The 72,089-nt window shown below is 36.1% G+C and overlaps 3 protein-coding genes across 4 annotated transcripts; 1 reads left to right on the top strand and 2 right to left on the bottom strand.

Annotated features, from left to right (window-relative positions):
• The first annotated feature begins 32,576 nt into the window (after positions 1-32,576).
• Positions 32,577-51,015, top strand: LOC127648881 (protein canopy-1-like). 2 transcript variants are annotated; one of them, XM_052133696.1, is made up of 7 exons: positions 32,577-32,639; positions 32,743-32,772; positions 33,878-33,986; positions 44,290-44,405; positions 47,806-48,015; positions 48,805-48,901; positions 50,200-51,015. In XM_052133696.1, the coding sequence occupies exons 3-7, from the start codon at positions 33,887-33,889 to the stop codon at positions 50,238-50,240; spliced, it is 564 nt and encodes a 187-aa protein (XP_051989656.1). In that variant the 5' UTR covers positions 32,577-32,639; positions 32,743-32,772; positions 33,878-33,886; the 3' UTR covers positions 50,241-51,015. The 2 variants fall into 2 exon arrangements, with proteins under 2 accessions (XP_051989656.1, XP_051989655.1); XM_052133695.1 differs by lacking the exons at positions 32,577-32,639; positions 32,743-32,772; positions 33,878-33,986; positions 44,290-44,405 and adding an exon at positions 46,951-47,682.
• A 5,653-nt stretch (positions 51,016-56,668) lies between these two features.
• Positions 56,669-60,209, bottom strand: LOC127648877 (homeobox protein engrailed-2b). The gene is made up of 2 exons (XM_052133689.1): positions 59,420-60,209; positions 56,669-57,670 (listed from the first exon to the last, which is right to left on the bottom strand). The coding sequence occupies exons 1-2, from the start codon at positions 59,889-59,891 to the stop codon at positions 57,354-57,356; spliced, it is 789 nt and encodes a 262-aa protein (XP_051989649.1). The 5' UTR covers positions 59,892-60,209; the 3' UTR covers positions 56,669-57,353.
• Positions 57,354-59,891, bottom strand: LOC127649707 (homeobox protein engrailed-2b). The gene is made up of 2 exons (XM_052134941.1): positions 59,420-59,891; positions 57,354-57,670 (listed from the first exon to the last, which is right to left on the bottom strand). Exons 1-2 carry the CDS (start codon positions 59,889-59,891, stop codon positions 57,354-57,356), a joined length of 789 nt encoding a protein of 262 aa, XP_051990901.1.
• Positions 60,210-72,089: the final 11,880 nt, after the last annotated feature.

The raw sequence follows: 72,089 nt of genomic DNA, 5'->3' as shown, positions 1-72,089 counted from the left end.
GTTACAAATGACAATCTACCAAGTGCAACGCTTGTTAGTGTTTTCCATGAAGACACCCACCAGAGTTTTGTAAACAGCCAGAGGCAGCACGAAATTTGATGGAGGGGGCCGCCTAATAAAAAAAAAAAAACCCTGCTTCAGTGTGAACAGCCAGGCAAATGATGAATGTTAGATTGATTTTTACATCATGATTTCCAGCATATAATATATATATATATATATATAAAATAGACATCGAACTTTCAATTTAACATATCACTACATTTACTGTATGATCTATTTTTCTACTGTGTGTATATATATATATACACACACACACACCTAAAGGATTATTAGGAACACCTGTTCAATTTCTCATTAATGCAATTATCTAATCAACCAATCATATGGCAGTTGCTTCAATGCATTTAGGGGTGTGGTCCTGGTCAAGACAATCTCCTGAACTCCAAACTGAATGTCAGAATGGGAAAGAAAGGTGATTTAAGCAATTTTGAGCGTGGCATGGTTGTTGGTGCCAGACGGGTCGGACTGAGTATTTCACAATCTGCTCAGTTACTGGGATTTTCACGCACAACCATTTCTAGGGTTTACAAAGAATGGTGTGAAAAGGGAAAAACATCCAGTATGCAGCAGTCCTGTGGGCGAAAATGCCTTGTTGATGCTAGAGGTCAGAGGAGAATGGGCCGACTGATTCAAGCTGATAGAAGAGCAACTTTGCCTGAAATAACCACTCGTTACAACCGAGGTATGCAGCAAAACATTTGTGAATCCACAACACGCACAACCTTGAGGCGGATGGGCTACAACAGCAGAAGACCCCACCGGGTACCACTCATCTCCACTACAAATAAGAAAAAGAGGCTAAAATTTGCAAGAGCTCACCAAAATTGGACAGTTGAAGACTGGAAAAATGTTGCCTGGTCTGATGAGTCTCGATTTCTGTTGAGACATTCAGATGGTAGAGTCAGAATTTGGCGTAAACAGAATGAGAACATGGATCCATCATGCCTTGTTACCACTGTGCAGGCTGGTGGTGGTGGTGTAATGGTGTGGGGGATGTTTTCTTGGCACATTTTAGGCCCCTTAGTGCCAATTGGGCATCGTTTAAATGCCACGGCCTACCTGAGCATTGTTTCTGACCATGTCCATCCCTTTATGGCCACCATGTACCCATCCTCTGATGGCTACTTCCAGCAGGATAATGCACCATGTCACAAAGCTCGAATCATTTCAATTTGGTTTCTTGAACATGACAATGAGTTCACTGTACTAAAATGGCCCCCCCAGTCACCAGATCTCAACCCAATAGAGCATCTTTGGGATGTGGTGGAACGGGAGCTTCGTGCCCTGGATGTGCATCCCACAAATCTCCATCAACTGCAAGATGCTATCCTATCAATATGGGCCAACATCTCTAAAGAATGCTTTCGGCACCTTGTTGAATCAATGCCACGTAGAATTAAGGCAGTTCTGAAGATGAAAGGGGGTCAATCACAGTATTAGTATGGTGTTCCTAATAATCCTTTAGGTGAGTGTATGTGTATATGTGTGTGTGTGTGTATATATATATATATATATATATATATACATACACACACACATACACACACGTCTCTACTCTACTCATGTCACCTGTGCATAAAACACAGTTTCTATATTTCTCAAACTGTATCGAATGAGAATTCAAGCAAGTCAATGGAAATCTGAGCCAATTATAGATAACAACTCTTACCGAACACTTAATTAGGAACACCTGTTCACCTACATATTCATGTGATTATCTAATCAGCCAGTTATGTGGCAGCAGTGCAATACACAAAATCATGCAGATATGGGTCAGGAGTTTCAGTTAATGTTCACATCAATAATCAGAATGGGGAAAGATTTAGATCTGTGTGATATTGACGATCGCATTATTTTTGGTGCTAGACGGGCTGGAATCTCCTGGGATTTTTACACACAACAGTCTCTAGAGTTCACTCAGATTGGTGCCAAAAATAAAAGATCCAGTGAGCAGTAGTTCTGTGGATGGAAAAGGACATTCTCCATTGACCAGACTGGTTTGAGCTGACATAAAGGCTACGTTAACTCAGATAACTACTCTGTACAATTGCAGTGAGCAGAATAGCATCTCAGAATTCACAACACATCGCACCTTGAGGCATGGCATGGGCCACCATGGGCTACAACATCAGAAGACCACGTCAGGCACTTTATTAGGGCCTATGTGTTCCTAATAAAGTGCTCAGTGAGTTTATACAATGCTGTTTTTTTCCACAATTTTCACAAATCCCAATTTTATGGTGTTTTGCAGGCCTGGTCCAGCTCTAAGATGTAAGATGGGCCATAGTACCCTCCGGGTGGGCCAAACAGCTGGAGGGGTGGGTGTAGGTGTAGTTCTCAAGGTGGGCCAAGTTCATGATTTGGTGGGCCTGGCCCACCCAGGCCCCCCTGTGGAGCCGGGCCTTTCGCTCATAAGATTACACTCCTGAGCTTCATTGATATTAAAATTTTCCATAATTTATCCATAAAGTATTTCTCATTTGCTGACACATTATTAGAAATATTGGCATTAAGTGTCCTATCTGCTTAAAAAACAGCTAAATAAAATGTTACTATGCAGACAAGTATCTGATTTTAACTCAAAATAAAATGTCATGTGAACAACCTTATAAAAAAAAAAAAAAAAAATCAGCTTTGAGCAGAAAATCTGATTTGGGTCACATTCAGCAGCAGTGTGAATGTAGCCAAAGACCATATTCTTTTTCAGAATTTTAGCTCTGGTATTAACAATGTATGCCAGCATATCTCTGTACATATCCTAACATAGTTGTTGCATTAAAAATCTCAAGGTTGTAGTTATTTAATGCTATATATCAAAATCTAAACAAAATAAGTACAGCTTTAACCAATTAAATTCCCCAGCCCTCCTGATGAGGGCTGATAGAGACTGTTGTTTGCTCTGTGATTGGCCATGCTGGTTATGTGGGTAGTCAGGAGGAGGCCTGTAAAGACCTGGCAGGCACTTTGATTGACAGTGGAGCAGAGGCAGAGCGATATAATTCTGATGGTGGGAGATATTTCTGGTAATCAATAATTACTGTATGTATGATGTTGAAGTTGTTTGCTAAAAAAATTCTCTTAATTCTTAATTATATTGAGAATCAACACATGGAAATAAAAACAGCATAAAAATAGACAGTTAAAAAATCAAATTGTGGGTTAATGTAAAAAAAAAACACACAATTTTTCTGATTCTAAATTCTTATTAAACGAGCCACGGGCAAACGGACTACACTGTATTACTTGGAAGAGTTGTTTAGTATTAAATAATAGGGGTAAAATGGGTATGGTTAAAAACATAGATTTCACGATGCATTGGGATCTTCATTTGAACGATCTCGATATCGATTCTTAAATACCAAGAACGACCTTTTACTCTATTCGCAGTCCTCTACTACAATGAGAGGAAATCACTCACATTTGCAACAAACTTTCGCTCTATGTGACAAAATATTTACCAGCCTGTTGCAAATATATAAATTTCAGATTTCACTCACCAGTGAATTGTGTAGTATAGTGTTGGAGAAAGAGTTATTCCGTGTCCACAAGACAAAATTATCTCTTTGTATACACTTCTTTACAGTCAGTTGCTGATAAAAATCATTTAAAAAAAATAATAAAAATAAACAAACATTTAATTCTGATCACGAATAACACGGATGCAAACAGAGTCTTCTATCGTTAACCGTCTTTTACAAAAAAAAAAAAAAAACCGGTTTCCTTAAAGAGACATTACCGGGTTTTTTTCCCACGTGTTCAACAAATCAATGTAAATACTTGTAAGAACAAATTATGGAATCAAACAATAAACATAACAAAATATAATACATGCAATATAATAGCATACTTACTGAATGAATACACAAATCAGTGTATTCATATGTTCAAAGCTAAATTTAGACCAAAATGATAAAATGCAACTCAAATATAATTAGTAAAATTAACATTTGTGTAATGTGCCTAATTAGAATGCCCTGTATAATTAACAGCAATAGCTGGAAGAACATTTCTTACATATGCAAGACATTGAATCGAAAGCTTGTGAATCAGAATCGAATTAGAAAATCTGTATTTTGCAGCCCTATTAAATAATTATATACATTTTAAGATATAAATATATCCATATATAAATCATAATTTTGCTGTTGCTACAATTTTATAACAGCAATAAACCAAAGGAGACAATGAGTTATAGTAATACCCCCTTACCAATAATAAAATCACTGTAATGCAGAATCAACAGAAAGGAAATTAACGTAATCACCTTAAAATTTCATGAAACTAACTGATCCAGTGCAGCCTCAACTTAAAGAACCCAAATAGGGAACAGTTATTGTCTAAAACTACCTTTAAACACTAGAGGGCAGCGTAGCCTATGTGTCCACCTTCCCATGAGAACAGGCACAATTACACCTAATTACTGCTTAGAAGACATTAAAGTTAATTTACATATTTTAAATGCATGACATTAACAGCAACCTAAGTAAAACTGAACTGATAAGGCAATTAGGGCCTTTACAGTACTCAATTAGTACAAATAGTGCAATATTCAGAGAGATAGGTGAGGAATGTGAAGAGTATTTATGGGGCAGACAATGTGGCTGAGATTAACAGCATTCAGAAAATACACATAAATCAAGCAATCACAATTGCCAAGTTTCATCTCACAGACTGGAGAGGCCATTATGCTACCTCATTTAACATTACCTTTGCCTTGGTTTCAGAGGAAGCAATGAAAGGAGAGCCAGACTGAGCTGATGGATGTTTCTCATGAAGGTAGTGCCTACAGTGGGGATGGTCAGAGTTGGACAGATCCATGGGCCCCTGCAAAGGTGGACTGGGCCTCCAGGGGTCACTCTCATTTCCTGGAGGCTGATGGAAGCCCATAGGAGCAGTTCCAGAGAGGAGTGGATTAGTGTCCAAGACTGAAGCAGAGTGTTGTTGATCAAACATATGCTGTCCTGGGTACACTGGTCCTTTCAAGGAGGGGTGAAACAAAGACAAAAAAGAGGGGAAGTGAACATGCAGGCACCATATTGCCACATTTCCACTGATCTAATGTGACATCTCTACTTCTGTTTGCACCTTGGGTGTCTGGCTACATACAGCAGGTGCTGAGGATGTAGCAAAGGTCAAAGTGAGGCAAACGGACATTTCTCTGTAATTCGGAACATTGTAAATAAACATCTAATGTTTACAAGGCCCCCAGCCCATTTCTGTATTTGCCTTATATTTATTACATAACAACACACATGCATATTGCAGCATATATCTGAATGACATACAGTATACAAAGGTTACATGGTTTTAAAGTCACTTAACTGCACAGTAATATGGTAACAGATGGCCTGGTTAAAAAAAAGAAGAATGAGTGTGTGTGTGTGTGTGTGTGTGTGTGTGTGTGTAGAGAGAGAGTGTGTGTGCATCAAAACATACAACTTCTCAAGCCGGATGTGTTTGCAGCTCTGTTTGCTCAACAGTCTGGAGTACTATATGCAACTGAGATATGAGGTCTCACCAGGACTGCAGCAAGGTCCGGTGTTGGTCTCCTTTGGGGCAAGTAGTCCCTTGCAGGGGTGCATGAGATGAGGCCCAGATGGTTGAGGAATGAGACCCTCTTGTAACTCTGCTCCACCCTAATCCAGACATACACCAACAAATGAGCACCAGGTAAATGTTCATATGTAGACACTCTTTCAATAAATATGAAAGTTCCTACATAATTCAGTAGTTTTGTCATTTTGTCACCTTTGCATGAAAGGAATATTCAAGGTTCAATACAAGTTAAGCTCAACTGACAGCATTTGTGGCATGATGTTCATTGCCACAAAAAATTATTGAGTCGTCCACTCTTTTCTTAAAAAACAAATACAAATCTGGGTTCCAGCAATGCACTTGCAATGAAAGTAAATGGGGCCAATCAATAAACATTAAAATACTGTTTCAAAAGTATAGCCACAGGATGTACACAATTTGCATGCTAACATGAAACATAGTTTTTAGTTTGTGATTTTAGGTTGAAGGGGGACAGGAGTTTTCACTGGCAATGAATGGTAAAAAGACCATGTATATTGTAATTAGTGCCAGGAGAAAGGATAACATCACCTCTCCTCTGTGTACTACAATTTCTGGACAAAAAAAAAAATCAGCAGAGTCTCCACATTTAAACAGCTTGAAGTTCAGATATCATCTGATTTGTCATGGGATGCCCACATTAATTATATTCTCTTAAAGGCAAGGCCAAGGATCTATTACCTCAGTGTTGCCAAAAGAATTGGTCTCCCATTCGATGTTCAAAAACAAATATATCTGACCTTCATACGGCCAATCCTTGAGTATGCCAGCCCAGCTTGGTGTGGGCTGAGAAAAGGGCTCTCCGAGGAGCCGAAGAGGGTTCAAAAATGATTCTGCAGAATCATCAGCATTCCGTATTCTTCTCTTCCATCACTGAGTAAAAGGCGTGATGAGGTCACCCTGCGCACCCTCACTAACATACTCAAGACATTTCATCCCCTCTGCATGTTTTTTTGCCAGCAGCCTCAACATCTACTTATTCACTTCGGCAGCCCAGGGAAAATGTAGTGCACATGAGAATGAATGTTACGTTACATTTATATAGCGCTTATCTGACACTACACTCAAAGCGCTTTACACAGTGAACTCTCCTCCACCAGTATGCAGCATCCACATGGATGATGCGACGGCAGCCAAAGTGAGCCAGTATGCTCACCACACACCAGCTATTGGTGGAGAGGAGAGAGTCAATTAATGAGTGTAGAACCAAAAGACATGAACTTTTCTTTATTTCTCATGCTCTTAAATTGTTTTATAAATGACATTTTTAAGGGGTTTATGCTCTTAATTTTAGGTTTTGTTTATAATATTGATTGCTGTTATGTTTTGACACATTTCAGGATTTGCTGTTTAAGGATATTTTTTTTTTGTGCTGCTATATCTTGCCTTGTCAAACTTTATATAAATAAATGAAAGAAAACTAGATAACATAAAAACAGTTGATTTTATTTTCAAATGACTGCGGTGACACAACTTGACATTGTCGGTCCCAGTTTTCATAAACCAAATTAGATTTATGTCTGAAAATTTTAAACACACCAAGCCAAAAGTGGGCCAAGCGCTACAGACAGTGAGTGACACTGGCAAAATGGTTCCTTATTGACACCTAACAGTAATGGTAAGATATAATTCTTCTTTGATTTATGATTGTTAAACACCTAAATTACTAACATTAGGCCTAAATAAATCTTATCTAGGTTAATTAACGGTTAATATGCGCATTGTTTTGATGGTATTTATCTAAAACTACATGTTAGCTCACTATTAAACAGTTGTAAAGTTATTACATAGATGTTATACAGAGAAATAACTGTCCATTTATTATGTGAGGAACGGCCCTCCCTCAATATCTTTAAGTAGCCTATGTAAGCCATTCAGTTAAATTATAGCAATAACAGAGAAAACATTTTATAATGACATATGATACTCTGCATAATTTATCTTTGTGTTATTTATTCATACACTATGAATCTAAGCCATGGTGACTACTTTTTAAATTCTAAAAACCAAATGTATAGTCTATTATTGAGCCTAACATCTTAATCTTGTTTTACAACTCATTAAAATATCAAAATGACAAATTTTTATAAATGCACAAAATTATTTTGTAATGTTTCTTTAGAGATTCCCATAGGGATTCTTGAGAAATTGTGTGTGAAACTGATGTAATTATTCTGTTCAAATGGAGTAGAATGTCCCATGCTTTCGTAGCTACCAGCATTTTATTTTCTGCAGCCCCGAACTCTTTTCTCTCTGCTAGCGTCAATGAGTTAGTGTAATGGGATCCCTGAAGAGCTCTGAAGCCGTAGAGTGCAATAGTGTCACCCACTTTCTCAGCCGGGTTCCGGATTGCATAGGCTTTTCTTAACCTCCAAAAGAGTTGTAAGCCATGAACCAAAGCAACCAGCTGCAAAACTTTGTTTTGAGGCAAAAAAGTATTTTTTAAATTTGGGAAAAAAGACAAAAAGGCACAAGACTGTGTACTTACTATTGATTTTATTAGTTTTACTTGTATTACTAACTATTGATTTTAGTTTGTTTATTAGAAGTAGAGAAACAATATACTTTGTTTATTGCTAAATATTCTGATATGTACAAATATATAAGTAATTTAAGGGTAAAGGGAGACCGAATTGGTTGTGTCATTCTCAGAGCATCAGTGGGTGGTTTTCCTGAGCTCCTTTCCCAGGCTCTGTTGGCCGTGGTCCTCTGATTGGTGAAGTTTTCTCTACTGGACCATGTATTACATCATAGTTTACCAAATTATATTTAAACAATTAATTTAAAAGAATGTAGACTGATGGCTTCTACGGAAGCATATACCATGAACAATCATGGTAAGCATTTAGTTAAAGGTTTAAAATTATAGTTTAAAATAATTTTGTCTATGGGAAAAATGTATGATATTTTTTCTTCCAGAACCAGACTGTTGCGGTCTATTCGGACTATGCTGTAGGCTGTTTCCAGTTGGCAAACAATATAGCAACTTGGCATTCTAATATAGAATGTGTTGTTAGGTGTCTTGTTTTTGATAAACAATTTTTTATTGATTCACATATTGAACAGAAAAACAAAACATTCACACACAGAATCAACAATTAACCCCCACTATAACCCCTCCCCAAACCCAACCTGGCCCCCAACAACATTCCAGTGGTCATACATGATTATAGACGCACACAAAAAAAGAACACATTTTCAATGTCCATTGTCTTCTTAAAGACCCTTCTTCAAAGGCCGCCACCCTCCCCATCTCCGAGCACCACTCCTGAAATGAAGGTGCTCCAGCTGACCTCCATCCCCTTAAAAGTATCTGTCTGGCAATCATGACACTGGTTATGACCCAACTCTTTATGGGTCTATTCTCAACATCGATGACCACCCCATTGCCTAAAATACAGAGTCTGGCGCAAAATGAAACCGAGTGCCCAATACTTCACACACAAAACTCTGAACCTTCAACTAGAACCCCTTGATCTTAGCACACCCCCAAAAGACATGGGTTATGTCTCCATCCTCTAATTGGCATCGCCAGCAGGTGGGTGTGTCTTTAAGACAAAGCCTATACAATCTAGAGGGGGTCCAATATAATCAATGTAAAATCTTGAATTGCATAAGGTGCACCCTTAAGTCTCTTGATACAGACTTGACATTTTTTAGAATCCTAACCCACTCTCCTCCAATACCAAGTTTAAATTTTTCTCCCATAATCTCTTGAGAGAAAGTGATGCTCTGAATTAGCAGGAAGTAATACACTGATGCCTTATGACCTTTTATAAAAGCAATAAATATCTAAAGAACTGAGATCTGGGAATACCAAACTGTTGAACCAAATTTTCCAAAGGATCTCAACACTCCACTCTCATATAGGTCACAGAGTGCAGTGACCCCCCTCACAATCCACTCTGAGCAGCAGAAAGGGGACTTATTAACACATAATTTGGGGTTCAGCCATAAGCTCAAGGCGACATTTAAATAAATTAAACACTCTAGACACATTTGTCCATACTGAGTGCAAATGCGATATAACGGTGTAATTTAACTTCTCCGATTAGTTTGATAGAAAGGTTTTGCAATGGCAAAATAGGGGCAAGAACTTCCTGTTCAATACAAAACCAGGGAGGGGCTCTCTCAGGTGGAAGCGACCAATGAGCCAAATGTCTGAGACTGAATGCATAATAATAAAACTAAATCTTGGGTAGGCTTAGCCCTCCTTTGTCAATCGGCCTATGCAGCTTACTGAAATGTAATCTGGGATATTTACCATTCCAAATGAAGGACTTCACTATGCTATCAAAATGCTTGAAATAAGAGAGGTGGACAATAAATAGGGAGAGACTGTAGCAGGTAACTTAATTTTGGAATACAATTCATTTTAATAACATTAACCTTCCCAATTATAGATAAGTGTAATGAAGACCAGCTGCCCACATCACTCGAAAATCTTTTTATTAAAGGGTCAAAATTAACTAACTAAATCACACAAATTTGCTGGGAATAATATACCCAAATACTTAATGCCCAGTTTGGGCCACTGAAAGGCACCTGGCTGAAATGCCATTACCGGGCAGTACATTGTCAGAGACAAAGCTTCGGATATAGACCAATTAACTCTGTGTCCCGGGAACTTAGAAAAGGAATTAATAATTATGTGGAGGCAAGGCATAGATCTAGTGGGGTCAGAGATGAATAATAGAATATCATCTGCATAAAGCAAAAGCTTACGCGCAACACCTCCCGCCATCACCTCTGGAAAATCATCCTCCTTCCTTATTGCGGCTGCTAATGGTCCCAGGGCAAACAGAACAATAATGGGTAAAGAGGGCAACCCTGCTGGGTGCCCCTATCCAGAGTAAAATAATCTGAAATTAATTCATTTGTTTGATTTGTAGTTTGTACTGCCGCTACCGGATGTCTATAAAGTAAATTAATCCAACCAATAAATGTACTCCCAAACCCGTACATTTCCTTAATCTTAAAAAGATAATCCTATTCTACCATATCAAATGCCCTTTCAGTGTCAAGTTAGATGGCAGCAACCGGAGTCTGATCATTCACCACTGACCATATGATATTGATGAAATGCCTAATGTTATGAGAAGAGCTGCAGCCCCGAATAAACCCAACCTAATTTTAAGGCATCTTTGAACATTGCTCATCCAATCAAAATTGGACTCTTGATATTTGTTTTAGAAGTCAAAAACAATAATACATAAAATACATGACTATCTTTTGTACTCCCATACATTAAGGAGAGATGTAAATTTTACCAGGAAACTATGCTGGCACTTTGCCTATTATAATCACACACATAAGACATAATTGCACTCATCTTTTCACAGAGAGCACGATAACAATCCTCTAATCCTTCCAAAGAAAAGATAACCATCCTAATTTCACATTTATCCTCTTAAATATCCAGCTCAGCTCCCAAATAAGCCCTTTTCACTGTACTTTACTTCCAAAAATGCCACCTTTACCTCTGTTAATTACCTGATGCTATCACTCCTAATCTACATTCTAAACTAGAATTGATTACCGTCTTTTTTTCCTCGCCTTGGCCTGTGTGTGAATGAGATTCAAGCCAAGTCATCCTAAACAGAAAGTTAATCAGTGGCTCTATGCAACAGACTGTGGTTCAGAAATAACTGGCCATTGTGCTCTTAATCAGTTCTCCACTCAAAAGGTCAGTTCCACACCCCCAGAAGGATTTAATTAAAGGCACTTCACAAAAGCAAAAGCCGCTTGTATGAATTTGATAACCAAGCACACTCCTTCAATGGCTAATCCTGCAATTACAGAGAGAGCGAGAGAGAGAGGGAGGGAGAGATAGAGGCCGCCAAAGCTCTCCAGGGTTGAAGCCAGGTATGGATTTCACTGCATTCAATAACGGAGATGATTTAGAGGACAATGGGAGGATGTTTCATTAGAATCATGCTCTGTCTGTTGTCTTCCACTCTCAGTATTAGGACTGCCACTGAAACAGCACTGATTGAGGGGGAAGACGGTTGTGCCACTGGGCCTCTTTTACTGGCGGAGAGATGCTGTTGTGAAATCAGAAACCTATAAGAGGGATGTTTATATTCAATGCACTCTGAATGAAAGAATGTTGGAGGGCTAGCGATGAAGAAGGTCAAATGGGGCAAGATTATTTAATACTTGATTAAATAAAATTCCAAGTTTTGTGGCTTTTAGGTCTTATAAGTTAGCTTTGAAACTATCTTCATGGTACCATACTCCTAAATGTTGACAAAATTCCCTTTTCACAGATATACACTTTTCAAATTCTGTGTATATATGCGTATTTCTCTTCCAGGTTTAAAGACACATTTTTTTTATTAATTTAATATATATTCATGCACTCTTCTGCTCTCTAGAACATGAATGTTCCTCCAATAAAATCACCTACCTCTGTCAAGCGATAGCAAGTAGCAAATCATGTGACAAACTAAAGGCTTTTGGAAAAAATGAGACGAGCCCTTTAATATGCTCCACTTCAACTTCCGGTTGCAATTGGAAATACTCAATAGAAAAATCTTACATATTCAATCCAAATAGTTCAACCAAAAATGAAAATTATTTCATCATTTAATCTACTCACCCTCATGCAATCCCAGATGTGTATGACTTTCTTCTGCAGAAAGACAAACAATGATTTTTAGAAGAACTCCTAACAGTCCCGTACAATGCAAGTGAACGTAACCAACATTTTGAAGCACCAATAAGCACATAAAAGCAGCATAAAAGTAATCCACAAGACTGTAGTGGTTTGATACATGCCTTCTTAAGCGAACTAATCAGTTTTGGGTGAGAACTCCTTCCTCACTGTACATCTTGCCATTGCAGTCTTTAGGTACATTCATGAATTCAAGCTAGATTACACTTCCTAGCACTTGACCCATGCGCGGAGTGCTAGATGGCGTTAGTAAGTGTAATCAAGCATGAAATCATGATAGCCAAGAAGACTGCAAAGGACAAGATTTACAGTAAAAAATGTTTTGGTCTGTTCTCACCCAAAAGTGATTGGATCTCTTCAAAAAACATGGATTAAACCATTGGAGTCTTAAGGATTACTTTTTTGCTGCCTTTATGTGCTCTTTGACTCTTCAAAGTTTTGGTCTCCATTCACATGCATTGTATGGACCTACAGTTTGTGTTCAGCAGAAGAAACAAAGACATACACATCTGGGATGGCATGAGAGTGAGTAAATGAGAGAATTTTCATTTTTGTGTAAACAAACCCTTTAAGGCAAGTTAGGTCAATCGGCAAACATGTTTGTAAAGCTTCTGACCTGCAAGCTGTTTTCTCTCTTGTCTTTATCTCTATATTGGAGAGAAACGGAATACTATTACAGCTTCTATCTACTTGAATGGGGAAAGACTGGAATCTCCAAAATGTTTGGTCATGATTACAATGAAATAAAATGTTTCAACTATGCAATAAAATCTGACAACAATGGTGTCATAAATTGTGCTGCTATAGATCAGATCACGCAAAAAAAAAAAAAAAACACGCCAACCCTGCGATTAGTGGACAACCCGCTTTACCACCTGAGCCAAAGCCGCCCCACTGACAGGTGATGTCACTAAACTGGAGCTCTCCATATCTGGGGAACCCATACAACAGGTGGATAAAGCTAAATTGCTGGGCGTAGTCTTGGACAGTCAACTATTATGGACTAAGCACATCAATTCAGTTGTTAGAAAAATGGGCAGAGGTATTGCAATAACAAGAAAGTGTTCTCCTTATGTACAGACACACATGCGGAGTATAGTTTCTAAGTCATTAACTTTGTGCCACCTGGACCATTGTTCAATAGTATGGTCATCTGCATCCAAATCAAATCTTGCAAAATTACAAATTGCACAAAACAGGGCTGCCAGAATTGTTCTGGGCTGTTCTATTAGAATTAGCAATTAAAAATTGCACTCCACCCTTTCAAGGCTCACTATTGAGCAAAAGATTTCCTTTAGTATGGCCACATTTTTCAGCTGCATCATTGATTCACAGATGCCAACATTTTTATTCGAAGAAATAGTTTACTGCAAATATATATTATATATACACTCACCTAAAGGATTATTAGGAACACCATACTAGTACTGTGTTTGACCCCCTTTCGCCTTCAGAACTGCCTTAATTCTACGTGGCATTGATTCAACAAGGTGCTGAAAGCATTCTTTAGAAATGTTGGCCCATATTGATAGGATACCATCTTGCAGTTGATGGAGATTTGTGGGATGCAGGCACGAAGCTCCTGTTCCACCACATCCCAAAGATGCTCTATTGGGTTGAGATCTGGTGACTGGGGGGGCCATTTTAGTACAGTGAACTCATTGTCATGTTCAAGAAACCAATTTGAAATGATTTGAGCTTTGTGACATGGTGCATTAGCCTGCTGGAAGTAGCCATCAGAGGATGGGTACATGGTGGCCATAAAGGGATGGACATGGTCAGAAACAATGCTCAGGTAGGCTGTGGCATTTAAACGATGCCCAGTTGGCACAAAGGGGCCTAAAGTGTGCCAAGAAAACATCCCCCACACCATTACACCACCACCAGCCTGCACAGTGGTAACAAGGCATGATGGATCCATGTTCTCATTCTGTTTACGCCAAATTCTGACTTTACCATCTGAATGTCTCAACAGAAATCGAGACTCATCAGACCAGGCAACATTTTTCCAGTCTTCAACTGTCCAATTTTGGTGAGCTCTTGCAAATTTTAGCCTCTTTTTCCTATTTGTAGTGGAGATGAGTGGTACCCGGTGGGGTCTTCTGCTGTTGTAGCCCATCCGCCTCAAGGTTGTGCATGTTGTGGCTTCACAAATGCTTTGCTGCATACCTTGGTTGTAACGAGTGGTTATTTCAGGCAAAGTTGCTCTTCTATCAGCTTGAATCAGTCGGCCCATTCTCCTCTGACCTCTAGCATCAACAAGGCATTTTCGCCCACAGGACTGCCGCATACTGGATGTTTTTCCCTTTTCACACCATTCTTTGTAAACCCTAGAAATGGTTGTGCGTGAAAATCCCAGTAACTGAGCAGATTGTGAAATACTCAGACCGGCCCGTCTGGCACCAACCACCATGCCATGCTCAAAATTGCTTAAATCACCTTTCTTTTCCATTCTGACATTCAGTTTGGAGTTCAGGAGATTGTCTTGACCGGGACCACACCCCTAAATGCATTGAAGCAACTGCCATGTGATTGGTTGATTAGATAATTGCATTAATGAGAAATTGAACAGGTGTTCCTAATAATCCTTTAGGTGAGTATATATATATATATATATATATATATATAAGAGAGAGAGAGAGAGAGAGAGAGAGAGAGAGAGAGAGATGTACAGTATGGTAATGCAATTTAATATCATGTTTGGACCCCAGAAAGATTAGCTGACTGCCACGGCATCCGCTAATGGGTATCCTTAAACAATAAAAACAAATCAAAAAGCTGATTGGCTCATTCAACTGTAAAGAGGGACTACCATTCCAAAAGCCACCATATTCAGCATTACAATTTCACCTATTACGAAGTATAACAGTGACCCATTTCATCCTATACTGTGTCTCCTTTAGCTTAAGATTCAGATTTGAGTTTGCTACATAGTATATGGCAGGAAAGGTTTTCTAACAATTTTATATAATGGTGCTCTGTTACAAATAATGCTATTATCTGCAAAATCTTCGAATATATATTTGAAACCAAAATAAAAAAAAGAGCAAAATAGAAACTGTAAGTGAATCAATCAAGTGAATAACTGTCATTCAAGTGACCTTGGATCAATCAATCACATATTATTTGTGATGCGGTTTTTAAGAAGAAAACTGTCTGCTAGTTTTCATCTCACACACACCCATCCAAGCGAGTCTCCTTGAGACACAGAATTAAAAATTGCGGGCAATCCACTGATCCATAGCAAAGAGCGTTTATCTGCCTCACTCGCTATCTGAGATGTTATTCAGTCAGTGCAAACAAACAGCAGCCAACCCATTCTATGCTGCAATTAATGGAATTAATGAGATCTTTCACTGGAGGCAATTCATCCATTTCAGTGGCATACTCAATGCAGTTGTAAAATGAAGCTTAAAATGATAGACAGGATTAATATTTAAACACCTTTCTTCATGAAAAAATATTCTGTACACACACACACACACACACACACACACACACCACAGATGGGACCCTGCATGTACGATTAGTGTGTGATTGTATGATAATAGTATGATAATCGTGATTAATCAGATGTCCACTGGCAAATGGAAGTTTCCAGGGGGCATTTTGTCACCTGCATTCTAAACGGCATCACACCCAGCACTGGCCTGATGCAGTTGCTGATTGGCTGAGATTTTGTTGCACAATGAAGAGCTGGACCCCATTGAAATTCACATTTGAGAGCATAAAAATACACATCACATTATGGTCATCCAGAGCACATGAACTGAAATTCTGAAGAACAGATCAAGAACCAGAGGTATGTTCCGAGCCAAATGCCGACATAGTGCAAGACCTTGCGGCCAGAAGAGAAATGTCCCTGCCGATCACGTAAATTGGAGCATTCACAGAGTTGTAAAGACATTTTTAAAAGAGGCAACAACTTAAAGACTAAATTTTAGGGGACCCAAGTAGCTCAGCGAGTATGGACGCGGACTACCACCCCTGGAGTCATGAGTTTGAATCTAGGGCATGCTGAGTGACTCCAGCCAGGTCTCCTAAGCAACCGAATTGGTCCGGTTGCTAGGGAGGGTAGAGTACACATGGGGTAACCTCCTCATGGTCGCTATAATGTGTGGTTCACTCTCTCGGTGGGGCACGTGGCGAGTTGTGCATGGATGCTGCAGAGAATAGCTTGGGCCTCCACATGGCCTACGTCTCTGCGGTAACGTGCTCAACAAGCCATATAAGATGCGTGGATTGACGGTCTCAGACGCGGAGGCAACTGAACTTTGTCCTCCGCCACCCGGATTTAGGCAACCACCTTGAGCACATTGGGAATTGGGTATTCCAATTAGGTATTCCATTTTTTAGCTTCTGACAATGAAAGTACTGTAGTAGTCATTGGAGTGATTGATTACATAATAGATACAATTTCACACATGTTATCATCTTAAGACATTTTGAGACATCTAATGTGTACAGCAGAACTCATTTTGATGTCTTAAAAATATGAATTGGACTGAAGTGAGAAATGTTGGTGTTTGGCTGGCACATCCCATCTGGCATCAAGTCCCCCTCATTCATAGAAATTAAATAAACATGTGCCTAAAGCCCATATCAAACCTTTCCAGTTGCATAAGTACACCAATCAATGTTTACAGATTCAGCCCAAACAGTGTTTAGCCAGTGCACTCATGATTAATAGCAGTAGAAAACAAGCAAACAGCCACATTTGCGAGTACACACACACACACACACACACACACACAGTGAGCAGCTGCTACCCTCATGCATGCTCAAGGGATCCACAGCAGGCCGGCTTTGTTTAGACATCAAGGGCAATAGAAAGGATATATCCTATTTGACAATTATTTGTGTACAGATACCTTAAATTCCAAAGACAGGAAAAGGAATTATTCCTACTCCTGACCATCAGACATAAACTATTAAGCTTTTTATTTGCACATGAATTTAGAGCACTGTGGTTTAACAAATAAGAAATCAGCAATCTACGGTAATGACTGAACTGAATATATTTTAGTAATTAATGATGATTAATAATTCCCAGTCTTCCCTTTCCTTTTAACTAATAAATCTCCACAACCTTTCGAGTAATTCACGATTACTGGAGAAGGACTTTTAAAACCATTTTATAGAGATTGCACACACACAAGGGCAATTTCTATCCAATTAAATATATTAGAGCTGAGCATAATGGGAGGGAAAAACTACGTTTTCATAACAGAAATTTCCATGACTAAGATTTTATGAATCTTCATGACTTTTTCATGCCTGGAAATCACATTTAAAGCTTTAAAACTCCTAATTTAAGTACAGATAAGTTCAATGAATTAACTTGCAAACAACATCCAATAAAAACCTGAAACCACTGCAATATTTATCAGCGTATTATTACCATTCACAGCAATAACAGCTTGATGAAATGAAGTAAAATTGCGAAGGCCTCAGGCAGAGAGTGGCTGCAGGCCTGAGACTGACCTTGCCGGGAGAGGGCTCCTCTGGTCCTGAGGAAGGTGCCGATTGGTTCTAAGTGGTTCAGACTGAGCTGGGATGTGACTCGGGACTCTGGAGGGTTTGGTCGGTGGGTGGATCACAATTGCCTGAGGGGTGCAACGGTAGTGGAAAGGCCATATTTGGCAACATCTTGAAAAGAATAAGCGTTTAATGTTTAATGCTACTGAATATCTGTAACAAGGGGGTCAGGATCAGTATTGCATTCATGATTTTCAATGTACTTGGTTCAGAAGAGATTACTTTATCAAATGTGGATTCTTTCAAAAATAGGCGGGCAATTCAGTACTTTACTCTAACGTCGGTAGACAATGAGGCTGCCACTCGTGCTGCAAAGGGAGGGAGGAGGGGCTGTTATACCTCTCCTCTGCCTGTCTGTGCCCATTAATGCTGTGATCACAGATTAGCGTGACTTCAGGGTAGAAAGAGACAGGAACATGGAAAGGGGGAAAGATAGGGAAAGACAAAAGAGAGAGAACTACAACACTTACAGTATATGTTACAGAACAATTTAATAAGGTGGTGTGGGCAATTACCGTAAGAAACTTGTCACACTTTTGCCATAGATTATGTTACTAATAATTATATTATTATGGTCAAATACAAACACAAAATGCTAAATGTTCAATACTAAATAAAAACTCATGTTCATTTTATTGTGACTTTTTTACATGCAAAGAAATGTAAGATAAATCCTAACTGTCTATAAGGCCACAATCACACTGTTTCATTTGAACATGAGTTCTCCCAAAACTGAAAATGATCTTATCATTTACTCACCCTCATGCCATCCCAAATGTGTATGACCTTCTTTCTTTTGCAGAACAAAAACATTTTTAGCAGAATATCTCAGCTCTGTTGGTCCATACAATGCAAGTGAAGGTTACCAGACATTTTAATCACATAAAGTTAGCATAAAAGTAATCCATACGATTCCAGTGATTGCATCTACTGTATGTATTCAGAAGCGATAAAATAGGTGTGGGTGAGAAATAGTTATTTAAGTGCTTTTCCTATAAATCTCCACTTTCACTTTCTGAAAGTGAAGACTTATATATATATATATAAGGATTTAAATGTATATCTATTTCTCACCCAAAGTGATTGCATTGCTTCAGAAGACACATTAAAAAACTGAAGCCATAAGGATTACTTTTATGCTGCCTTTGTGAGATTTGGAGCTTCAAAAGGTCTGGTCACCATTCACTTGCATTATATGGACCTACAGAGCCGAGATATTCTACTAAAAATATTAATGTGTGTTCAGCAAAAAGAATCAAGTCATACACATCTGGGATGGCATTTTCATTATTCGGTTAACTCATTTTAATTTCACTACGTTTATTCCTCTCATCCACACTAGAATGATGAAATTGGAGCATTTAAAAAAACGCTCTCAATTTCCACATATTTCAGAAAGCTATGACATTAGGAAACTGAAAACGAAGGTTTCAAACTGAAACGAATTAGTGTGGATGTGACATAAGTGTTTAATCCTTACATCACACATCAAAAATTTACAAAAAGTACCGTTTTCAAAAAGGTTACTTGAACATTCCCGTCTGCCAATGGTCGGCCAAAACTCACACCATTCATTGATCCAACATTGTTATGTCAGGCAGTATGGGATGTAAAAGTACAATATATTTTTTGCACTACAGTGTTTACACATTTCGCAAAAATCAGCCTACAAATGAATGGCTAACTATATGCATATTAAGGATCAATATTTTTTAAACAACCAAAAAAATGCTTCACTTTTAGTATGTTTGTTAATATAAAAATGTTTGTAGGGGAAACAGGCAAGTAAATGTTTAACACATTACAAGTTACATTACAGCAGATAAAGACATCTGCAACTCGAGTCAGCATCTTGCAGCTGACATAATGCTAATGTGGAACGATGTATAATTTACACTCACACTACTAGTTCCTGATGTGTTAAATCGGTGGTTTCAGCCCATCGTACACCATAGGCTTCAATCAGTATTCGTCATGGAGTCGAGAAGAAAAGGAAAATGTTTCTCTTGATCATCAATTAAATTGAGGGACATGTTCAGGAGAATACCTCAGAACTATCAGGATGTAGAACCACAGACTTTCACATTAATTAAATATTGTGTTGTGCTTTAAAGTAATCGCCCAATGCAAAATACGTTTTTACCACATGAGAGATGCTAAATCCAAAGCAAAACACAAAAGCTAATTCTGCATGATTGACTCAAAGTGGAAAACTGCCAAGTTATTTTGCATAATCCGAATATCAACACGAGTATGAGGTGCAAAGAACCTTGATAATTGAAATAATTTCATAAAGCAAACGTACCATACTCATATACAGACATGACAAAGAAACACACACCTTTACACATAAATACACACACATTTACACCCATATGCAGCTGAATAAATGCATAAAACATAAAAAAGCTATGTAAGATATCCTGCACTAATATTCAGTGATGGTGGTTGTGAAATCTATACATCAACCATCATATCAAGTCCTCCATTTTAACCTGTCTTCCTCTCAACAGGCTATGAATCAGCAATTATTTCCTTCACACTTTGTGTCACAATCAATTTCACTGCTCTGTGTAACAGAATGGTTTCGGGTGACATCTCCAATCAGTAAGTAGGGAGCACATCCTTTCAATGGAAATAGGGTGCTGCACAGGGTCATAACTTCTGACAAAATGCAAATTACATTTGTAACATAAACTGAAATGTCAATTGAGCTTTGCTTTTTTGCCCCACTACCGTACCCATATACACCTGCTTCTTGGGTTTTATACTTGGAAATTTACAATGCATAGTGCAAACTGGATCATCAGTCAACTTGGCAAGTCAAATGGTACTTCATATATTGGAGATCTTTTATCTTCTATTTGCTACACCACAAGTGGTAAAGGTTATTTTCATTTGATCAATTTCCCAAATGACAAAAATGTTTGAATTGTCCAACAAAATCCCATTTGGAAATTTAACAAATGTTAAAAAGGGGTTGTTCACCCAAATATAATAGTTCTTTCATCATTTGCTCACCCTTGTGTCGTTCATGTTTTTGCATTTTTTTTTTCATACAAGGAAAGTGATTAGTCTAAGAAATCTCCTTTTGTGTTCCACGTAGAAATAAAAGTCAAACAACATATGGCAGAATTAAGATTTTTAGGTGAACAGTCCCTTAAAAGAAAATAACTATTAGGCTACAGAGTTGACATTATGTCAGCTACCATATTAGAAGAACTAAAGTGAAGTGACCACAGAGCCCATGGTAATCCCAGCCCCCACAAACGCCACTCCTTCTAGGACTTAAAAAAAAGAAAAGGCCCTCAGTCTCTTTTGTGCCACTACTTTTGAGACAAACAATGCATCCCATCCACAGATGGAGCCCAACACTCTGAGCACATAGAGACTGTAAACCTAAAGCAAGACACCATCTGTACTGCAGGTGTTTGTGTACAGTATAGACTAGCAGCCCTTGCCTTTAAATAGAGAGGTAGGTCAAAGGTGACAGACAGATCTAATTCACTGTAATTAAAAATATCATCCTTCACTTAGCAACTAAATGATTGGCCTGGAAGGAATATTTTTAAATAATCAGATGACAAGCTGGAAATTATCATAAAATCCTAAATCCTGCCAATACATTTTACATTGGAAAAAATTACTATTATACTGTATCTCAAGTCTTGTTTTTAATATATTTTTTGAGACAGAACTCATTTTTGAAGACTAACTAAATCAATAAATTTGGCAGCTAAGGAGCTCCTTTAAATTATTTTCTTTTAAACATTTAATGGCTAATAATATAAACATCATTCACGACCAGTATGTGCATATATGCAGTATGCAACAGTATGTGCTAGAGGTCGACCCATACCAATAACGAAGGTAGTGGGAAAGGCCGATAACTGATTAATTGGCAGATAGTTTTTAAAATCGATTAATAGAATGAACAACAACAAAAAAAAAAATCTTATTCTTTTCTTACTATGGCGGGCACAGATAAAAAAATACAATCCCAGATGCCATTTATTGTTCAACTAAAATCCCAATAATAATCAGAAAACAAATTGCCGATTTGGTGGATAACGAGGGACTTTTAAGTATAAACAAGCCCAAAGCACTCCGAGCACTCTTTTATTTTGAAAATATGAAATTCTGAAAAATAAATGTGCCATAGATTTTTGCTGATAACCAATAGTATTTACTGTAAACAGTACTGTGCAAAGTGAATTTAGTGATGAACCGAAGTTAAAATTCTTGTCCAAAACTGTCAATTCTGGGCACGATAACCGAAACTGATTTCTTTAATTTAGACCGTTTGGAATATCTGAACAAATTCCAAATGTTATTATTACGGGTGCACCAAAACCACTTTTTCTGTTAATACACATTTTATTATAAAATAGAGTAGACAGAGAAGAATTACAAAAAATATCTTAAGCCTATTAAGAAAACCTTTATTGTTACCTACTCTTTTAGATAATGCAGCAACAGCTAAATAAACAGTAATTCTAGTGAAAATCTGCAGTGAAGATGAAGCCAGTTCTATTGGCATATTTTCCACCTCACATTGTATGAGGGCTTGGAATGTGGAAAGGTTTCTTTAGTGGATCTCTTTTGTGTTCATTTTAGTTGAGATAGGACATCATATTACTCAGTAAATTTAAATATTAGTGTTATTTAATAATAATGATAATACATTTATATTATACAATAATACAATTCCAGTCGTAATTTCTCAACTTTAAACACTCTGGCTTTTATTTTGCTGCGATGTTTGTGTCGACAACAGAGCAGTGCTCATTGACAGAAGCAATGATACATTTACTTATTTAACACATCCTTTTCGATTCACAAAACTATTGTATGGCTTCAAGAGACTTTGAAAATAATCCTCGAGTCATATGGACAACTTTAATGGTGTCTTTATGCTTATTTAATGTCATTTTGGAGCTTGACAGTAACGGCTATGACACAAATTATTGGATAACTGGAAAGTGCTCTTTATAAATGCTCTAATAAACAGGAGAGTGATCCCTTCACTTCAGGGGACGTGGACTTTAATGTGCAATATAAGCAATGCTCTCGATGTAAGTGTTTCTGTTACTGGATTTTAAGGTAACAGTTTCTGTTCTAATATTTGGCCTTTTTTTCTCTTTCAGCCCAAAATCTAAAAATAGCAATTTATGTGCATCCCTAGTATCTACATTTTCTTTGGAAATATCAAGACAATACCATACTTCTCTTGACACTGGCATGGGTAAACTGAGCACCACTTTAAGATTACAATCTTTAGCATACATTTTTGTGTTGGTCTGCTGTTGGTTTAGTGTTTATTGCTTCATGTTTAACTGATCAAAAGTCTAAACGTCTAATCAGCTGACATTTGGATAGATCTGTCCCTGTATCTAATACATACATCCAACATATTCAATAGCACCTCTGAATATAGCCAGTGAGTATTGAATTATTCAGTCTGGGTTATTGGTGACAGCTCATTTGACCTCAGTTAGTATTGTTGTCAGTCACTTATCAAAAGGTTATGTCTCTATCCTAAAATGAAAGAAAAGCCTTTATTCAGGAATGCCTTGGATGTCCTTCAAATAATGATACATTGACCTCGCAAGACATATCACAGCCATATTATGGATAAACTCTTTCTCTGGTGGACAAAAAAAAAAAAAAAGAAAAGGAGCATCAGTTATGTTCACTATATTTAAGCCACATAGATTTCTTTTAAAGGGTCAATAATCTTTTCACCTACAGGCTGTTATCAGATTTTGTTTACGGCTTGATAGAAGCCTACGCATTATCTGTGGCTGATAATTGGCGGGGAGTCTCTCTTACAACACAAAGAGTTATTTTCCGCAGGGATGCGGGCCTCAAGGTCAGAGCTCAGTTCTGCCATGGAGACAACAGGGGGGCATTACCGTCCACCAAACAAGCTGTCAGCACTAACTTTGTCAGGGCACAGACAAATAAACTGCTAGAGAGTGATAATAGATCTAATTTCTCCTCCCTGTCACTCTCTCTGCCTATCTCCCTTAAGGGACCCGATTCCAAAGCACAGAAAGAGCTTATGGGGGGGTGGAATCAAACAACAAAACCAAAGCTATCGGAGGAGATAAAGGGTAACTCACTTGAAATTCATCTCCAGGAGGAGCATTGATTTCAATGTCTAAAAGTTCACCAGGGTCCACCTCTACCTCTGTCTGCCCTTCTGTAGCACATCTGGCTTGGTCCCCAGCATGGTGTGAGGTTTTGCACACAAGGTATGGCCTTGCAATCACCTCAAGTTTTGGTTTAGAAATGCTTTCATCATGACATCTGAAAAGAGAACACAAAATCCCAACCATCACATAAACCACAATGCAAATACAATTGAATCCTCAATCAATGCAGACTAGTGTTTAAAAAACTAAAATTGAGGAGCTGACTAATATAAATGCATTTTGAAGTGGTATTAAGGATCTTGCTTGCCATGCCAGGCAATCAGTATTCTCCGAGCAGAGCCATGTAATTTTGTTTGGAATTTGCCAGACGGATACAGAGGGCATTTTGAAACAACATTCCCATTATGTGCGACGTGCTTCTGCTGTGCTTTTCTTACTCAAAACAAAGCCTTAAGGAACATCAAAAATCAACCTTTATCTAACAGTCCAGCACCTATAGGTTTGGGTGCTCCAGAAAAAGGAAAAGTTCACCCTACCTCATAGTTTGGTTCTCTTCATCACTACACAAAAGGTCATCATTCAGCTCTTCATCCGATGTGTGCAAGAGATCCTGAGAAATACATCCACAGTTTAATCACAACATTCCGACTAGAATGACAAGACTTTTTCTTTTCTTTTTTCTATGTCAGGAGTTAAATATTCCAAAAGGAATAATTACTGGCATTTTAAATAAATTGAGCATCAGCAGAATATAACATGCTCATAACTTTAACCATTTAAAAGGCATTTGTTAGGCCAATGAAATGCTTTGGTTTTCAAACCATTTAAAATCAAAACAATATTGTGTATAATATAAAGCACTGTAAAACCTTATAACCTTTTCAGTTATAAAAGCTAAGTGAAGGCTTTCCAGCTAAGTGAAGGTTTCCAGGTTTGAGGCCAAGACCTCAAACCTTCCACAGTTAGGGCTATTTATAGTCATTTCAGGTCCCTTACTACCTGTATCTGCAGAACACCTTGTATTTATGCGTGGGACACATTAAGCAGATAATATACCATTAGCTGCAAAAAAATAGGACAGCTGGCCCTGTGAAGAACCACCTGTCACAATCCTGAAGCAGAATGACACCATCACCTTAGACCTGGCATCTTAACAGATATTTACGTGTGTTTATCAGAACAGCATACTGCGCACTGAGCACGCAATCACTTTGCATGATCTTGACAAGATTTAATGATCTAGGTGTAAGCCAGCAAAGGGACTTAAATCTATTTTAAAATAGTAGCAATGTGCTCTGGGTGTAGCATAGGGACTCACTTGTTTGGCTATAAGCCAGTCATCCACCAGAATGTCTTCTTCTGAATCACTTTGTAAGAAAAGGAGATACATATTAATATAAAAAGATTAGGTTCCCATGTCCACCAAGCCATTAAGAAATACACTGACATAAATAAACATCTCGGTCTTGCATTCAAGACCAGTCACGTTCACGCAAAGAGCTATACTGAAAAAGTGCTATATGTTAAATCATGGAAAATTTTGAAAACAAAACTGTCTCTGCGGCAATATAAAAAAAGTTGAGCGGCACATTTAAACCCACCCCAACAATGTTACTCAACCAGTGGTGTTAGTTGAGGGTGTAGCTATTTATTTGTTTGTTCGCTCAATGGCAGACGAGGGGCGTATTCAGAAAGCAGTATTGAAAACATTGTTCATTTTTGCAATTCTGTTCAGTGGTGCTAGTGTCGCAGAAATTACATACTTCAGCTTTAAAGTGATAATTCACCAAAAAAGAAACCTTTCACATAATTTATGCATCCTCATGCCATCCTAGATGTATATGACTTTCTTCTGCTGAACACAAACAAAGATTTTTAGAAAAATATTTCAGCTCTGTAGGTTCTTACAAGTGAATGGGTACCAACATTTTAAAACTCAAAAGCACATAAAGGGAGCATAAAAGTAATCCATATGACTCCAGTGGTTAAATCCATATCTTCAGAAGCGATATAATATGTGTGGGTGAGAAACAGATCAATAATAAAGTCCCTTTTTTACTATCAGTCTCCACTTTAACGTTCTTCTTCTTTTGTTTTTGGTGATTTGCATTGTTCGTGCATATCACCAGAACTGTTCAGCCGTGATGTCAATTTGTAGGCAACCTGGAAGTCTAATTTGCCATGGGTTCCCTCTGGATTTTCCTATGGGTTTTTATAATATGGCTTTTCAACTTATGAGTAAAATAAGGTCTGTGGTAAACATTACTTGACGATACGTGGACGTTTTGTTCTACAACATAAATTACACAGAGTAATATCTCAAACATATTTTTAAGCCGGCGTGTTTAAAAAAAAAAAGAAAATGCAAATCAATAAGGCTTCAAAATGTATGTTAGAGGTATGAAAGTGTGCAATTTATGTTGTAGATATTATTGTATTTATTTTACTTATAAAGCCAAAATAGCCATTTAGTGTTATTATATTATCAAAGGGAACTTATGGCAAAGGTTTTCGGACTTATGTTGGTCACCATTCACTTGCATTGTAAGGACCCACAGAGCTAAAATATTCTTCTAAATATATTTATGTTCTGCAGAAGAAAAAGTCATACACTTCTGGGATGGCATGAGGGTGAGCAAATGATGAGTTTTAAATTTGGGTGAACTATCCCTTTAAAAAAATTTAAAAAAAAATAACATTGAAGGCCCATTGTTACCTGTTCATATCCTGAACTTGATACTTTCCTCTGAAGGACCTCTTTCTGCCAGGCTTCTCATAACTCCTATTGTTCTCTGTGAGGAGAGATAATTGTTTGATTTAAATTAGCTTGACCACATGCCCTAATGCTTACAACACTTATTAAATTTCAAGAGTTGTTTTAATTTGTGGAAATGCACCAGTGTAGCTGTTTTTAAACATCTGAAATTGTATTTGAATGACTTATGGAGATATTGTCCCTTTAGGCTTGTTACAAAAGCTTCCAAACCACTTGCATGTTCCTGCAGATGTGTTTACTTCATAATGTCTTTCATAATGTTACTACATAAAGTCCTATCTATTCAAAATTATACACCGTTAAATGTAAATAAACTCGCAAACTTGTACAATACGTTGGCACCACTTGGCACATTACATCCCTGAATCATCACACATTTTTAGCAGAGCCTCTTTTATGCTGCGCTAACTACCTCAGCTGCTTTACCATGATGAGAGCCTAACCGTCAATTTGGATCACGTGAGTTATCTTAACCAATCATATAATTGCCCTGATGTAAATATATCACCGCATGACTCTCCCTATTACTTAGAGGAATGCTTTCTAAAGTTACAGACAGATATCTTACAATTCTAGTCCAGTGGAAATATCCTCATATGTGGAGATTAAATACAAGGGCAGGAAGGGAAATTGATTATGTAAATATTGTCAATATGTCACATACTCTGTGACACCATGTTTCAATTCCCATCAATTATCACACCAAGAAACAGTTATGATAGTTTAGTGAACACAAATGGAAAGCAAATGTCGAAGCTCAGTAAAGGTTTAGGGCTGTACATCATTAATAGCAGAACCTGGGGAGATCCTATTGGTAGATTCACATATTGCTCCAGATCAGGAGCCAGTGTGACCAATTATTCAATTACAGATATTGATCCAAAATGTATTAGTGTTTTTACAATCAGACCTCAACTCCCCATTTCTGATCACTGCCAAACAGTGCTTTACTTGAAACAACCATGTGAAAAGACCAAAAATCCTCCCCTTGTCCTCTCCCTATATTTTCCAAACTCAAATGGAACCAGTCCAACCATAAACAATTCAAAGAGAACATGAACAATTCTATTATATTAAATATGCTGGATGATTTTATTTCCACTGATTTCACACCAGATATTAATGGAATATATTTAGCAAAAAAAAAGCATAATCATATATTTGAAAAATTGGCTTCTTTATCTAATATTAAACAACAAAACATATATATATATATATGTGAGTGGCTCAATTTGGAAAGTAAATAGAGGAAGAGAATCTTTTTTCTTATCTGTCCCAAATAACACACTGTGAGAGAAATGTTTTCCCCCAAATTTGAACCACTGATCGATCATTCCTTAAACTCAGTAATACAGAGAAAATCCCCTATATACTTGGAGAGGACGACAGCACAGCAGCACTAGCTGCTAAATATATGTCTGCCATTCACACTGTTACACATTACTAATTTACTGTATACATTTAATTCTTATGGTGTATATTCTCCTATTTTGTATTTACACACTACCGGTCAAAAGTGTTGAAACACACTCATTCTTTATTATAATTTTTTTTCCTTCACATTTTATAATAATAATAAAGTCATCAATACTATTGAATAACAAATTGAACTATGGGAATTATGTTGTGACTAAACAAAATACAAAATAAATAAAGCCTGTGTTATATTTTAGCATCTTCAAAGTAGTCACCCTTTGCCTAGAATTTGCAGACATGTACTCTTGACATTTTCTCAACCAACTACTTGAGGTATTACCATGGGATGCTTTTTAAACAATATTGAAGGAGTTCCCATCTATGCTGGGCACTTATTGGCTTCTTTTCTTTATTATTTTGTCTAAGTCATCAGTTTCAAAAAGTTTTTTAATTTTTTTTTTACATTTTAGTTTTATAATGAAATAAATTAATATGGTGGAACAAAAATAGTTTTGCCTACAAAACTAATTTCAAAACATATAAGAATATGCCTTCAGTTCAAAAGATTTTTAAGATCATGAGAAACATTTCAGTCAAGTGTTTTTACTTTAATTCACCAAAGTGGCATTCAACTGATCACAAAGTATAATCTGGACATTATTGATGTAAAAACAGCACCATCACTATTTGAAAAAAGGTCTAGACAGGCTCCATTTCCATCACTCCAACACCTTATCCTTGTGTAATCATGCTAATTTGCTAATTTGGTACTAGCAAATGACTTGCCATTATATCAATTATATAGACAGAAAGAGATGTGGAAGGCCAAAATGTTCAACTGAACAAGAGGATAAGTACATCAGAATCTCTAGTTTGAGAAAGAGATGCCTTACATGTCCTCAGCTAAAAGCTTCATTGAATCAAGAGCAAAATCTGAACATTATTCCAAACTTTTGGCCACCAGTGTATATACAAAATATACACAGACACACAGACACACACACACACACACACACACACACACACACACACACACACACACACACACACTGGTGGCCAAAAGTTTAGAGTAATGTACAGATTTTGCTCTTATGGAAAGAAATTGGTACTTGTATTCACCAAAGTGGCATTCAACTGATCACAATATATAGTCAGGACATTAAAAACTTGACAAATTACTATTACAATTTGTAATAATTTTTCAGAACTTCCTAAACAAAGAGTTCTCATCAAAAAACCCTCTACGCGCAGCAATGACGGCTTTGCAGATTCTTGACATTCTAGCTGTCAGTTTGTCCAGATACACAGGTGACATTTCACCCCACACTTCCTGTAGCACTTGCCATAGATGTACCTGTATGGTTGGGCACTTTTCATGCACTTTACAGTCTAGCTGATCCCAAAAAAGTTCAATGGGGTTATGATCCATAACACTCTTTTCCAATTATCTGCTGTCCAATGTATGTGTTTCTTTGCCCACTCTAACCTTTTCTTTTAGTTTTTCTGTTTCAAAAGTGGCTTTTTCTTCCCATAAGGTCTGCACCCCTGAGTCTTCTCTTTACTGTTGTACATTTAACTGGTGTTGAGCGGTAGAATTCAATGAAGCTGTCATCTGAGAACAGGTGAAGAATCTATTTCTCCTTTACTTAGACTTTTGTTTAGTTGTACATCTGGCCTTCCATATCTCTTTCTGTCCTTGTTAGAGCCAGTTGTCCTTTGTCTTTGAAGACTGTAGTGTAGGCTACTACACCTTTGTCTGAAATCTTCATTTATTTATTTTTGGCAATTTCAGGCATTGTATAGCTGTCATTCCTCAAAACAATGATTGACTGATGAGTTTCTAGAGAAAGCAGATTTTTTATTTTTTTTTTTTTTTTGTAAATTTTGACCTAATATTGAACTTAAGTCTTTTTATTCTATTTAATCATTTCTTATTATTTAAATGTTTACATTTTCTTTCTTTTTTCATTAGTACTAATTCTTGTATATATTATTCTATTATTATCTTATTTAAAACAGTTTGTAATTAAATCATCTTAAAATACTGTGGCAACACTATACTCATGCCAATAAAGCTGAATTTAATAAAATTATATGAACCGCGGATTAAGTGTTACGATAGTGACTCACCCTTTGCGGATACCATACAAATGAATGGGTAAAGCCGTAAATGACACGTACCTGTCGCAAAATCGCGACTAATTTTAAAATACAGCCATTTTTTTTAATCGTAAATAACTCCACACATTGTTCACTACAAAATGATTGTTTAGTGTAAAACGTTTTGAAGATTAGCGGACAGATAGTTCATTTATTAAGTAATTTATTTAGCCACGCATCATCAAGTCACATAATACAGAATCTATGATGCACTTCGCAAGTCTCCAAACAGTTCACGATTTGACATAGAACGTTTGCGATTAGATAAAAGAAGGAAATAGGAGCTACTGCCGCTGTCTTTTTTGGAAAAATCTTGGTGACTTCCAAGGAGCTTTAAATACCAGTGGATTCAGGTAGCCTATACTAAATTAGTCTTTTAACTAAGAGCCACATGACTTGATCTGCCTACCTTGAATGTTTTCCATAGCAGGTGTAACACAGTGTGACCTGGTGTACACTTAAACTTTAAAATGTGAAACATTTTTGGAAAAGTGAGATTTGCAAAGGATTCTGGGAAGATTTAAAAATATTTAAACACCAGCCACTTTAAAAAGAAGAATTAGCAATTCAGATTCCCTGCCAGTTCTTTATTCAAATGCATTTCAAAACTGCTCAATAAACAATGATAACCTCAGGATGCTGTTCTTCATCTGATAAATAACCCAACACTCTTATATATTTATGTATTAATGAATTATTTAGTTAATCTATACCAAACAGGGATGTGATGGAGGGGACGTTTTGTAGTTTCCCAGTACTTTGTTCAATGAAACATGAAATAAGAGCTATTTTTAAAGCACCTAAGCAATTGGAACTTGTTTAATTTTGTTGTTTAACATTGGCTTATTGATTAAAGTCATCACTCTGAAGTGACTAGCAGGCCATGTTCTTTTATTTCATTAAATATATATTTAGTCACTGAGTTTATCACTTTTCAATTTGTTCCTGCCACAATGGTTTGTGTGTGTGTGTGTGTGTGTGTGTGTGTGTGTGTGTGTTGGTAAACCATGTACAGCTTTAACAATCTTAGACTCTTTGTAAAACAATCTTTGTAAAAAAAAGAAATGCTAATGTAAAATGTATTGCATCATATACAACTTTCACAGGTTGCTCTCACTCTTGCAACAAACCTTGCAAAAAAAAGGAGTGAAGAATAAAATGTGACGCTTGAAAGTTCTTGGCCATATTGGATGACAGGCCATATAATGCACTGTATGTCCTTTAGAGGAATAATAATTTAGATGGAGTTATATCATTTATATATATAATTAATCTCAATTATTATTCTGCTGACAATTCCCTTTTTTTTTTTATTTATTACTGTTTTAGATGTAACATCATCTTCACCATTCAGCAACTCTGAGTTTACAGATTAAACCAACAACTATTGTAACATCAGCGCAAAATATCTGCCTACCAAAAATGATAGTTAGTAATCTAATTGTATGTAATGTTGGTATACTGGCATAACTCAACCAGGATCTGAAAAGTAAGGAACATTAGTTATTCAGACCATGCAAAATTACCAATAACAGTTGTCTTAATTTAGGCTACTGCCAGCTAGGTGGGCCACTTTTGAGTAAATCATAGAAAAGCATCAAAATGTCTATGCATATTGTGAGACGATTAAATGTATTGCTGTGTAAAGACTTTATTTACGATCACTGATGCATGGTTGATAAGCAGTCTTGACCATTGTAATAAGTAATTTTAATTTCTTGATTATTGTAAATGTGTGTGTGTGTGTGTGTGTGTGTGTGTGTGTGTGTGTGTGTGTGTGTGTGTGTGTGTGTGTGTGTGTGCACATTTAAAGATGCACATACAAACAATACTAATATTGCACATCCAGACTTGGAATTTGATTATTTTAACCCTAACATCAATTGAAAAAATAAAATTCTGTGTTATTCTTCGGAAGAAGTGTGCGAGTGTATGTCTGTTTATTTATTTAATGTATTGATTATTGTATTACCCTTTATTCTTCTATGTAATGATTATTTACATAACTGTATTTGTCATTATGCACTACAAAGGATGTTTGCCCATTTTTGATTGACACTTCATTTGTTTCAGTATTTGATCGATTGAGTGGTGTCTGGAAACTTTCACATCCGGGAATTTGATGTCTGGACATTCGTTGCTCTCATTAGACAACAGTCAGAATCCTGCTATTTCATTGGGTGTCAAAACTGTCAATTATTAGTGTGGCCATCAAGGTTGCTGGTCGTGGCAGCATGACAGACCGGCACGTATATATTCGTTGATTTTTTCCATAGAGGTTGTGTAATTTTATTTCAAACGGATACTTTGGAGTCTTTGTGTAAATGTAGTCTGGTTCTTGGTCATTTTTAATAACAAACTTTTACCCGTGCTTCGTTTAGGCTACCTCTTTTTCTCACGTAACTTCTCAGGTAAGACAGTAAACGCTTCTGTTCATGGCGTCATAGTTAAATAAGTTAAACGACAGTTTGGCCTCTACGTCCTACCTTTCCAATCCTAAATGTCTACGCGTTCTTGCTACATATTTAAAGTGTCACAATAACAAAGGAGGAGCAGTTCATTTATTTACGCAGGCAGATCACATACAGTAGGCTACACCTGTGTTCTCTTAGGTTTTACGTACAGTATTCTGAGTGCACTGTTTAGGTCGTTCGAGCTCTTTGATATAAATTTAGGCTAATGTAATGTCAGCACTTTGCCATTTTAATGAGCTATGCATGTATGCTTTTATTACACGTCTCCATTAGTTTGATCAGAAGCGTTATGGCATTGGTGTTAAATGTGGAGGAATACGGAAAGTAGATGAGGAAAAATTAATGTAGGCTAATGTTTAAAAATATTGAAGACGTTTAATGCATAGTCTGAATGTAAGGAATGAATCGGAAACCTCCCTTAAAAACAATGTGATAAGTACTTGAGCTATAGCCTGAAAGATTTTAAAATGCTAATTGTGAGTTGTATTAATAATTGCATGTATTACTAAAACAGTTCGTGTATTTGACATGAGGGATATTCAGAACAGCCCTTATGCCCATTCACCATGTCCTAACTTTATATAACTTTTAAGATATAACTTTTGTTGAAAAGTATGACAAATCTCTACATTTATAGTTTTTTTTAAGAGATTTCTTGTCTTTAATAATACACATGTCCCATATGTCTAATAAAATGAGGCCATCACACTTTTGATTGAACATTTGACAATTTTTACATATACAGAACTGAAAGACATAAACTGTTGAAGTTTTCTATATGCTAATTTTAATATAGACTATATGTGTAATAGCTGTATAATATTGGAACAAACTAGACCGTTTTGTTGGGAAGGTTACTGTTAGCCTGCTCTAATGTAGCTTAAGTATAATTATACTTCTATGAAATGAAATATATATATATATATATATATATATATATATATATATATATATATATATATATATATATTATTTTTTTGGCAAGTTTAAGTTTAAATTAGTGGCTTTTTTTTTTTTACTTTCCCATGTCTTCTTTATTCAGGAGACCAACATGTCACCATGGATTAAACAGACTGGCTTTATTCTCTTGGCTGTGTTCATGTTGCCCAACACAGCAGAGTCAAAGAAAGATGATGTGCTGTACTGTTCAGGTTAGTTAAAGTGTCTGCAGCCTTTCTAGGAAAAAGTTATTAGAGGTGAACGGTTTGCTTGGAGTGACTTGTTGATGATCACTCCTTGTTACACTTCCATTTATTAGCAACCTAATTATAAAAGTATAGTTTAGAATTATTGTTCTATTCTTCTGTTCTTTTTGTATAATGTGACATGATGTAGATGGGACATCTATCTCAAAATGGTTCAAAATGGCCACCACGAGTAGACAGGCACCCTGACTGGACTTGCAGGTGTTAAAAACAAGCTCTGATTTTTAGTGTGGCTGTTGCCTTCAAAGAGCTTTTCAAATGTAATGACTTGTCTGAAATCATCAGCTCAAGTGGTAGCTGTGGTACAATTTAAAGGCTCAAACCCACATATTTGTTTCCACTATCATAAATATCTTCCAATATTACATTTTCAAAAGAATCATACAGCATGATTGAGCAGTAAGGTGTAACATTGCTTTTGTCTTCTAAGTTTAGTACTAGCCGCCTAGTACTAAACTTAGAAGATCACCCTTGACTAGCTTAAACGCTGCATAGGATTGCTGGCCAAAACAGACATGAAATTATGCATGCCCTTGCCATTTTTACATAGAAGCCTGTCTGGGAGCAGTCTATGTGTCCTGTTGATTACTTACTCATATAAACAGCCTGGAACTGTTTGTATCTGCTTTATGCTAATAATGACACATTTTGTACATTCACAAGCACAATATTTTAGTCATTCCAAATATGTGATTTGGATATGTGACCTCATATTTGATTCACATATGTGATGTCAAGCCTTTAGGCAATTGGCCAATTAGCTTCTGATAGGTCAATTGGAGCTGTACCTGTAGATGTATTTTAAGGCCTGCCTTCAAACTCCATGCCTCTTTGCTTGACATCATGGGAAAATCAAAAGAAATCAGCAAAGACCTCAGAAAGAAATGTGTGGACCCCCACAATTCTGGTTCTTACTTGTGAGCAATTTCTAAATGCTTGAAGGTACCACGTTCATCTGTACAAACAATAGTACAGCCATGGTCGAAAGTAGAGATGCACCGATCGACCGGCCAGGGACCGGAATTAGCCGATTTTCCGCATGCTCGGCCCGGACCGGTGATCGGTCAGCCTCACGTCTTACCGATTCCAAGCCGGTCCTTTTTGTTGCCAGCGGCGCAGGCAATAACGTCACGGACACATGTAAACATGTCATTGGCGTGGAAGATCTTCACTGTGTGAGTGAAGAATACATAAAGTTCGAAATGTGTAATAATTGTAAGGCCAAAGTAAACCGTGGTGGAACCACCACAATAACTTTTGGATCAACAAACCTAATTAGACATTTATAACACCATCACCCAGATGAAAATGCCCATTTTAAAAAAGAAGCTAAAAAGTTAAAGCGGCTAAAGCTAGCCAGAGCTCAGAGCCAGCCACAAGTCAGCAGCCTCTCCTATCATCCCTTGGAATGAGCAGCGAAAAGACCAAAGCAATTACGAGGAAAATTATGGAATTCATGGCCCTGGATGACCAGCTGTTCTCCATAGTTGAGGACAGAGGGTTCAGAAATCTGATACATTTCCTCGATACGGAGTAGGAGGTACTTTCCGACATTGCGTTGCCCGAGTTGTTTAATCATGTAACACACGCAGCCTGTTATCTGTCAACATTTGGGTACACAAATCCGGGAGAGGGGAAGGGGGGTGCTGGATGGCAGAGGCAAGCTAAATACATACAAATTGTGCCGTTGTGATTTAACGTAATTTTTCCCACCGTGTCCGATATTAAAATCAGTGCGACACACATTGCAAAAGGCATGGGCATTGTCGATATGGCTTCGGGATATGAAATTCAATTCTTCCATTCAGCTGTTGTTAAATGTACATGTACGTTTTTATTTATTTTTTCGCCGGAGCACCAGCTGATTCTTCTCCTCCCATCTACCAGTGATGCTTGATTTAACATCCCGCGTCTACTGCCTGCGCAGATATCAACAGCGCAAATGGGTTTTAGGTTGCCAGATTGTGGTCATAAATGATTTATAATGTGTATGATGTGTAGATTATGTGAGTAGGATGCGTTTCATTCAAGATCTGGCAACTGGACCACCTTGGAATAATATATTGATGTGATTATTCATATAACGTGGTTTGGCCCATACAAATTACGGGAGTTTTTTGGGGAGAAATAACAAAACGGGAGACTCCCGGGAAAAACGGGAGTGTTGACAGGTATGCAAGCCGTTCCCGAAGCAGTGCTGAGTTTTACAACTGATATTTGTACATCTAACGGAAGTTGAGCGTATTGGACACTTCAGTTTTTCAGATCTTTGGAACTGTTTTGTTAGACGAGTAATAAAGAGAAAAAGGTACATTTATAAAAATAGTGGAAAATGACATCTGTTATATAAAGCAACTTATTTGCAGTTAATTGTTATTTCTACCTCTTTCTAGTCACAGAGCACTTTATTTTGAGAGTTGTTTAAGTGAGAGAAGATCCTGTAACTTAGTGCAGTTTGGGGGAAATTGTAATGTTTAATCATTTATTTTATTCTGAAAATAAAATTTAGCATTGAAGAAAGGTAGATTTTGTTTGTATATGTGGTCAATAATAGTTCTTAGAAAGGAAATCGGAATCTGAAAAAATCGGTATCGGCAGGTCACACTTGCAAAAAATTGGATATCGAAATCGGCCAAGAAAATTGCAATCGGTGCATCTCTAGTCAAAAGTATTGGCAGTGACATACATTTTGTGTTTCGCAACTTTTTCTGCTTCAGTTGTTGTGGTGTTGATTCACATTGTTTCTAGATTGTTGTGCAGAGTGATCAGATGCAGTTTAAATAATTGCAAAAAGCTTCGTTGGCCAAAAAAACTAACTTTATCACAAAAACCCAAATTTCACTGTTTTGTGGTCCTGGCACAAAATGACCAGCCAACATCATTTCACTAATCATATCAGCAGCACCTGGGAAAGTGTGAACAAGTACTAGTCAGGTGAAATCACTCTATCATCCTGAGTGGATTATAAGATCAGACCGTTTGCTATAGAAGGAGGGAAGAAGTGCTTCCAATCATTGTGTTCTTGTTAGCAATGGTTACTTCTAAAGAAAGACATGCAGCCATCATCGCTTTTCATCAAAATGACCTCACATGCAAGGAAATTGCTGCAAAGCATATTCAGAAGGCTTTAGGACGTCCCAGAGTGTCCAGGAAGCGCCAGGACTGTCTCTTCCTCGTGTCACCACCAGTACAGTGCTTGCTCAATATTGGCAGAAAGTTGGTGTGAGTGAATCTGCATGCACAGTGAGGCGAAGACTTTTGAACAATGGCCTGGTGTCAAGAAGGGCAGCAAAGAAGGAAATTCTCTCCAAGACAAACATCAAGGACGGACTGAAATTCTACAGGAAGTACAAGGATTGGACAGCAGAAGACTGATGCAAAGATATTTTCTCTGAAGCCCACTTCCGACCGTTGGGACATCTGGAAAATTGATAGATCTGAGAAGAAAAAGTGAACGCTATCTTGAGTCCTGTGTTGAACCAACAGTGAAGCATCCTGAGACTATCCATGTGTTGGGTTGCTTTTTATCCAAGGGAGTGGGCTCTCTTACAATTCTGCCCAAAAACACTGTCATGAATAAAGAATAGTATCAAAACATCCTGCAAGAGCAACTTCTCCCAATGATCCAGGAGCAATTTGTTGATGATCCGTGCATTTTTCAGCATGATGGAGCACCATGTCACAAGGCAAGAGTGATAATGATGTGCCTCGGAGATCATTACATTGAAATTTTGGATCCGTGGGGATCTTAATCCCATAGAGAACCTGTCGTCAATCCTCAAAATGGGAGTGGACAAACAGAAGCCCACAAATTGTGATCAAATCCGTGCACTAATAAGTCAAGAATGGATCAACATCAGTGAGGATTTGGCCCAGAAGCTGATATCCAGCATGCCAGAGTGATTTGCAGAGGTTATGAAGAACAAAGGTCAACACTGTAAATATTGTCTCTTTGCATAAATTGAGTGCTTTTGCCAATAAAAGCCTTTAAAACTTATGAAATGCTTATCATTGTTTTCCAGTATACCATAGAAACATGAATAATCTACAAATACTGAAGCAGCAAACTTAGCAAAAAAAAAAAATGTATGTAACTGCCAATACTTTTGGACACGGCTGTGAAGGCTTGTGAAGATGCTGGAGGAAACAGGTAGACAAGTATGTATATCCACAGGAAAAACGAGTCCTATATCAACATAACCTGCTCAGCAAGGAAGAAACTACTGCTCCAAAACCACCATAAAAAAGCCAAACTATAGTTTGCAAGTGCACATGGAGTCAAAGATCTTACTTTTTGGAGAGATGTCCTCTGTCTGATGAAACTGAATTGTAACTCTTTGGCCATAATGACCATCTTTATGTTTGGAGGTAAACAGGTGAGGCTTGCAAGCCAAAGAACACCATCCCAACCATGAAGCATGAGGGGTGACAGCATCATGTTGTGGGGGTGCGTTGCTGTAGGAGGAACTGGTGCACTTCTCATGATGCCATCTATTTTGTGGAAGGAAAATGATGTGGATATATTGAAGCAACATCAAGACATCAGCTAGGAATTTAAAGCTCTTTGCAAATGGGTCTTCCAAATATTCAATGACCCCATGCATTTACATTTACATTTATGCATTTGGCAGACGCTTTTATCCAAAGCGACTTACAGAGCCCTTATTACAGGGACAATCCCCCCGGAGCAACCTGGAGTTAAGTGCCTTGCTCAAGGAAACAATGGTGGTGGCTGTGGGGCTCAAACCAGCATCCTTCTGATTACCATATTACCAGTTATGGTGCTTAGACCACTACACCACCACATGCATATCTCCAAAGTTGTGGCAAAATAGGTTGAGGACCGCAAAGTCAAGGTATTGGAGTGGCCATCACAAAGCCCTGACATCAATCCAATGGAAAAATTGTGGACTGAATGGTCCACAATCCTGACTCGGTTACACCAGTTATGTCTGTAGGAATGGGCCAAATTTCCAGCAACAGATTGTGAGAAGCTTGTAGAAGGCTACCCAAAATGTTAAACAATTTAAAGCAATGCTATCAAATACTAACAAAGTGTATGTAAACTTCTGACCCACTGGGAATGTGATAAAAGAAATAAAAGCTGAAATAATTCTCTCTACTATTATTCTGACATTTCACATTCTTAAAATAAAGTAGTGGTCCTAACTGACAAAAGACAGGGAATTTCTTTACAATTAAATTTTAGGAAAAACTGAGTTTAAATGTATTTGGCTAAGGTGTATGTAAAATTCTGACTTCAACTATATATATATAAAAAAACAGATATTTATTTATTTTTTTAAGAAATTGATGCTTCTGTTCACCAAAGCATTAAAAGGATCAAAAATACTGCCAAAAACATTAGTTATGTTGCTCGTTGTTATTATTGAGTAATGTTTGTTTTATGTTTAAATTTCAGTCAAATAGAATTTTTAAATCTTCAACAAAATCAAATTAATTAAACTTAAATTATTCAATTAAAATGCATAAATGTTAAAACAAATATTTTTTGAGTGTATATAATAAAAATGTATTGTCATTTTGATTAATTTAGTGTCTCTTAAAACTGGGGATTCCACGATACTGGTATCTGAATTGGGTCCGATACCGCGCTTGTGTACTCGTGCTTGTAAAAATGCTCCGATATCAAAAACTTATACCATCTGATGTATGAATGTCATTCTGCAAACATTCAGCACACAAATTACAGTCAAGTTATGTCCTAGTTTGACTATTGTACCGCGAAGACTGATTTATAAATATATAGTTTGCATGTCCTCTGCATTTCAAATGCGAGCATTTGTCAATGTATGGAGCCAATGTTGTGCCGATGCTGGCCTCTCATACCTTTTTAGAGCTCCTTGTCTCATACATGGTAAAACACCATCATGAGCTTTGCATGCTCTGTAGCAGATGGCAGCAAGCAGAATGCTAATTCACTTTGTAGCGCGAGGGACATACAGACTACAGATTAAATTAAATGGAAGCCTGTTGCAGTTTAATAATCACAGTGGTTCATGTCGCCACCTGCTTTTCTGGAAGTGAGAAGCTACTGTCAAAAGCACACAGAAACAGAAAGGGCTTCATTCCAAAATAAATGCTTCGCCAAAATAAAAGCCTAATTTTAATGGAAAAAAGGAAAACAGAAAGGAATCACAACTGTTTGGAAATGTAATACTACTACTACTAATAATAATGCAGTAGAAATTGTATTATATTTAAGCAATGTCTCACACCTGTGATGCTCTGTTATGCAGCACTGTATTTGACAAAAATAACTCTAATGTTGTGCTTTGGGTTGTGCTGTGATATTCTGTATAAAAGCACTTCATTTGATACAAATAATACAATATTATGTTTAAAATGTATTGTTATATTCTCATTTGATTGAAGTTTTAATTAATTGATTTATTTAGAGACAATTTTGATGGTAAAAAAAAAAAAAAAAAAAACTGTTAATATGGAATCTAGAAAAATTATAACAAAAAACAGGTATCGGCAAGTACCGAAAGGGAAGTACTTGTTCTTAAAAATAAATAAAAATGGTACAGGACCAATGTTCCTTTTTTTATTGGGTGGAACCTTCGTGTGTGTGTGTGTGTGTGTGTGTGTGTGTGTGTGTGTGTGTGTGTGTGCCACAACATTCAAACCACCTGCCAAATACTGTGTAGGTCCCCCTCGTGCCGCCAAAACAGCGCCAAACCGCCTCTCAGAATAACATTCTGAGATGCTATTCCTTTCATCACAGTTGTACAGAGTGATTATCTGAGTTACCATAGATTTTGTCAGTTCGAACAAGTCAGGCCATTCTCTGTTGACCTCCTTCATCAATGAGGCATTTCCATCTGCAGAACTGCTGCTCACTGAATGTTTTTTTGTTTTTGACACCATTTGGAGTAAATTCTAGAGACTGTTGCACGTGAAAATCCCAGGAGATCAGCAGTTACAGAAATACTCAAACCAGCCCATCTGGCACCAACAATCATCCATGCAATTATCTAATCAGCCAATCGTGTGGCATCAGTGCAGTGCATTAAAATCACAGATACAGGTCAGGAGCTTCAGTTAATGTTCGCATGAATTGGGTGAAAAAATTTATCTCAGTGATTTGGAGTGTGGCATGATTGTTGGTATAAGCATATGATTTTTAACATGTTTGTAATATTACCTTATAGTTGTAGATGTACATCAGATCATTTGATTTGTACAGATTTATTTGCTTTGTGTTAGTCTTTCCATTTTGTTCAAATAATTAATAATTAGCATTTTAAGCAGTCATCTTCAGTTTGATCTAACTGTAATACATGGTATTTTTTTTATTATTTTGTTTCTTGAAAGCTCTATGTTTTGGCCCTTAATGCTTTAATTACAGAAAGTTTTAAGAAAACGATTTCGGCTGCTGACTACTTGTTTTGAATACTTCTCAAAGCTTATTATACTAACTGAGATGTAATCTAAAAACTGTAAAACTATATACTCTATGTGATGCTTTTTTCTGAAAGTTGAATTTAATATCATTATGCAACTTTTATTGTTGTTTGTAGTTGTATATTGGTTATTAGAAATTCAAGCTATTGGGCTGAAGATGCAGGCTCTTGTACAGGAAATGCTAAAAATTATGGTTGACTGTTTATTGCATGCCTAATATTGTGTACATCAATTACATATTTAGTCTATTAACTGTATTGTGGTTTTCATCAAAAAGGTGAAAAATCAACACAGCCGCCATCACATTTAAAAGAATTGTATTGCATTGACAGTTTTGGAAAACTTTATTTGTTCCATATCCTAATATTGATGACTTGGGTATTAACATTAATTTGAATACATGTGTTTGATCAGTGCTTGTGTTTTAAATCATTTGTATCTTCTATCTTCAGGATCTTAGTCTGAAATGAATGCATACGTTTTACACTTATTTTAGCTTAACCTATTTTAGCATTTTTCAGAGCAGTAATATCATTTAATCATGAACATGCTAATAAGTATTTGAATAGATCATGTCCCAAACAAAGATTGGCAATCATGTCTCATTGGCTGTTTATTGAACTTTTTACCAAAACAAAATCAGTGCCTTAACCCTTGTGCATCCTTGTGGACATTTTTGGCTTTTTCAGTTTTGTTTTTTTGATAACTTTGTCTGTGTTAATGCTAACTGCATAACATTTTCCACAGGTGTGAATTTTTATTGGAATTTTAATATTTCACCCTATTTTCTTTAAAAAAATATTTTTTGCACTAGTTACACAAAATACTCCCTCTTAGCGTCGTTTTGGACAAAAATGGCACATTGAAACCCATTAAAACTGCGATTTTTAATCCCAGTGCCATTTAACTATAAAATTATGCAATCTTGTTTAACATGCTTTCATTATGTTGGCAAGGCTTCAAAATTTACATTTTAAATATTTTTTTATCAGATCGTGCCATTTTTTCAGGTTTGGCATATCGCTTTTGTTGTTGTTTTCTGCTGTTTTTGGCTTATGCATATTATAGAGCCAATTAGATACATTATGAATATATAATTGTGTGAGTGTGTTGGTATGGATTTCAGAGTGTGGTTTGTATGTGTCTGAGGCTCTAATAATATAAATAAAAAAAATTCTGTTTAGCATTTATTAAATTGAAAATAATTATAATTATTATATTTTTTATAAAAAAACAACAGTGGCATTATGTAAACAAACCGGCGTTTAAAGTGTTAAAATTCTGAAAATAAATGAATGTTTGGTAATTATGATTAGAACTGATGCTGGTTAAAATATAAGTCCGTGAAAGTAGAAAAAAATATTATTCTATAATATTTTTATGACACTTTTTTGACATGGCCATTTTTGTCCATTATGGACTTGAGTGGTAGCTTTTTTTAAAATCTGATACTGCATAAAAAATATGAAAGCATCAAAATGAATGTTGTTGTTAATCATTGACATATCCGAGGCTCTAATAATCAAAGAAAAAAATTCTGCTTAGCATCTATTAAATTGAAAATAATTACTATTTTTAATTTTTTCCTAAAAAACAACAGTGGCATTATGTAAACAAACCAGCGTTTAAAGGGTTAAAATTCTAAAAATGAATGAATGTTTGGTCATTATGATTAGAGCTGATGCTGGTTAAAAAAATTATGTCAGTGAAAGTGGAAAAAAATATAAATATATTATATATACTATATACTATATATAATACTATAATATTTTTATGACAGTTTTTGGACATGGACATTTTTGTCCATAATGAACCTATGTGTAACTTTTTTTAATTGATGCACAAGGGTTAAATACTTTGATAGGCCAATATCAAACCAAAACTAGAACTAGCTATTTATTGTACATCAATAGATTTAATTTCTTCTTTCAGAAGCTTCCAAGGTTAATTTGTTTGATAAATGTACAATTTTGATTCTACTCTGGTCATACTGCAAGATTAAGATATGTTTTCTTTCAGAAAAGCCTATTGAAATTACAGTAAAGTTGGTTTCTAATGTGGAATAATATTAGCAGCATTACAAAACAAAACTTTGTGAAATTAGTTCTGGTACCAAGCTTTTTTGGGATTCAAGGGTTGAAAAGCTTGGCCCAGATAAAGCCTACTTTAAGCTCCACCCAGGTTTGGCAGTTACTATGGAAATATAGCAAGCATGACTAAGCACCAGAAAATTAAAAAATATTTTAACTAAAGCATAACTTGTGTTTTGGTATTTCATATTTAACTGTTGTTGCAGTATGTTAATTATTATTATTATTATGGTATTTATCTTTTTATCTGTATGTTATACAGGTAAATGTTTGACACATTTACTTCCTTTTTCATTCTGCTGATTTCAGTACAAGGCATGTTGAGAAACCAAGAAACTGTTCATTAATTATTCAGGTTTGCAGCAACATTGCATGCTATATTGCTGTAATTGTTTACACAGCCTGTACGTAAGATGATGTGGTCCTTTTTGCGAAGTTTTTTTTTTTTTTTTTCAATTTATTTGACTATCTCTTTTTTTGTCAAGTATAACACCAAGTCAAACTTATATTGCATTGTCCTTGATATTAAAACAAATTTATAGTTTTCTGTAAGTTGTTGTTGAAAATATTTAGACTTGTGTTGTCCAGATGCTAGCCGTTTATTTAATATACATTGTTTCATATACATTCATGTTTTGGTTTGTTATTTTTATTGCTTGCTTTTGACTTTTTTCAACTTTTGGGGTATTCATAAAAAATCAATTGTAATGATTTTCTTTCTTTCCTAGCCTGTATGGCAATTGCAGAGGAACTGAACCATTCAATCAGTCAAACTGATCCAAAAAAGACAATTCATGTTGGTGGATTCAGACTCAATCCCGATGGTAGTCTTAATGATAAAAAGGTATGATTCACTGTTACTTAGTGCAGAATTACTTAAGTTATTATTATCAATGCAATTAGAGTTAATGTAACCAGTCACACTACTGTAAATCTCAAGTTGTGTGATTATTGTATGTTTAATAAGTTGGATGTAATGTACCAAAAATGTATATTTTTCTTAACTCATAGCAGCCTGTTATGCAGCCTGTTATGCAACTGTTTTGATTTTATATTTAGAAGAAATTTACATTTGGATGTACAAATTTACACAAAATTTACGTTTGTTTTCTACCATTTAGCAAACACTTCCAATTAGTCCAGGGTGACTTAATTTTAGGGTGAGTTGCCATGAAACATCCTGCGGTTAAGTGTCTTGCTTAAGAGCACAACATTAATAGATTGTAATGTCAGTAACCAATTAGTTCCTAATTCTCCTGTACTTGGGATAGAGCTTGCAAACATTTGTGTTAGGAGCCCAGATGCTCAGTCTGTACTCTATAACCACCACATTATTATGAGCTATTAGATCTTTTACTATCACATTGCCAAACAATATTGGACCGTAAGCTAAACTAATAAAATCTAAAACATAATTGTAAGTTTCTACTTATTACATTTTTTGTTGTAATTGTTTGCACATTGGTCTAGTATTCTTTTTCAAGATTTAGTTATTTATGTAGTGCTTTGATCCCTTTGTAGGTCTTGAATATTTCCTGGGGTTTGCAAGCTTGTACTGTTTGCTTGAGTAAAGGGAGCCATTTTCACTGTTTCCTTCTCAACAGTGGTGTCAATGTGTAAAGGTCAGACCCAATGAACTCAAAGCCCTGACCTCTGGTATCCAGGGACTGTCATTTGGTGCCTGACTTCACTATTGATTAGGGGTTAATCCCCTTTTGATTGTAACTGCTGCCTAATAACAAGTGTTTGTTCAGTTCTGACTTTTCCCCTCCCCTTGCAGGTTGTTTCAACTGTGGGTAAAATATGTTTGTCAGCTTTTTTTTAAAAGGAATTGTAATGCGAGTAATACTCTCAGCTAATTGATCATTGGGCTGAAGCCTATTGATTTCTCTAACATGCACTGTAAAAAAAATCAACAACATTACAGGTATCATTAGAGATGAGAAAATAACCTGTTAAATCTTTTATGCCTTGCTTCATTGCATTTAAAACAGTTGATTAATGAAGTACTTAATTTTTGTTTAATGCAAACGGTACATCTGTCTTTTGCCTAATTTTTGTAATTATCAGCTCAATGGGGTGATGTCAGGAATTTGTATTTTAATTACATATTGAGATTTTAATGATGGCTCTGGAAGCTATAACAAATTATTTGTGTCAATATCAAATCAAGTTTTTTTTATTTTATTGCCATTCTTCTTATTACAGACCGAGTGTAATGATAAGAGTGAGATGTAGTTAATCAGAACCATGGGCAAAATTGACAGTAAAGATTCCATTGTAATCAACAAGCACTATACAAAATACAGTGATTAATGCACCATGGGGTTTTTGAAGTCTAAATGTCATACGTATTAAGTTATACAGCGGCAAGCATATCAATACATGTCACATATAACCACCATAAGAGTTGTGCTTGCAAACAAAGAATGTAATGACTTGTCGTAGTACCATGGTTCCTGGTATCCTGTCTCTCTTAAATTATAAAGAAGCAAAAAAGAACCACTGTAGCAGAACTTGCTCACTCTTACCTTAGTGTGGCTTCACTTAAAAATAAATGCCAATTAAAGCTTCCCGAATCATCCCCTTTTCTTTTTTCGTACTTGACTTAGTTCACTTACCCAAGCTGTAGGTGAACCCCTGCAATGCCCCATGTTTTAAGCAGATTTCCCAAGGATAACCTTGTATTGAAAACAACCTTTATCATAGTTTAAAGTATATTATTTATATGGATAGATAAAAACCAGTATTGATCAAATCAATGTAATATATATTCTTTTCTCTGTTTTGTATGTATGTTCAGCCTTTTTTGGCCATTTTGGGGGAATTAAAGCAACAAAAATGAAATGCCCTGTGTCTCAAGACCACAATGATGCCTGGCTTTCCAATGGGAATTCAGTGAAGGATGGCATCCCTGAGAAGCCTTTTCTCTGCCTGGGCCGCCCAGTCACCCCCTCTTTATTCCTACAGAATTTCTTTATTGACAGCTTCTATTCAAACCCTTCAGACTGTTACGGGGAGGAATTTAATTCCCCACCATTTTCAGGATTGCATGATTAGGACTCTGCAGAGGATGCAACGCAAAACTATCCTCTGCTAGATCCAAAGGGGATGTTTTATTGCCTTTGGACTTTTGTGTAAGACAGTACCTCTATTAATGTTCTCAGATGTTTAATCCGGAGTGTCATAAACCTTATTTGGTTGAATTTATAACTTGATTGGTGATTATATCAAATATGATATTCCAATTTTGTTCTAGGACAAAATTTGGATTTCATTATAAACACTACTTTTTTATATTGATAGGGTTTTTTATTAAACAATATTTCTTTTATTTTTTTCACTGTCCTGCACTGATATGGAGGTAAATGCATCTTTACTTTTACAGATTTTTGATGGATAGTAGATCATATATTGTCTTATCTTGAGGTCCATCCAACTTTATTCAGCTTTTTAATTAAAAAGATGGGGGGTGTAGATAGGTTGCTGTCCTTCCATGGGACCTTTTATCTTATTTGTGACCAGATGGCAGTGAGCCACGGAAGCCTCTTTATGTCACCAAGCCTCACAACAGAGGAGGGGGTAGAGACGCCCTCATAATGTAATCAGTGAGACCGGAAGGGTCCATACTGTGTCTGAAAGGGGACAATGGGGTCAGGGATATATCTACATCGCTAGAAAATCCAGCTCATCTGCAACCTGTCCTCTTTCCAATAACCCCCTCACCCCCTCCAACCCGCCACCCTTTGACTGGCCTGACAAGGAAGACTTCCTACTTTGATCATTGAAGGGTGGAGGAGATGAGCTGCCCAAGAGAACCAAAGGATGGGACTCCACTGTTTACCCTGCACTTGGCTGCTGTTGACAACTCCCCTCCCCACTGCTTACCCCCCGCTCTCCATTCCTTTCACTCTCTACGCCCCCGTCACCCTTTCCCCTTTCTCCTTCCGGGGGAGGCCAAAGGGGCGGGATCAGGGTGCACCTTGACCTGTCTAGACACCACAGTGTGTTTTTGTTCTGTTGCCAAGGCAAGGGGATCTACTTTTCCAACTTTGGAGATGCAGGTTAAAAGTCAGCGTTGTGACACAGGGGATGTATTTATATGGGAACGGAAGGAAAAGGTCAACCAAGTGACCTCAATGCCCTCTATTTAGAAACTTTTTTATATATATATAGTTTGTTAACTTTTTCAATAATTATATATATATATATTTATTTATTTATTTATTTTTTCATTTCGATAGGTTCCTCTTGCTAGGTCAGAAACTCACTTAACAGAACTGCTGGAAGGAGTTTGCAATAGCATGAGCGATTATGCCCTCTATGAGGACCCGGTCACCAAAGAAAAGAGCTACAAGAGATTTGCACCCAGAGGAAATGTTGGCGGAAATTTTCCAGATTTCAAAAATTTTAAGTTCGATGGACCAGAGAGCTCCAGTGCTTTGAAGTTTGCGGTGAGTATGTATTTAATTTATTTGAGCAGATTTTTATAGATATTCCAAGAAAGGCAATAGGGGGTTTCCAAATTCATAATGCTTAATACCACTCTGGTGATACAAAGTTCTGAAGCTTGTTACATTTGCAGTGATTTCCGTGTCAATGAATGATAGCATGTAATTCTTTAGAACAAATATGATAGTTATTTAATGTTGCATATATTATAATGTCATGAATTTAAAACAAAACTTGACTACTTTTGCTATCTGAACACCTATGAAAAATGATGTGTGTGATTACACAACCTGTGTTTTGGTATTGCATGAATCACAATGTCAGCTTTTTTCCGAATGAATAAGACATGTCCCTACAAGAAGTACGATTTATTTATTTTCTATTAGTTGTCTACATATAAACTTTTAGTTTAATTTTTGCTCTGAATTAATATGCTTTATATTGTAAAGGTCTAGGCTTTATATGATCAATGTCTAGAGCATATATGTATTCTCATTGGACTCAAAATGTTTCATTTTCAAAATTAGTTTTTTTTTTTTTCATTTACAAAATAACTTTAAAATAACTACGTTTTATAGACCAGTGTGAAATGACTTCGTCATTTGCCAGTTAGTTGCCTTGTGAATCATCCAAGATGGCAGACCTGCTAAGAGTATAGCACCAAAGATGGCTGCCCGTTACTATTTAAATGTGTTTTCACTGTTATTAATTTCAACTACATGTTTATTTACTTTCAACATGACTCTCAACATCATAGGATGTTAACTATATTTAAAAAATCTGTATTGCAGTGTGAAAGCATTGTTGAAGATTTGGAAGATAATATCATCTCTCTCTTTGCCAGAGAGGCAGACCATGTCGCTAAGAAGTTGTGCAGTGAAGTATCAGGTATTTATTTACTCATGGTGTAACATTTTTTATCAATGAAGCTTGTTAATGCAGAAAACTTGAGCCACAGTATAGACTTAATTCTCATTGTGCATAAAGAATGTTCAAGGTTTTTTCTTTGTATTTTGTGTGTTTTTCTGCATATCAATACAATTTTTGTATGATTGTGTATTATTTCAGTGTGCTTGACTTTGAACATGTCTTTTTTTTATTAATACTCCTAACACTTCTTTAACAGTGTAGTTTTCACTTTTTAATTGGTTTGCACACTTATAACCTGTATCACAATGTCTTTTTTTTCCACTTGGTGTATTCCAGTTTGGTAATAGGAACTTGAATTCTGAAGTAAGATTCCATGCGGCCTGACCAAAACAATGTGTATTGTAAAAATGAAGGTGTAGAGAGAACACAAAGAGGTTTATGGTGTTCATTTAAAAATTTGAAGTCATCAGATTGTTTGTATTTTATGCTTTTAACTTTCACATTCTTTATCACCCACAGTGAATGCTAAATTTAGGCAATTATTTCCAGTTGGAGTTATGAGATTTATTTCTGGCAAAATGTCTCTTCACAATAATTTTTTCACAGGGTAGATACAAACTGTTCACTGAAATCAAAAGTCATTGAAGTATGCGATTTTAACTAAAGCAAAGCTTGCATTGTTATTGTTGTCAGCAAAAGAATGGAAATTAACAATTACGACACCATAATGACATTTGAAAAGCCAAAAAGAAATAAAACGTTATTTTAATAATTTAATGTACTTTTATATTTTTATATTTTTACTTATTATTTACATATTGCTCTCTTAGATTTATTAATTTATTTATTTTTGGGTAAAATTCATAATTAGACAACTTATGGATACATCCAACTGTTAATTTTTAAAGTTAAAATGTTTTATTGTTATTTTTATCTTTTTTAAATTTAAACTCCTGACAGGTGCGAGTTCATTTTTGTCTGGTTTTCGAGAAAGTAGTTGTGTAGCTACAAGAACACTGGCAGTTAAATGCAGTGTCACCATTCTGGAATAGCATATGTCTGACTTCAAACAAGCATGGCCGACTGCAAAATTCTATCAAATGTGTAGTTGTTTTTTAAGCAAAGATTGCATGGCCAAGTCACTAAAAGGCTATTTATTTAGAAACATAGTAACTTAAAAATCAGCACATATTTTATGTGAATAACATGGCCTTAATTGCATACAATTATTTTGCTTTATGCTTGATGTCTTTTTTTTCTGTTTTATGGAGTGCTTCAATAATGATATTCTTTTTTTGTTTTCTTTTCATATCCAGGTCACTGTAAGAGCTCTGTTTTCCAGCACAGGGAACTTTAGCTTATATTAGTGTCTGCTGGAAATTACACACAAAAAAATTTGGACCAGGAAAACAGAGATCTCCAATATTTTCCTAAAATATGTTTTGATTTTTACATTTATATACAAAAAATAAACAAATTCACTGGTTTGTATTATACATTAACCAAATGATGTCTGTTTTCATTTTTATTTGGAAATTACCTGTATTGCCTTTTTTATGTACAAAAACATGGAATTAAGTGTTGTAGTACCAGTGTGATTTCTGAAAGATTCACACAATAAAAGGTGAAATTATGAAATATGGTGGTTTGAATTATTTTTCATCATTCAGAACTATTAATGTAATGCAGAAGAACAGCAAAAAGATGTTTTATCATCCCAAATAATTTCTAAGCTCAGTTTGCTTGTTTCATTCTAATGTCCCACGTCTGTCCAATTCGGGCTTTTGAACATGGCCGCTGGGTAAGCATGATGACATGTCTTTCGCACCCTTCCCTCACAGCTCCCTCCATGCAGAACTACGCATGCGCCACTGTGGCAGCAGCACTGGGGCAGGTCCTGTTTTGGGAGAATGCAGGAGCAAGAGACGCCATGATTGCTTAGCTCTGTGAGTTGGTCTGGATATGAGTGTCAGCCAAATCACTGAGGGGGAAAATGACAATACTCACTGTTTTCTCTAATGTTGTTTCATTGTTTAACACAAGTCTGCTCCCTTTGCACAGTTGAATTGTTAGATATCACAGAGCAATGTTCAGGAATCTACATGATGACTGTTTCTTATGGGAATTGTGTTGCTTGGAGGTGTTTTTTGACAATAAAGTGGTTATAATTAACATGGTAATGAATGTACTATTCTGATCCGATTTGATTGATTTATTTTACCACCAATTCACGGTTATAAAAGAAGTGATTTGATGATAAAACTATTATTAGAGGGAAAATAAAAACATTATTGACATTTTGAAACCAAGATAAGATTTATTTTTTTATTATTTAAATTATACTATATAATATTTAAAAGGAAACAAGTTTTGTATTAGTCTGTAAAACCAAGAGAAGTCCCATGAAGATCAGTAAGGTTAAAATTATAAAATAATTGAAGGTTTTTTTTTATTATATATGATATGGCTGCGCTTCCGAGATTTTCATCTCTGTTTTTCCATTGTTTTCACACTGGGTGAAATCCAGTGTGTATTTAACTAAAGCACCACCTCTCCCCCATCTTGCAACTTTCTTTTCAGGTTTCAGGAAGCTGCTTACTGTTTGAGAAGTTGGTATTAACCTTAGAAAGTGGCTTATTTCTATTGTTTATGCAGCTCTGTGTATGTGCTTTGAGCTTAAGTACATGACAGATCAAGTGTTGCAAAGGTGCAATTGGCTAGAATTTGAAAAAATAGAGCTGGACAATTAAACATTAATTTCCTGTGCATGCTAAATGCTTGCTTTTAGCCAGATCCTGGGGTATCATTACTTGACTGCCTAGAGAGTGGAGACATCTGCAATAAAAGTGATGATCTTTTCTAATCATGTGGACTGGATGATTAAACATTTTGTGAAATTACCTTAAATCATTCAGAATGGACCAGAAGGTCTACACATGCAAAAATGTAAGTGAAATTTGATCTCTCCCTTAAATTCGCTATAAAGTTCAACCGCTGAGCTGTGGCGTTAACTTGTATTCTAACAAGATTAAAATATATTTGTCCTGGAGATTAGCATACTTTAATCCTTTTTTGCTTTTTCTTAACTGGCAGTGTGCTTTGATCTGTGTTGCGTGGCAAGAGCCTGGCTTTGGCTTGGCCATCCGAGTGCCAAGTGTGAAATTGGCCTGATGTCATCCCCATTCTTCACCCTCAACATCTTTCACTGCCTTAATTATATTTCCGCCACAAAGCCCCAGCTCTTCATTGCATATTCAAGTTTGACTAGGAAGCATTCAAAAACTATTGATAAATGACTCAGTTGGAATGGAGACAAGATAGGTCTTTCTGTGATGTGCAGACAACAGAGATCAACACTGTTCTGATATGTATTTTCTTTTCTTGAGTACTTGCCCTTAGGAACCCAGTCATTCAGGCTATGGAAAGACTTTTTTTAGGGAGAAGACCATATGCTTTTTCTCTGAAGTTAAAGGTGCACATGGTAATCTTATCCTCATTAAAATGTTTAACTCCTAAAGACATGAATTGTCATTTTGCAATGTACAGTTGATTTCAGAAGTTTACATACACCTTAGCCAAAGACATTTAAACTCAGTTTTTAGTAGAAAAGATTCCCCGTCTTAGGTCAGTTAGGATCACTACTTTATTTTAGAATGTAAAATGTCAGAATAATATAGAGAGTGATTAATTTCAGATTTTATTTCTTTACTTTAAATTGTTTAACTTGAGTCAAACATTTTGGCTAATCTTCCACTAGCTTCTCACAATAAGTTGCTGGAATTTTGACCCATTCCTCCAGATAGAACTGGTGTAACTGAGTCAGGTTTGTAGGCCTCCTTGCTCGCACATGCTTTTTCAGTTCTGCCAACCAATTTTCTATTGAATTGAGGTCAGGGCTTTGTGATGGCCACTCCAATACCTTGACTTGGTTGTCCTTAAGCCATTTTCCACAACTTTGGAGATATGCTTTGTGTCATTGTCAGATTGGAAGACCCATTTGCGACAGAGCTTTAACTTCCTGGCTGATGTCTTGAGATATTGCTTAAATGCAGTATATCCACATTTTCCTTCCTCATGATGCCATCTATTTTGTGAAGTGTACCAGTCCCTCCGGCTGCAAAGCACACCACAACATGATCCTGCCAGCCCGTGCTTTACGGTTGGGATGATGTTCTTTGACTTGCAAGCCTCACACTTTTTCCTCCAAACATAATGATGGTCATCCTCCATCCTGTAGTGTAGCTTTTTTATGGCTGTTTTGGAGCAGTGGCTTCTTCCTTGTTGAGCAGCCTATCAGGTTATGTCGATATAGAACTAATTTTACTGTGGATATAGATACTTGTCTACCTGTTTCCTCCAGCATCTTCACAAGGTCCTCTTGCTGTTTTTCTGGGATTGATTGGAATTTTTCACACAAAACCATGTTAATCTCTAGGAGAATGCTGCATCTTCCTGAGCGGTATGATGGCAGCGTGGTCCCATGGTGTTTGCGTACTTTGTATAGATGAACGCGGTACCTTCAACACCTCCAATTGACTTCAATTAGCCTATCAGAAGCTAATTGCCTAAAGGCTTGACTTCATTATCTGGAATTTTCCAAGCTGCTTAAAGGCACAGTTATCTTGGTGTATGTAAACTTCTGACCCACTGGAATTGTGATATTGTTTCACTTCTAATTGACTATATGTCTGTAAACATCTGTTGGAAAAATTACTTGTCATGCACAAAGTAGATGTCCTAAATGATTTTCCAAAAATAGTTTGCAAATAGGAAATCTGTGGAGTGGTTAAAATTTTGTTTTAATGACTTCAACCTAAGTGTATGTAAACTTCTTCAGCTGTAGCCTATAGCTTACCCTTGTGCTAAATTGTATTATCCTAGGAAAATTATGGCCTACATAGTTAACATTTCATGAGAATTTCCAGCTTTACTGAGGGACCTTCGGTTTTATCTGTGGAGTGGTTAAAAAATAAGTTTTAATGACTTCAACCTATGTGTATGTAAATGTCTGACTTCAACTGTAGGAAATCATGACCACTCAAGTTAAAATGAAGTCTCCAGTCATATCAGTAATCTTATAAAAGCTGTTTTATTCTACATGGAGAGGGTCCGCACATGGGGGCTGCCAAGTTAGAATTACATGACTAGCCAAAAACAACTTGCTTAATCTCTGTAACAGTCCTGTTATTTGACACTTTCACTCATTGATTAAAGTAATCATGGATCACTGTGAATACTTAATTTCAGCAGTGGCAGATGAAACAGAAAATTATGATTTCACTTAAGCATGTTTTTTTTAATTTAAAATTAAACATGATGCTGCATCAAAGCCATTAGGTGTCAGTGTAAATCCAAATTGACATGAAGACAAAAGTTACTGAGTGCACAGGAATCCCAGGAAATCAGCAGTTACAGAAATAATCCAACAAGGCTGTCTGGCATCAACAATCATGCCACGGTTGAAATTAGAGATCACATTTTTTACCCATTCTGATGGTTGATGTGAAAATTAACTGAAGCTCCTGACTCAAATCTACATGATTTTATGTTTTGCACTGCTGCCACACGATTGGCTGATTAGATAACTGCATGAATAAGTAGGTGTTTTGGTGTTCCTAATAAAGTGCTCATTGGGTGTTTCTTATGTAAGGGGATCTGGGATGGCAAAAAAGACTGACTTTTTAGAGCAGCCCAGAATTTGATTGTATGACTCTTTGGACAAAACAGCCTAAAGAATGAGTTGAAGTTTTTTGGGGGGATTCCCCTTTTCAGCATCCCAGAGACAGAGTTAATGTACATGTTAGGAATATCTTCAGATTGTTTCAGATCAAAGGAGGTTTCAGAATTTTCTCGTCATGTTTGAAGTGAAAATTCCAAGCAATTCACGAGATGACTTAAAGTACGTGTTGAATACGGAGGTGCTGGAAATGTTGTGGGCGAAATGAAACGAGCCACCTGCAGCTGTGACGGGAGGCTTTGACCTTCAACGGGGTCTCCCGGCCACAGACTTTATTCGGGAGCCTCGCTGCGCGTCAGATCTGCAACTGCCTTTTTCTTCCCAGTGAAGCTCTCGTCAAGTCAGTGACCGTTGGGCGTTACTTCCACATACAAGCTTGGCAAGAATAGAAATGTAGATGAGACTCTCTGGCATTGTGGAACTGGTCAATGCTGGGAATGGTTCTCGGAGATGGCTATCCTTTTGTGTTGGGCCTATTCAGTAATGCGACTTTTCTTGAAATGTTTTCATGGCGTCAGGTAACTGAAGTAAAGTTTCTGGTCAGGTAGGCTACGGGCATAGAGCAGACATCCGAAAACGGCGTCTATAATAGATTACACCCACTGTATACACCGTTCAACGTCTTAAGTCTTTGTCAAAATATGTTCATGTAATTGTGCGTATTTGCACACAATTATGAATATAATCACATTTAGAAACATACACTGGCCGTTTCATTTGGAAATAACTCTCTAAAGTGGCTCTTTCAGTGGTGGCCATCAAAGTATGATTGTCCTTAAATTTTAGGAGTGATTTATATTTTGCATTTTGACTAACTCTGGCTTTTAGACAAAATATCTTTCTTCATTTTTGTTCCAACCAAATCCCAAGAGACGCCAAATAAACCTTGGGACCTGACCAGATGGTTAGCATATCCCATAATGATCTATAATAATCAAAATATATGTCTCAGGTGGGTAGTTTTTTTTCTACCGAGTTCACTGAAGACATCCTTAATTTTTTTTTTTTACCTGTTTCGGCTGTCAATGTTCTCTAGTTTTAAAGTCCAATGCAAAACGGGGTACAATTATACGACACTCTTAAGAATATGCCGTTTTATTTTGTTTGGCTGAGCTTTGTTTACATCGGTAAAAACTTTTTCAATGGTTTATTTTGGTGTTGTAGGCCTACTAATGATATCTCAACGGGTCTGTCAATACACAGTGATGTTATACCTAAATTAATTTGTTGGTGCTTTCCACTGTTATAAAGGTTCTTAAAGTTTCGTTTTAATTGACACAACTGACTGGGGTATCACGGCCGCTTCTTTTGGCTTCAAAATCCAACATCATTGTCGCTGCAACGCCTGTTTGGTGTATCAGTCATATGCCCCGCCTACTTTCAGCACCGAATTTGAATCTTAACTTTTAACTGAATTCAATAACAAATCATACAATCATTTGATGTCATGTGCTACTTGCCACTTCCCACCAAACGTGTGGAAGCATCATTTATCAACTCTGCAAAGTGGTATAATAAATGTGTATTTTTATGCGTTTAATTTCTCAGTTGAAATGACCCAAATAAATGCTGTATACATCTGTTTAACACTAAGGAGTGTAACTTCAAAATAAATGAATAAAATAGCCGCTTAATTGGTTTATGCATACAGTAAGCTATATTGTACATTGTTTATTATAGTGTTAAAATATGAGTGTAGGCTACATTTATTTCTTACACTTTCGACTTATGCTCGCTGTTATGCTATTTCTTATTGGTGTTTTACAGATTTTCTCATGGTTAAGTAAAACTTCATAACTTTTATTTACAAAAGGTAATTGCAGGATATTGTAGTAGTGCAAAGGCAAATTGTTTTCTACACTGTTTTCTTTTCTTTAAAAAAAAAGAAAAATCAAATTATACTCAAATAATAACCTGTTTACCTAAATTTTGAGACTGGAATTATTGCTAAATAAAAATGTGTATCTCATACTGAAGCTACAAACGAGGGAGAAAAGCCATTGCTCCACATTAAAACGAAATGTAAAAAACTTTGCCAGATATCCTTTTGAAAAAAGAAGAGGACACTTTTATTGTACATTCCCATCTAAATTCAGCAGACAACAGATTAAGTCAAGTACTTGCATTTAGAAGTGTTTTGTTGTCTTTCGCAGTTTTGCTGACAACAAATGCATTCAGATGTCTGATCTATTTCCTGAATAGGACATCCATGATGGAAACTGTTTTCACAAACCATAGATCTTTAAATACAATATACTGAATTCTTTTTAACATGATATAATGATATGTAATGTTGTCTTTTTAAATACCGTGTCTCTGTAACATATTCAAGTCAAGAAAGTAAAACATTCATCCGGAGTAATAAAATTATACATGAAAACAAACAACCATTAAGATAAGATAAGATAAAACATTTTGCCATTTATTTTAAATCACAGTTGCCTGAATGCAGCAGAAAAATCTTTGGACTTCAGCATGGATATACACGGTCACATGTGGCTCAACGTCAAGTGTCAATCAAAGCGTATATTTCCTCACAGACTATCTGAAGTTTCAGTCAGTGTAAAGCAGTGATGCTAGTTGAAAAAGTTTTACATCACCCTACACAAAATATATATACATAATATAATATTGCAGAATCATATCTCATAAAGTTTTTCTCCGTTTAATGCTGGTATTTTGTACACTGGCCCTTTTTAGGATTATTGCATTGTAGATATCCTCGCCTTCACGTTAATCACTGTCTGATTGGTCGTCCTTAGATGCTGTGGCATGATTGTACAGTCCCTGTGCCATCAGGTGTAATGCAAGTGAGTTTTTATTCCCCGTAGCTTTTTTAATCTTTGCTCTTTTGTTCTGGAACCAGATTTTGATTTGAGATTCGTTAAGGCCGAGCTCCTGTGCCAAAGCTTGCCTCCTTTGCTCCGTCAGGTAACGGTTATTCTGGAATTCAGTCTTGAGTCTCTGGAGTTGCTCCGCTGTAAAGGCTGTTCTTGGACGCTTGTCTTCCTTGGTTGGATTTTTCTTCTTTGGTTTGCGGGATCTTGGTCCTACATGTCAGAATACAATGAGAGGGATCACGCTTCGCTCAAGCCATAAATCGAACACATTCATTTTTATTACAATTAGCAGATCGTTAATAAGAATAATAAGAATAATAAACAAGGGGGGTTAATAAAATATACGAACAAACTGGAGCAAGGTTTCTGTTAGATCGAATGTTTAAAGGAGTTAGTTTTGGCTATGGAAGAATAGTGTAGTGGTGTTGGTGGGGGTGGGGGTGACTGCCAGCAAGGGAGGGGTGAAAAGGCTTTCTCCTCTCTGTTACCATAGGAACTACATTTATAAGATACACATTTCAATAAACATGTTATAACTGTTGCACCTGTCGTTTATCGCCAGTGGTTCACCTGAATGTACCCCCTCCCTTTTTTGTTGTTGTTGCTTTGTTATTTTGATAGTACCCAAATATACCCAAGGTTCCGCGTGGCCTGAATGCTGACAATGGATTGATCTCTAGCCTATGAGACGAGCCCTTGCTCGCGCCCTATTTTTATTTTTTTTTCTTCAGTTTTACATAAAATCTATAGGTTATTCTCTCGTTTTAAACCACTTTATGGTATGATATTAATCGTCGCATTTCATTCAAAATCGAAAAATCTATTTAAGCTACCATTACACACAATAACAATCGGATTATATACCTTTAAGTAGCCTATGTGTGACCTGTCCAAGTATCGACCCCATTTACCAAATTATGCATATATTTAATTGTCTAAAAGTTTGACCTAACTGTGTTTACAAAGTGCATATTAAAATAGGCTAAATTTTATGCGCCAGATTTTTTTATTTATTTTTTATATATAGGCCTATAATGATCAGAGAAGTTTAAATGTGATAACTTGAGTTGCTACTTTTTCAGAGGGCCATTTTGTGCGCCATTTAAAATTCGTTCGAAATTGTTCATCCGAAGACTATTTTTTTTTCTTATGAAAATTGTCTAAAATTGTCCTAGTTCTCTCTTATGATGGCCAGTGTGTGGATAGCATATTTATTTCAAAAGATACTTTTGAAAGGATATGATTTAGCATTTAGCTTCCATGCTGCGGACAACTCCATTGTCAAAAATATGCTAATTAAATATCAACAAAGACATCGAAGTAACAATGGCGCAAAACTATTCGTTACGTTTGCTTGAAAATAAAGGCAAAAATTGTATAAACCTGAAGTCTAATGTTCGATAAAATGGAGAACTGATCAAACTAAAAGAAATGTCAAGTCGAATGTTACCGGGGTCAAATTGCATAATATGAAACATTGATTTTTCTCTTAGGATTTTCTAGCCTTAAATGACCCTGACTAAATAGTAGGCCTACCACGCCTGGAGAATAATAATAATAATAATAATAGTAGTAGTAACAGTGCTAATTATTCTACACGTTTACAACACTACAAATGTCCTGTCGTTAAATGTTCAATGAATATTGGATTTCAAAATATATAGGCCTATAAAAAAATAATAATAATTGAATTCTTTCTTCTTTTTTCCCCTTTTTCTTTTTAATAAGACTAATTTAGCCTCATAATAAAACTCCTTGATTCTTGGCGGGCCGTTTTACATTCATAACATTATCTCTGTTTCCGTGTCCCCTTTTAATCGACGACATTTTTATAGAAGTTTAGTGTTTTATTAATTGCGCACTTTCATATCAAAATGCCTGCTTACATTTAACATTTATAACAGGTGATATATGAGTTCTTGAATAGCTTATATCTATGGAAAGAAAATATATTCTTACCTGATGAAGGCCTGTCGGAATATCTTGTGCAGTATACCCAAGCCGGCCAAAGCATTGGCTTTTTCGACGGCAAAGCGTTACTTTGCGAGCAATCCGAATCTGAACTTAACGATTGATCTCCAGTCTCTGCACGGTTTTTCAGAGGTGCGTCCACAGTAATATCAGTTTTCTTAGACGCGCTTACTTGGTTAGTGCTCGAGGTTCCTTCCTCTGACACTGGGGCTCCTACCTGCCCTGATCCGGGAGCCGATGGACATCGATTTTCTCTTTCAACTATATTAATTTCATCACGTCTGGTTCCTTCTTTCCTGAGACCAAAGTCTGGTCTTAAAATGTTGTCGATGTAAAAGTTGGTTATTCTGTGCGGGAGTACGTTTCCAGGAGCCTGCAACAGGGGTAGAAAAGCCCTATTAGACTCATCGCCCGAATCCTGATGCTCCACATTTCTGTTGCTATGATCATTTTCTTCCATAGTGAAACTCTCCAAATGTTCTTTTTAACCCCTTTCTCTCGCGCGCACACTTGTATGTTCGAGTTCCAGCTTTTGTAGTATATTTCCCTTTTTAATTTATTGCAAAGAGTAACAAACTGGAAAGAATGGACAAATCCTTTTTCTGATTCTTTTGTTGATTAAATACGACGAACCCGACTTAAAAAAAGAAAAAACATAGTTTTAGAAATTAATTCCACAATGTGCCCCTTGCATTTGTCTGTACATCTGCTTTTTTGTTTAGAACATACGGGCAAATATGCACCTATGCAATAGACCTGCTCTAGTAAATAAGGAAGCGCAAACTGGCTCTGGAATACTTTCACTACGGATTTTTGTTCTTATTTTTAATACGAGTCCCCCGGGTGACGTCGCAGTCCGGTATCCTAGACACGTGCCTTTGGCCAATAAATGGAGCGAAATTTGATCACATGACCCAGTGACTCAAGTAAATGACAGCACCCAACCTCGCCTAATTCTCAATGCTTAAAGCTATGGTACTCTTTAGCGTAGGTGTTCAGCATCACTATGTTTTAGCCGTTTTCACATTTTTAACCCTGCAAAGAGCAACTAATTTATTTGACAGACTTATTTGATTATTTGCCTTTGTCACATTTAGAGAGTTTTGTTATTTCATTTAAGAAGTGAAAGTATAGCGTTTATAAATCACATTGGGGGAGGGGGAGGTTAATTTATTTTACAAGCAATTCGGTCGTGGATCACATTTAGTCCAATTTCGTATTGTCGCATCCTCCTTATTCTATAGTATTGTTTTCTTGGCTTTTTTATTTATTTAATTTAATTATTATTATTTATTTTTTTCAGGGAAAAGCTCCATAAGCAGACTGCGTAATGTGTTTTGCATACGAAAATAACTAATTGCGCACCTCTTCACTAACACCGCTGAAAACAACTACTTTGACATTAAAGTAACCACATTTTCTGTTTGCCATGCCAGCTCGTCACAGATTTTGAGTATGATAGCCTATTAAATGTCCCCCGTTATCAATATACAAGAAAACCGCCATCAATTGAAATATTAGAACTTGAATGCTTGTATGGTGTATTCATTCATATCCAAAATATTTAATTGAATCAGTTGCTTTATTCCTTAAATTGTGGAAGATTACAGCTCTCAAAAAGCCATCATGAATCAACGAAGAGCAATTCACTCCAGTAGTCTTAAAGAGAAGTAGCCTATAGGCTAGATGTCGAGTCAGGCTGCGGCGCTTTAAAGAAACCAGCGAAGCGAACTACCAGTGGTCCTTGGAGCGTACAAGGTGTCCTGGAGTGCCAAAATAAAACAAACGACTACTTTAGAAGTGAGATCATTGAATAGTTCCAGTACAGGTTTAGGCTTGGTGCAAATTAGCTGGGCTAACTGAAAGGGAATGCATTGGTATTGTGGTATTTAGCTACATAGCAAAGAGTTAATATGAAGTTGAAGTCAGATGTTTACAAACGCCTTAGCCAAATACATTTAAACTCCTGACATTTAATCGTAGAAAAAATCCCTGTCTTGGGTCAGTTTGGATCACTACTTTATTTTAAGAATGTGAAATGCAGAATAATAGTAGAGAAAATTATTTCTTTCAGCTTTTATTTCTTTCATCATTTTTCCAGTGGGTCAGAAGTTTACATACACTTTGTTATTATTTGGTAGCATTGCTTTGAATGGTTTAACGTTTGGGTCAAACGTTTTGGGTAGCCTTCCACAAGCTTCTCGCAATAAGTTTGCTGGAATTTTGGCCCTCCTTGCACATGCTTTTTCAGTTCTGCCCACCAATTTCCTATTGGATTGAGGTCAGAGCATTATGATGGCCACTCCAATACCTTGACTTTGCTGTCCTTAAGCCATTTTGCCTCAACTTTGGAGGTATGTGTGGGGTCATTATCCATTTTGGAAGACCCATTTGCTACCAAACTTTAACTTGGCTGATGTCTTGAGACATGCTTCAATATATGATGCCAAATATTTTGTGAAGTGCACAAGTCCCTCCTGCAGCAAATAACCCCCACAACATGATGCTGCCACCCCCATGCTTCACGGTTGGTGTTCTTCTGCTTGCAAGCCTCACCCTTTTTCCTCCAAACATAACAATGGTCATTATGGCCAAACAATTAAATTTGTTTCATCAGACCAGAGGGCATTTCACCAAAATGTAAGATCTTTGTCCCCATGTGCACTTGCAAACTGTAGTCTGGTATTTTCATGGCGGTTTTGGAGCAGTGGCTTCTTCCTTGTTGATACAGGACTCGTTTTGCTGTGGATATAGATACTTGTCTACCTGTTTCCTCCAGCATCTTCACAAGGTAGTTTGCTGTTATTCTGAGGTTGATTTGCACTTTTTGCACCAAACTACATTCATCTCTAGGAGATAGAAAGCATCTCCTTCCTGAGCGGTATTATGGCTGTGTGGTTCCATGGTGTTTATACTTACATACTGTTGTTTGTACAGATGAATGTGGTACCTTCAGGCATTTGGAAATTGCTCCCATGGCTGAACCAGACATCTGGAGGTCCACAATGTTTTTTTCTGAAGTCTTTGCTGATTTCTTTTGATTTTACCATGATGTCAAGCAAAGAGGCACTGAGTTTGATGGTAGGCCTTGACATACATCCACAGGTACACCTCCAATTCAGTGCACCTCATATCAGAATATATGCAAATTGTCTAAAGGCTTTACATAATTTTCTGGAATTTTCCAAGCTGCTTAAAGCACAGTTAACTTAGTGTATGTAAACCTCTGACCCACTGGAATTGTGATATAGTCAATTGAAAGTGAAACAGTCTGTCTGTAAACAATTGTTGGAAAAGTTACTGGTGTCATGCACAAAGTTGATGTCCTAAAAGACTTGAAAAATAATATGAAATTTGTGGAGTGGTTACAATTTTAGTTTTAATGACTTCAACCTAAGTGTATGTAAACTTCTTTGCTGTAGTCTATAGCTTACTCTCCTGCTAACTTTTATCGTCCTAGGAAAATGATGGCCTATATATTTAACATTTCGTGATCATTTCCAGCTTTACTGAGGGACTTTCGGTTTTATTTAAGGACCGTACGTTTAGATCAACTTTATGTCTGCATATACACTGTCGTTGTTTAATGTACATAGACAAATACAATTTTAAAGGAGAAAAACAGTTCTTGTGATAACGGATATATTTACAAAAACCTGCAAAGCGCACTTCTCAATGGATGCTCCGGATTATCGATACAATACTTGTACTATATTAGAATATATTGTGCATCAGCAGAACTTCATAACTTGCCATGACGTCTGAATGTTTGGTGTTCGATCACAGTGAGCATTAGCCGTGGGGACACCCTTGGCAACAGAAGAGCCGTGGTTGGAGGGCATAAAGCTGACTTCTGTAATGCTTTATAGATGCTTAACACACACACAAAAGTGTTTAAGAAGACCTTTATTTTTTATGTACTTTGTGTAGCTGAGGGTGTTGTTGTGTGGGTCGCTTGATCAAACACAAATTAGTGTTGCATTTCTTTAGCTTAAGCCAGCCTAAGGATGGTAAAATGCCTTTAGTTAGCGTAATGGTACGTATTTGATCATGTAAATTTAACTTTGAAATGTTTTAACTTCCGCACAGTTTAAGCATCTAGTAAATATATATGCAATGCCTCTAATTACATGTCTGTTTAAGATAAACGGTGTATGTTTTTCTTATTATTATTATTTTACTGGGCATTTACTCTTTAGGTGAAGACTAGTACAACGTCTGCCAAATAAATGTTTGGAAAAAAATATTTAACTAAATTATATCTTTGTTGCGTTAAATTATATCTTTTTTTCTTTCTTTTTTTTTTTTTTTTTTTTTGGATTGAAGTTTATACTTAACCTTGATTTTAGTATTAGTTTTATTTGTTAAAAAATAACGCTGAAAAAAGTAAATGTTCTGATTTTAACATATTGTAAAGTGATTATTCCTTTAATACAATAATGTTATAAGTGACAAACTAAATTAGCACTTTTTGCAGTCAAGCACCTTACCACAGTGTGTATCCAATTACATATTAGATTATAAAAGTCACATATCTGCTTCTGTTGTTTTGTTCTGACATTTTTGTTTTTTTCGAAATACTTTAACATTTGGCAACATTTTACTTGCATAAATGACGGCAGTTATCAGTAAAATTTTAAATGTATTAAAAAGTTTTGCCCAGTGTGTTATCTATTAATATTGCTGTCGTTGCATATATGCTCATTAAAATATATTCTAACACGTTTCTCTATACTGTGTTTTAACATGATGATAATATAGGCGTTTTAATGATATAGCCTGTAACAAAACATGCAAGATATATTTTAAGTAATTAAAAGAGCAAGCTAAGAATTGATAAAATGATACTCAGAATGTTTCAAAAGAAAAAAGTCCACATATGACATTTCTCACTTTCCCAGTCATAACAAAGACTATCAGAGAAACTTAAAACTCTTAAAAACTGTCATATAGCAGGTCAGGGTAATTGGATACACTTGTTTTTTTAATCAAAGAGAAATTCTTGAGGATTAACACTCTAGAAACACGTTGGCTTCCTTGTGCTGTTGTTATACAATCCGTTAAAAATCACCTAATCAACAAAATAGAAGAATGAGAAGAAAAAAAAACAAGCTGAGTAGACTATTTAACGCAACGCCACTAGTTTAGGATATGCAAACCATTTGGGTTCCCTTGACCTTTGCCATTCCATAAATCTTTATCACATATAAATAGATAAGGTATGTCGCATGTATTCAATAACCTACTTAAACTAAAGTAGTTACATAATAGTCAAGGGCTTATATTCAAATAAACAAATATGTTCTAGAAATGTACATTTAGAATTAAGAGAGAAATTCGCTTTTTTTATTTAGTGTCCACTGTTTGTGCGTTTTTTAACTTTTAGGCAAGTTTATTTTCTGTTTTTCTCTCACACACAAAAGGTCGCGCGCAGAAGCAAAGTGGGATTTGTGAATGTGCGCAAGGGCTTTTGCCAGCTCACAGATCATAGAGCTCAGATCAGCACAGATGTGACCCAGTCAATGGATGTGATATCGGGCCTAGAACAATGCTGGGGTCACACGGGATCTCCCAGCTTCCTGTTGCCCTTTGAAAACAAACCGAAGAAATGGAGAAAAAAAAAAAAAAACCTTGAGGGACTCAGAGGATGAGGATAAAGGTTACTGACCATTTCCTATTTCAGACCTACTGTGATACAAAGCCTACTCCTCATATTCATATCAAAATCAGGTTGTCAAGCTCCGTTTGTTTCAATGATTGTTATATCTGTTCATGCTATGGAAATCATGCAAAGTAACAAAAGAGCAAAGCCAAGTACTCGTGCGGTAAAGACCCCCAAAATCCCCATTTCCAAGCAAGAAACAGCCCATCAAATTACATATATATATATATAATTTTGAACATATATATATATATATTCAAAAAATATATATAAATGGAACGGGAATGTTGTGGCTAAACAAAATCCAAAATAAATCAAAACTGTTATATTTTAGCATCTTCAAAGTATTCACCCTTTGCCTAGAATTTGCACACTTGTACTTTTGACATTTTCTCAACCAACTTATTGAGGTACCCTGGGATGCTTTTTAAACAGTATTGAATGAGTTCCCATCTATGTTGTGATTTATTGGCTGTTTTTCTTTGTTATTTGGTCCAAGTCATCAATTTCAAAAATACGTTTTTAATTAGTTTTGTAATTAAATAAATTAATATGGTGGAACAATTATATTTTTGTCTACGAAACTAATTTCAAACATTTAAGCATATGCCTTCAGATCTTAAAGATTTATAAGATCATGAGAAACATTTCAGTCAAGTGTTTCAAAACTTTTGACAGGTAGTGTGTGTGTGTGTGAGAGAGAGAGAGAGACTCACATTCAAGAGCAATTCTCAAATATTCAAGTTTTTATTTATTTCCAACTGCTGATGTTTTAAGCCTCGCGGGATTACGCGGAAGAACACAGCTGTTAGGGGCTCTCAGAAAAACAACTTGTCTGTACAACAGGTGTACATCGGATGCTATTAATTCAGTTTGCTAAATCTAATTTTAATTCACTTTCATGTCGAAAAACGCTGTTTGCTTAAAACTGAAAAGGAATCTTTCTTAATTTCTTTTTCTTTCTTTCTTAAATTAAGCTCTACCTAATAATCTTCAGCCTAGATATTATAGAGGCAATGTAGACAATCATTTCTCCATCTTCCACAGATGATATTAATACATGAATATCTGTTGCTTAAAAGATCTGCAAAGCTTCAGAGAATACATTTTTGTGGAGAACTACAATTTAAGGTAAGCCGAAAGTATGGGGTCATTTGCCGAGGACATTGCAATTGGCTCTTCATCAGGCACTGCTCTTCTAATGCTTCTGTTGAATATTGCGCTCACAGCACGTTTCTGTTATAACACATTTCTTTCCTGTGGACTTGTCTGTGCCGTCAATCACCGATCGATTGAAACTGCATGTCTCGCTAATTGTTCATCACATCATGGTTTAAGAGGTCAATTTTTAACAAGTTGAGACGGAAATACATATTTTTTACAAGAGAATGAATTGCATAGTGAGGTTTGTTATGCTACGTCATAGTTGCACATCAGCCTAAAGATTTATTGGGGGAAAAAAAATGTTTTTTAACATGTTATTTTCTGTGTAACTTGTTTGCCATGTTTTTTTGTCTTTTATTTATTTATTTTTCTATCGCTCTTCTTAATTTGTACAGCACTATACATTTTAATAGCCTATTAATATTATGTTCATTAATATCATGTTTTTATTATAATTAATAGTTGCAACAACAACAATAATAATCCAGCACATAGGGAGTAAACATTCAAAGATATGATTTAAACATTAAGGCAAGTGTAGAAATAAATGACATATATATATATATATATATATATATATATATATATATATATATATATATATATATATATATATATATATATATATATATATTGTATATGTATATATATATATATATATTTGGAACAAAATCCAAATTAAATCAAAACTGTTATAGCATCTTCAAAGTAGTCACCCTTTGCCTAGAATTTGCAGACATGTACTATTGACATTTTCTCAACCAACTACATGAAGTATTACCATGGGATGCTTTTTAAACAGTATTGAAGGAGTTTCCATCTATGTTGTGACTTATTGGCTGTTTTTATTTATTATTTGGTCCGAGTCATCAATTTCAAAAACTTTTTATTTATTAATTTTTAGTTTTGTACAATCAGTACAATAACATTTTTACAAAGCTGTATTTTAAAAAAATACAACTTTTAGACCATTGAAAAAAGATTACCGGTAATGGTTAATCGGATATCATAGGCTTTTAAAATTGATATCAATTGAAGTTCAACGTTTTGGACTGCGATTTAATATATTAATTTTGTACGACGAATATATCCTTACAAAATCTAAGAGTATGTCAATTGTATACAATTTTGGACACTTAAAAAGACGGATTTTTAAATCTTCATGTGTCTTACTTGGTGCTTTATTTTAGGCTTTGGTCAAAGTTTAAAGTTTGTCCCACCACGCTGCATTTTTGAGAACGTGTCATAATTCATTTTGATATATAAAGAACTGCAAATACTACAGAAATATGCCTAAACAAGACATAACCATTGTTGTGACATGACCATTATCAGTGAATTTTGTAGATTTAGAAATCTATTTGGTAAAAACTTGTTTAGTCCATATATTTTAAAGAAATCGAGAGCATGACGGAGGGAAGAGGAAGAGTGAAAAGAGCATTGGAGTAAAACGGGGCGCCCCGAAATCCTTTCTCGTTATTGTTTTGTGAAAGTTTGTCATTGTGAATCTGAGGTCAGGCACAACCGACTGCATGGTGCACAATAGCGTTAACGCTTTGTGAGCACACACACTATATATATATATATATACAACAATACGTTTTTTTTTTTTTTTCGCTATCATGCAAGTTTAAAGTCATAAAAATAATTTACATTGACGCTATTATTACAGACGTTTTCGGATTTTCTCTACGAGTCATTAAAATCCACTGTTAATGACTGTCAAGCGTGATGCATATGCATTTGATGCTATGGACTCCTACTGCAGCTCGAACATCTATATTAAATGTATTTCCGATCAATATTCAGAAAAGCTCACAAGGAAAGGAAATGCTCCGTCTCCTTCACCCCCTCGTTCGTTTTGTTCTGGGATGGAGTACAATAATGACTAAGCCAGATGCTAATAATACCGGTGAAAGGACTCCGCGAGTCTCAATGGGGAGGAAATGACATCGTCATGTCATTCATACATCACACCATTGCTATTCTATGACACGAAGACTCTGACAAACATTTAGATTTCATCTAGAGACCATCACAACAAACCGACTGAGTATAGCCTCAAAAAAGTTTGTAAGTTTTTTTTTCTGATAATCTCTATCTGAAAATACTTGGTTGAATGTACAAAAAAAAAGTGGGAACAAACTCTAGCGCAATAACACAGAAAGAACTGATAGACTGAATTAACAAAAAAGTCTACTTTTATTAAGTTTTTGATATATTCTGATTTCGAGTGGGTCATGTTTTAGCGTTCAGTGTAGCCAACTTGACCTGTAGATTGCATTAATAATGACGAAGAGATTCTAATACCATGTTTAAACATAATAATAATAATAATGCCCTGCTGTTGAGCTCAATCAATTAGTCATAAAATAATTTCTTCAAAAGCGAGACACCACAGTTTCAAAGGATGTAGTAGATTATTTCCTTTCGCATATTTATCGACATTATCGGTAAACTCATTTATGTAGACTTCGTTGCTATTATTGTTATTATTATTATTATTATTATTATTATTATTATTATTACTATTGCTTTGGTGGTGGTTCATTTACAGTAATTTTGCACGCATACCATTTTGATCATTTAAATAATCATATTTTCTTCCATTAGCACCACTGAGCCTATTTCTCTCATTTCATTATGTAGTTACAAATAAGCTAATTAAAGACCGTGTACATGTTATACATTATGTATAAATATACATTTACTATACATTATGACTTGACTGATGAGATTGAGAATCAATGGTACATTAACAACTAAATTTACCATAATTTACCAATAAGATACCATGAAAGTTTTGGCACTGTGAAATGTCATCGAGTCTTCAATTGGATTTTACATTGTGACATCACAAACCACCGCAAAAGCTACTGCTTGGGTGGAAGAGCTCTATTCACTGACGAGTCAGCCTTGCTGGTCTGAATTTTTCTGTAACCTTGACAGATAAACCCTGTCTGCCTTATAAGACCCTTGTGGCACAAGTGATGTGTTTCAAAGTGCTGAGTTGAGGCTGAAAACGAACAGTTCTATCATTCAACATAAGATATTCTACTGTACTGTACGTGTTACATGTTTTTCCAATAGGATAGTAAGCAGAGTAAGATAATGCAAAGCCTGTCCTATTGTTGTCATGTCTCTATGAGCCGATTTTATTTGTCAAGTTTTAATTAGAAAACGGGCAAAACACTACAACGGACAACAAACCCACAGTTATTGTCATTGTAATATGTTTGATTCATTTATCATCTGGGTGAGTTTGATATGATTAGACAAGGCTACTTCTGATCTCTTCTTCAAATATTTCCTCAAAGATGTGAAGCCGTTTGATTACCGTCTCCAACGCCATAAATTATAAGCATATATTTTATCTCCATCGCGATTAATATTTATTTCAACATTAATCACATTTTCTGAGGTAACAAAACCTGATCACACCTAATGTTTAAAGTGCATTCAAATCGGTGTCACTTGCAATACCATATGCATTTAAACTGTATATTAAGCGTGCGAATGAAATGAAATTGATGTAAAACAATTTTGATGACAGGTATTGTCGCAAGAGCTCAACATCACTGATTTATTCATCCAAATATTTTCTCATGATTATTTTTTTTTATCATGGGAACATGTGGGACGGATTTGAACTTTTTGTTAACTGTTAAATCCTGTTATTTCCACCAACATTTCATCAGGCTAATAGTTTTCATCAAAAGTCCTTAGTATTTGTCCAGATTTAGCATTTATTTTAAAAACTCTGGAGAATCAGTTCTTCAATTCTGAAATAGGGATTTTGTTTCTATGCATTTTGTTTAGAAATATTTTAAACCTTATATTAAAGTTCTGTTTAGCTCAAAAGAGAAAAGACTGCAAAGTAAGCTTTTCGGCTAATTAGCGTGATTAGACACCGGAACTTAAGTGACTTGTGCATAATATTTGCCAGCTGTAGGGAAACGCATCAGCGGTGCGTCGACTTCATGTTCTTTTGTTTCAAGATGACACTATGCATTTAGGGATGTAGTCATGTTCATTGTTAGTTCACGACCATATGGGTCGATGTTCTCATCTGTAAAACTCTCAAATTACCATGTTATGAATCTAACTTCAGTTGTTCCGTCCGGTTGGACAAGTATGTCTTGAAGAAACTTGTAGCCTTAGTTAAGTAATTCATGTAAATGCTCTCTATTACATTTTCTTAAAAGAAGACCATCTCTACTAATTGCATGGCCGTAATACCAATTGTTACAAGCTGACATTTCACCTGAATAATGTAGCCTACATTAAATCAAAACGTGTCAAATGTTAGTGGCTACAATGCTGCTATAGACTACGTCTATTATGAAGGGTTAACGAAAAGATAAACTTCATTTAATGAGCTAATAAACAACACTACATTTTAGAACTTTTAAATGTTAACTGAAATTAAAAATGGAAACGTTGGCGGTTGGGATTATGACAAATGACTCCAATATTCAAAATAGGCCTACATATTTCCAATTCCAACGCTAAAATTTGGAACGTTTTGAAAATTTGAACTGAAAGTTATATTGAAACTTTTGCAGCTGGGTCCATTCCATTGTCTTTCTCGCATGAGATCATTGACTTCTGTTATAGCATATATTTGCTTTCTGTTTTGCACATTTTGGAATGACGGAAGAATCGATCGAACCATCAGCTGCACGAAGAAAAAGGGTTTATTTAACACCCGTCTTTCAGCTGTGCCACCCGATCAAGGCAGCTGAAATGTGAGCTAAGGAGAGACGCACAGAGGGACAGGGCTGTATCTTACTTATTAAAGGCTCAGCGGAGCTGAACGCTCTTCTTTAGTCTGCTCTCTTATGAGAAGGAAGACCCTTAAGCTCCTTAAGAACCCTCTCAAATGGGGATTTGGGTAATGGTCCTCTACAAATGTTTTACTAAACAAAACATTGCCTGCTGATATGTCAGTGCAAAATGTTTCAAAGTGCCTTTGTTTAGATATTTTTTGTTCAAGTTGCAAAATCACCCGATTTTTGTTTTTTAAAACTTATTTAGGATACTTTTGTCAGTTTGTGTATCGAAGTAGGTTCTGCAAATGGTCGTCGTCTTTGTCCATGTAGGACCTTTTCCAAACTGTCCCATTTTTGACAGTCAGGGCTTGATGATTCTCGACCTTGATCTTACATTGTCATTTTTGTAGGTCAAAACCAACATAATATCTTGCACCCTGGGTATGATAATATCACTCATCAATTTGGAAGTATGTTGTTCTTAGGGATGACTGCCCTAATTAAAAACGTTGCCTCGTTTTTTCATTTAACTCTACTTATTAGCTCCCAATGTAAGTACTACTGTAAATCAAGCCAAGGGGCATTTTTGTAAGAGGTACTGCAAAGGAAAGTGTGTTCCAGCAGGTCACTCTTTAGTTTTCAATTAATGTCATATTATTAAAGTATAATAGTCCTAATGATATGATCGCAGTGTCTTTGGGGAGCAAGCCCTTAATTTAATTTTCAAAAACCGTTGAACCTATAAGCCCTGTAGTGTAGTGTTTCCTTGTGATGATGTGAATTCTTTCAGATTTTATAACAAAGAAAGAAAGAAATGAGCAGGGAGAGAAAGAAAGAACACTTCTAAGGATTTTTTTCTAACTATCCAGTGGAGTTTGGGAGCATGATAAGTGATTAATAAAACCAAGAAAAAGTTTACCATTTTGCATATGGGCCAGTGACAAATAAGGATGTCTGAAATGATTAAAACTCTAGTTTGAAATGGATGTGCCCAATTTCTTTTACTTTCAATATGTTTTGTTTTATTGCATACAAAACATTGATTTAATGACTCTAAAAA

The sequence above is a fragment of the Xyrauchen texanus genome, chromosome 9, assembly GCF_025860055.1.
Source record: "Xyrauchen texanus isolate HMW12.3.18 chromosome 9, RBS_HiC_50CHRs, whole genome shotgun sequence".
Classification (NCBI taxonomy): Eukaryota; Metazoa; Chordata; class Actinopteri; order Cypriniformes; family Catostomidae; genus Xyrauchen; species Xyrauchen texanus.
The sequence above is the reverse complement of the archived record's forward strand: the minus strand, read 5'-3'. Positions and strand labels throughout refer to the sequence as shown.

Excerpts from the sequence above, each read along its gene's own strand:
- LOC127648881 (XM_052133695.1), top strand. The coding sequence starts at position 47,362 with ATGAGCTGCCCAAGAGAACCAAAGGATGGGACTCCACTGTTTACCCTG. Across the intron at positions 47,683-47,805 it reads TATGGGAACGGAAGGAAAAG|GTTCCTCTTGCTAGGTCAGA; the intron begins GTCAACCAAGTG and ends TCATTTCGATAG. Across the intron at positions 48,902-50,199 it reads GTTGTGCAGTGAAGTATCAG|GTCACTGTAAGAGCTCTGTT; the intron begins GTATTTATTTAC and ends TTTCATATCCAG.
- LOC127648877 (XM_052133689.1), bottom strand. The coding sequence starts at position 59,891 with ATGGAAGAAAATGATCATAGCAACAGAAATGTGGAGCATCAGGATTCG. Across the intron at positions 57,671-59,419 it reads TTCCGACAGGCCTTCATCAG|GACCAAGATCCCGCAAACCA; the intron begins GTAAGAATATAT and ends TCTGACATGTAG.
- LOC127649707 (XM_052134941.1), bottom strand. The coding sequence starts at position 59,891 with ATGGAAGAAAATGATCATAGCAACAGAAATGTGGAGCATCAGGATTCG. Across the intron at positions 57,671-59,419 it reads TTCCGACAGGCCTTCATCAG|GACCAAGATCCCGCAAACCA; the intron begins GTAAGAATATAT and ends TCTGACATGTAG.